This window comes from Humulus lupulus, chromosome 4 (assembly GCF_963169125.1).
Source record: "Humulus lupulus chromosome 4, drHumLupu1.1, whole genome shotgun sequence".
Classification (NCBI taxonomy): Eukaryota; Viridiplantae; Streptophyta; class Magnoliopsida; order Rosales; family Cannabaceae; genus Humulus; species Humulus lupulus.
In genome coordinates, this window is record NC_084796.1 from 24,218,168 (window position 1) to 24,285,275 (window position 67,108).

The window sequence follows — 67,108 nt, forward strand, 5'->3', positions numbered from 1 at the left end:
ATAACACCCCAATAAACTCCCACTTGCACTAATTGAAACTAATGCCTTAATTCTGCTAATCCCATTTCCTTGATATGCTTATCAAATGTAGCTTCTGGTAGTGTCTTTGTAAACGGATCCGCAAGATTGTCTTCAGTTGCAATCTCCATAACCTTCACATCTCCCCTGGCCACATATTCTCGAATAATGTGATACTTCATTTCTATATGCTTACTCCTCTTGTGACTTTGAGGTTCTTTCGAGTTGGATATCGCTCTTGTATTGTCACAAAACAACACAAGCGGTATATCCATTTCTGGAATAACACCAAGATCTGAATAGAACTTCTTTAGCCAAACTATTTCCCTGGCTGCTTCTGACGCGGCTATGTACTCAGCTTCCATGGTGGAATCTGAGATTGCAGACTGCTTTACGCTTCTCCAAATCATAGCTCCACCCCCAAGAGTAAACACCATTCCAGAAGTAGACTTCCTGTCATCGACATCAGTCTAAAAATTTGAATCGGTGTAGCCTACAGGGTTCAGAACACCACCCTTGTAGACTAACATATAATCCCTAGTTCGTCTCAAATACTTCAGGATATGCTTAACTGCTATCCAATGTTCCGGTCCTGGGTTTGACTGATACCTGCTCACTACTCCCACTGCATAGCAGATATCTGATCTAGTACACAACATGGCATACATCAAACTTCCAACTGCAGATGCGTAAGGAACTTTTCTCATTGCATCTTCCTCTTCAGGAGTCTGGGGAGACTGCTTCTTTGAAAGATGAATTCCATGGCGGGACGGTAGACGCCCTTTCTTGGAATTTGTCATTGAGAAACGTTCAAGCACTTTATCTATGTAAGCTGCTTGAGATAGAGCTAAGAGTCTGTTCTTTCTATCCCTGATGATTTGGATACCTAGAACATAACTTGCTCCACCCAAATCCTTCATCTGGAATTGAGTGCTCAGCCAATTCTTCACATCTAATAATTTCTTAACATTGTTTCCAATGAGTAAGATTTCATCTACATAAGGAACCAGGAATACCACTATTTGATTTGCCTTCATTTGGTAAACACAGGGCTCATCAATATTTTGTTCAAAGCCATAGGTTTTGATTATTTCATCAAACCTAAGATTCCAAGAACGAGAAGCTTGCTTAAGTCCATAGATGGACCTATTCAACTTGCAAGCTTTTCCTTCTTGTCCAGTTACTTTAAATCCTTCTGGTTGATCCATATAAATGACTTCGTCAAGCTTTCCATTAAGAAAAGTTGTCTTGACGTCCATTTGCCATATCTCATAGTTGAGAGCGGCTGCTATGGATAGGAGGATGCGAATGGATTTGAGCATGGCTACCGGACTAAAAGTTTCCTCATAGTCCACGCCTTCTCCTTGGGTATAACCCTTTGCCACTAATCAAGCTTTATAAGTCTTGATATTTCCATCAACACCTCGTTTCTTCTTGTAGATCCACTTGCAAATGGCCCTAAAGTCACTAGGTGCTTCCACAAGATCCCAGACGAAATTTGAGTACATGGACTCCATTTCCTATTTCATGGCTTCGAGCCATAGTTCCTTTTTAGGGCTATCCATTACCTGTTTGAAAGACAAAGAATCATCATCACTAGTGCCACCAACAACCATATTGGTTTCACCATCTAGACCATAGCAAACTGGGTTCCTAGAAACCCTCCCACTACGACGAGGCCCTGTGACTGTTTGCTCAGGAACAGTGGTAGTTTCTTCATTTAAATCGACTTGCTTTGATTGTACATGAAGAGTGGGAATTTCATCATCAACTCGCATTGATGACGATGGAACATTGGTTGGAGTCAATTCTTTAACCATCTCCTCTAAAACTACTTTGCTGCGAGGTTTAAAGTTCTGGACATAGTCATTTTCCATAAAAGTAGCATTTGTAGAAGTAAACGCTTTCTTTTCTGAATGACTATAGAAAAGTCCACCCCGAGTACCTTTAGGATAGCCAACAAACATGCAAACTTCAGTTCGCGATTCTAGCTTTCCCTCATTTTTCCTCAGGACGTGGGTGGGTGTAATGCCCCGAATTTCCTAATAGGGTTTAGGACCTTGATTAGGAGGTCGGGAGGGCCATAATTGATTTATCATGGTATTAAATGATCATATGCATGTTAATGTGAATTATATTATTATATGATGATAAATGCATGCATATGGGTGTATTTATAATCATAAGGGCATTTTGGTAATTTGGCTTGTTGAGGGCATATTTGTAAATTGGGTGCATATTGTAATTTGTGAATGAGTTTTTATTATTATGGAGATATATTCGAGCTATTCGGCATGAGACGATCATAGATTATGAGTTAACGGTTTTATCATAACGGGGTCAAGTATTGGGTAATAAGAATGTTTATTTGATGATAAATTGGGAGTATTTAAGATCAGGATGGAATTTTGGAAGTTTTGACTATAATGTCCCCGGGGGTGTTTTCGGGACCCCGAGCCCTAGGTTTTATTTGAGGTTACTTAAGCTTGAAGTAGCTTGTCAGATAAGAACGTACGTTAGAAAATCTCTCTCTCTCTCTCTTCCCGATAGCCTATTTTACCGTTCGAAGCTTTCTTAAAGGAATTTTGAGTTCTAGGAGTCGGAATCAAGCGAGGGTCGAGGCATAGCGATCCTAGGAAAGATTAGAAGCTTCTTAACCAAAGGATTTGATGGAAAACAACCCAATCAAAGGTAATCTAAGTTTGAAGTTTTGAGTTTCTAAAGTTTTTAAGCTTAGAATTGGACTTTGTGAATTGTTGAGTTTTTGGTTGGTTTGAACCTTGGGTTTTGAGGGTTATGGAGCTTTGGGAAGCTTGGGAACTTTGTTTTGATGATTGGGGAATGTTTTGGTATGATTTTGGAAGCTTTGAGAAGTTGAAAACACGTTTGGGAATGGCCCAAGGTTGGGGGCCGCGGCCCTAGCTCGATGAAGCAGGTGCCCCAATTCTGTTCTTGCTGGGTGCCGCGGCCCTTGGTATTGGGCGCCGCGGCGCTTGCTTCAGGAAATTCTGGGGGCCGCGGCCCAAGGTGCCAGGGTCGCAGCCCTTGCCCTGTTTTCACCCCGTTTGCTCGTTTTGACCCCGGGAACTTAGCTATAGGCCTCGGGAGTGTTCCTACTACTTGGATTAGTTTGGATTGATGTCCCGGAGGCTAGATTTTGGTTTGGTAACCTATGTTGATCATTTTTATTGATGGTATCCCATATTTGGTTATGATTAGGTGACTGCTAAGGGCTTAAAGGTTGATCGTTCTCAAGGGTCGTCCTTATATTGGTTCTAGCTCGAATTTGAGGTAAGAAAACAGTGTAAGAAAACTGCACCCTATGTATATATGACATGCATGATGGTACTTGATGCATGTTGGATGTTTATATATGATGCATATGATGCACGAGAAACATGTGATTAGGACATGCTTTATATACTGGGTATGATATTGTTCAGAGCTTGAGCCTCTGTGTTCATGCATGGTCCTAATTGTACTAGTACTTGGTAAGTAAGCATGTTGAATGCCTTGTATATGGATATTGGATATGTGATATATGTTTGGTGGCATTGCTTACTTGTTTATGGCACTGACTAGTCAGGGATACTGACCTAAGAGTCAGAAATGGCATAGCGTCATGAACACCGAGCCAAATGAAGATTAGATCTATTCGATATCAGCATTGAATGGCTCTATGGCATTAATGCTGGACCGACCCTAAGGTCGATGAACTTATAAGCGCTTGGCTAGTCTAAGACTAGTGTTGACGCAGTTCTTTGCCAACAGGTAATTAAGAAAATAAGAGAAAGAGATTAGTGCTTAATAATGAACCAAAAAAGATGAATGATATTTTTATGGACTGATGACACAAATACATTTTTAGGTGGTTCAAAGGTTAAAATCCTTCTACTCCACCAGCCAATATTATTGCTATATTTCTGGAATTCTTTACAGGGTATTTTGTTACACAATAGAATCCAACCCCTTCTAACTCCCAGGGTCTCCATATTTATAGGAGAGGGCACCTGGGAGTTGGTAAGGGGGGTCATCCCGTGACCCTCTTACCCATCATGTCACTTCTGTGACATTCATGATTAATTCCCAAAACCTGACAAATGAAGTGTGGTCTAATCAACAGGTAAGGGGGATAATGGGCCGCACGGCCCAACCCAGTCGTGGGTGCCTGAATACGCACGTTCATGCTGCGTTTCCGAGAATTCAGGGATATATCAAACACGTGATGTCTGATATATGCACGTTTACATTGCGTGGTTGACTTTATAAAAGGTCATAGCTTCCAACTCCAGCTCGTATCCCGAGCTGGATGCCTTCTCGACCTGCGGCCTTCATAGTCCTGACTCGGCCCTTGAGTAATCTTGGCGAACCTTTGGCTACCTCGAGCTAAAGAGGTAGGACCTGACGACGACAGCTCCGGTCATGGGGTATCCACGTGGCTGATATAATTAGGCCATATCTCAGCTCGCTAATAGCCCGTTGGAAAATCAGGGCGTACATTTGCCTCCAAGCCCCTGCTCGTGGTAACGACATCGCGTAGGGCCACAGTAGGGGCTTTTAGGCTTCTCTATGGACTCTCCATATTCCACCTTTTACGCAGGCGCCGAATACGTGGAACATCGTGGTTGGTGACGGTACGTCTTCCGAGAACCGCATTAAATGGCCTAGCCTATACTCAGCCGTCGTTTCGCCTTTCGAGTGGAGAGCCTCGGATCCCACATCAGGGCAATCCAACGGCCCTCCTCACGTGGCCTTTCACGTATATAAAAGGGGTGGCCACCTTACGCATGGGTCACCCGTTTATTTGAAAATTTTCTGCATTTCCCTTCTTCTTCTCTCTTCTCACCCTCAAAAAACCCTCTTTTTCTCCCGGTTACCGTTCCTAGCATTCCAAAAGATCAGGCGCAAGGGTTCCTTTGAGGTTTTGGAACCAGTCACTCCGTCGAGGCCCCAACCCAGACGACCCCTTCATCCTTCCCATAGCAAACTACTTCGTAAGTTTTCTGACTGTGCACGCTTTAAATTTTCTTTTCATTGTAGCTTAGGTAAATAGTTCCTGTAGCTGCATGCAAGGTTTTGTTGGTTTTTTGTGGGTATGAAGGGAGAAAGCTTTTAGGCTAGGGTATCGCTTGTAGAAGAAAACCATTTAGGAGCATGGCTTATAGGGTGCATTTTCTGGGGAAATCTTCTGGGTAGGATTTTTGGTACGCTTGTTTAAAATATCCAGTACTTTGGGTGCAAAACCGGGTAGCTTAGGGGACACGCTTCACAGGCGGTTTTGCACCTCTTGCCTACTGAAACTTTCCTTCCAAGGCAAATTTTTATCCTGACCCTCCTGAAAAATGAATTCCGAGTAATCGGGGATCCGTTGGGAGCACAGGCGCGTGTTCATAGAACCGCGTGGTCTCACTCTCCACGGGCTGAGATTACCTCAGCCCGTGCAAAGGAAACACTTCTCTTTAGATTCTCCCTTACGCTTAGGTCGCCTTTTCTGAAATTTCTTCTTTTGTTCGCTAGGCGACCAGATGGGACCCAAGAAGAATGCTCCTAAGAGGATTGTAGGCAGCTCGTCCTCCCAACAATCCAAAGGAAAGGAGGTGATGACAGACTCCCCAATCCCCGTCTTTAGGCCGACTGTGGAGCAGGAGCTCGAGGTGGCGCCCGATGCATTCTTCGAGGTCGAGAGGATCGTCTCGAAGATCACCGACCAGGGGAGAGTGAATAAAATATTCCTCTCCCACAACATCGAGCTGGGGAGGGGCGCCCTGATCGCCCAACCTCCCGCAGAAGGTGAGCGGAGCTGCGCGCCGCTGGACGAGGAGTATGCGGCCTGGAGTGACGAGCACTTCAAGGTTGGGGCCTTCCTCTCGCTGGACCAATATTTCGCCGACTTCCTCAACTATGTGAAGTTGGCACCTTTCCAGCTCCCCCCCAACTCCTACCGTTTTTTGGCGGGGTTGAGATATTTGTTCTTGAAACAAGAGTAGGAGGTCCCCACTCCGGCAGATATCCTATATATTTTTTTCCTCTAGGCTAGCCCGGAGCAGCGGGGGTGAGGCGACGGGTTCTATTACTTGACCCGATTTCCAAATACGGCCGCGGTCATCAAGTTGCCCAGCCACCCCAATGACTTCAAAGACCAGTTCTTTATGTCCAAGGGGTTTCGCAACTATGAACTGCACTACTTCAACCGTCCTCGTAAGTATCTTTTACTCTTAGCTCGTAAGTTAAGTATTGGTTAGCTCCCCCCCCCCCCCCCTTTATCCATTTCTGACTTAGAATAATTCTGCAGCCATTTTCACGAGGACAGACAAGTCTGTGATCCTCGAGAGTCAGTACGAGACACTGGCAGGCTTGCCCACCAATGAAAAGGACTATCGCTAGCTTGTGACAGACGAGACGATGTTGGCGTGCAAACTGATCTCTCCGGGCCAGACTTTGGCCCTGAGGAGACCCCGGGGGCTTCCCCCAGCTCGCGAGATGAGGCCCATCCCCGAGGAGGAGGCCACGGGGGATGAGGACGAGGAGGACGAGGTGCCCCTCATAAGGACGAGGAGGAAGCGGGCGCTGGAGGTCGCCCAAAGAATGGACGAGGAGAGGATCCGGTCCGGAGCAGCCACAGGTCCCTCTGGGCAAGGTAATCCTTACATGTTCAGGGGCTTAGATAGGGCCACCGCCGATCCTCGGTTAGCTAGGTTTAATCCCAACCAGCCCGTCCAATGCCATCGAAACAACCCCGACCTCGACGTAACCCTACTCCAGTGTGTCGACCGGCTCGTGCTGGATTACGAGAGTAGCCGCCCTAGGGGTACTGTAGTCGTAGACAACACTTTAGCCTTTAGGTCGGCCTTATTTGAGGAGTATGGGACCAATCTTCAGTCATGCCCCTCGCTCCGGGAGGGTATCGTAGCTCCGGGTCTTAGGCAGTGCGTAGAAGAGTCTAGTCTTGAGCTAGTTTCGGACCCAGAACCCATGCCAGCCCGCGAAGTCATTGTCTTAGATTCCCCCGCAGAAGCTCCGGGGCCGATGGTCGTGACCATAGATTCCTCTTCTAATTCGGGGGGTAGGATCCCTTTCAATATATATACTTGAGTTCCGCTTTTTCCCCCTTATTTTTGTTCTTGCATAAATGCTTACTTGTATATTAATGTTGTTTTTGTTTTGCCAGAGGAAATGTCTCAGCCCGGGAACAGAGACCTGTGAGCTATGTTCACCGAAGGGAACTCTTCTGATGGGGCCTTTGGGCCCAAAATGAAGAAGCTCCGGGTGGCGAAGAAAGCCGTTGGGACCCCAACCAAGTCCCCTGCAAAGGGGAAAGACCAGACCCCAGTTGCCCAGGCCAAGGTACCTCCACCTCCTGCCGCAGTGGAGAAGATGCCCTCGCCCCCTCTACGAGCTCCATCCTTTGTTCGGGATACGGGGGCGAAGCCCGGGATTTTTGCAACCGCAGCCCCCGAGGTGCGCATTCCGGTGGACCCCCAGGCCCTGGAGAAAATTCCCGACGTCTTCCGGGGGACGGTGTACGAGACGGCGACCTACACCGTCGACCACTACTACGGCGCCACCAAAAGGGACCTGTGGGCAATTGAAACAAGGAGCCCGGAGAGCGTGATGGAGTCTTCCTTGGGAATGGCTCTAACGGTAAGCTAGCTTTACATTTTGTACTCTTTTGGTTATCATGCATCGCACGTTCTTTCTACTTCTCTTTTTTTTCTAAGGCAGTTGCCTCTTTGCTTTGTAAGGTGCATTGGCTCTTCATCGGAGCATATCCAAGTCCAAGGCTCCCCTTGAGGACATGAAGGGCGAGCACCAGGCTATTTTGGCCGCCTAACAGACTACCCTGGCCGCCCTGAAGACTGCCCAAAAGCAGGAACAGGAGGCCAAGGAAGCCTTGGCGGCCGCGTGGGCTGAGCTGGACGCGTCCCGTCCTAAGCTGGAAGAGGCCGAGGCTAACAAGGCCACCCTAGCCGCTGTAACGGCCGAACTCGAGGAGGCCAGGACTGCCCGGGCCGCACTGGACTCTGCAAAAACCGAGGCCGAGGAGGCTAAGGCCGCCTTGGAAAAGGAGAAGGCGGCTTCCAGCTCCGCCATGGAGGACATGCTATATCACTGCTGGGTCTTCAACCCTGATGGCGATTTTTCCTTCCTAGGAGCGGAAGTCTAGGAGCCCTTCCTGGAGGGGTTTAAAGCTCGTCTTCAACAAGAGGTGCCCTCGGAGACCAGGGAGACCTCCACAGCAGCCGAGCAGGAGGGCGAGACGGCGACCTCAACGGAGCAGCCCAGTGGAGCCTAGGGCCTTTCTTTTTCGAACCCATATATTATTATTATCATTTTTTTGTGTGTAACTTTTGTATGAGGTTTTTCCACCTCGAGACAATTGGTTTTATCAATTTTTGCTTTTAATTGGTTTATTTCCTTTTGCCTCTACGCATTTTGGTCATTGCTTTGAAAAACTTAGTTCGTGTTAATTCTTGACTAATATTTTGTGCTTTTTAAGAAAAACACCGATTAATCAATTTGAATTAACTTCTAAGTTTTTAGGACCTGGTTATATCTAGGACGTTAATTTGAAAACTTAGTTCGCGTTAATTCTTGACTAATATCTTGTGCTTTTTAAGAAAAACACCGATCAATCAATTTGAATTAACTTCTAAGTTTTATGACCTGGTTATGTCCAGGACGTTAGTTTGAAAACTTAGTTCGCGTTAACTCTTGACTAATATCTTGTGCTTTTTAAGAAAACACCGATTAATCAATTTGAATCAACTTCTAAGTTTTGAGCCGACCTGGTTATATCCAGGATAGGACTTAGTTCGCGTTAATCCTTTATCAATATCTTGTGTTTTTTAAGAAAAACAACGATCAATCAATTTGAATCAACTTCTAAGCCTTTAAGGTGACCTGGTTATATCCAGGCACCATATGCCCCCCAAGTAACTAGGAAAGGGTCTTTTGTGGTTACTTGTGATTATACACAATAATAAACAAAGATTTAATTCTCATTGATTAAAAAAAAAAGGCTTTTAAGCCTTACAAGGGTGCTACTAATAATATTTCTTCAAATGAATAGCGTTCCAGGTTCGTGGGACTGCTTCTCCATTGAGCTGAGCTAATTTGTAAGTTCCTTCCTTAATGACCTCGGTGATTTGATATGGCCCTTCCCAGTTCGGTCCCAATACTCCATCTTTGGGATCCTTACCGGCTAAGAAGACTCTCCTGAGGACCAGGTCGCCAATGCTAAAGGCGCGTTTTTTGACCTTTGAGTTGAAATAACGAGTGATTTTTTGCTGGTAATGTGCGAGCTGAAGCTGCGAATCTTCTCGTCTTTCATCAACCAGGTCAAGGGAGGCGCAAAGTAGTTCGTGGTTGCGGTCCTGGTCATATGTCTGGACTCGATGCGAAGATATCTTAACCTCGACAGGTAGGACTACCTCACTCCCAAAAGGCAGAGAGAAAGGAGTATGACCCGTAGGAGTCCGATGCGAGGTCTGGTATGCCTACAGAACCTGGGGGAGCTGTTCTGGCCAGATCCCCTTGGCTTCGTCTAGTCTCTTCTTAAGGCTCGCCTTTAGCCTCTTATTGATAGCTTCGACCTGGCCATTTGCCTGGGGATAGGCTACGGACGAAAAGCTTTTCACAATTCCGTACCTTTCGCAAAATTCGGTGAAGAGGTCGCTATCGAACTGAGTCCCATTGTAGGATACAATTTTCTTCGGCAGCCCAAACCGACAGATAATGCTCTTGACCACGAAGTCGAGGACTTTATTGGAAGTGATTGTTGCCAAAGGTTCTTCCTCAGCCCACTTCATGAAGTAGTCGATGGCCACCACAGCATAGCGGACCCCGCCTTTTCCAGTAGGGAGGGCGCCAACCAAGTCGATTCCCCAGACTGCAAATGGCCATGGGGAGGAGATCATCTTCAGCTCGACTGGGGGAGCTCGGGCGACTGTGGTGAATCGCTGGCACTTGTCACATTTCTTGACGTATGAGATTGAGTCCTTTGATAGAGTGGGCCAGTAATACCCTTGCCTTAAGACTTTTAGGGCCAAGCTTTGCCCCCCAATGTGACCCCCGCAAAAACCCTCATGCACCTCCTACAGGATAGCCTTTGCTTCGCCTGGCAGAACACATCGTAGGAGGGGTAGGGAGTGCCCACGCCGGTACAACACCCCATCTATTACCGTATACCTTGGGGCCTGATACAGTACCTGTCGTGCGTCATTACGTCCTTCGGGCAACTTTCCTTCGGTGAGATACTCAAGGAGGGGGGTCATCCAGGTCGGCTTGGCGTCGATCATCTTGACCTCCGCCCCGACCTCTTCTATACTTGGTTTCTCCAAGAACTCTACCGGTGCTAACCCCAAAGCCTCCGTCTCCCCGGAGGTAGCGAGCTTGGCGAGGGCATCTGCGTTAGCATTCTGCTCTCGAGGTATCTGCTCGATTGAGCCCCGTTCGAATGCGGACAGCTCAACTTTTACCTTGGCCAGGTAAGCAGCCATCTTGGTTCCCCGTGCTTGATATTCACCTAGCACCTGGTTTACCACGAGCTGGGAATCGCTGAAGCACTGAACGGAGCTGGCCTTCAGCTCCTAGGCTATCCTTAGCCTGGCCAGCAAAGCTTCGTATTCAGCCTCGTTGTTGGAGGCCTTGAATCCGAATTCCAAAGCCGAGTGGAATCTATGCCCCTCTGGGGATATCAAAATGATTCCAGCCCCGGAACCGTTCTCATTGGATGAGCCATCCACGAAGATCTTCCATGATGCCTAGGTCGAGGTGACCTGGGGTGACCCTTCCACAGGATCCTCTCTGAATCCTGCGCACTCTGCCACAAAATCGGCCAGGGCCTGACTCTTTATGGCAGTTCGGGGGGTGTACAAAATTTCGAACTGGCTGAGTTCGATAGCCCACTTTAACAGGCGTCCCGATGCTTCAGATTTTTGCAAAACCTGCCTTAAAGGCTGATCGGTCATGACGTGTATTGAGTGGGACTGCAAATACTGCCTGAGCTTTCGGGAGGCCGTGATAAGACAGAACGCCAATTTTTCCATCAACGGGTATCAGGACTCAGCCCCGAGAAGTCTCTTGCTGATGTAGTAGACCGGTTTTTGAACCCGGTCTTCTTCTCGGACCAATACGACGCTAGCTGCATCCTCTGTGACAGCTAGGTAGAGGAAAATGGGCTCTCCTGCCTTTGGTTTGGACAACACGGGCGGCTCGGCCAGATGTGCCTTCAGGTCGAGGAAAGCACTTTCGCACTCCTCTGTCCATTCGAATTTCTTATTTCCTCGGAGCAGGTTGTAGAATGGCAGGCATTTGTCGGTGGATTTTGAAATAAACCAATTTAGGGCTGCCACCCTTCCTGTCAGGCCTTGGACGTCTTTACGCGACCTGGGTGAGGGAAGCTCGAGTAATGACCTGATCTTATCGGGGTTAGCCTCGATTCCTCTAGTGTTGACAATGAAACCCAGGAATTTTCCAGACGCGACCCCGAAAGTGCACTTCTGAGGGTTAAGCCTCATGCCGTATTCTCTTAGTATCTTGAAGCATTCTTCCAGGTCGGAAGCATGGTTATCGGCAGTCTTTGACTTGACCAGCATGTCATCAACGTACACTTCCATGTTCTTCCCGATCTGGTTGGCGAACATTCTATTCACTAATCTCTGGTATGTAGCACCGACGTTCTTCAGTCCGAATGGCATGACCTTGTAATAATAGACGTTAGTCGGGGTCATGAAGCTGGTGTGCTCCTGGTCCGCCGGATTCATGGCGATCTGATTATAGCCTGAGTACGCATCCATAAAGGACATGAGCTCGTGCCCCGCCGTGGCATCCACCAATTGATCAATCCTTGGCAAGGGAAAACAATCTTTGGGGCTGGCTTTATTCAGGTCGGAGAAGTCGATGCAGGTTCGCCATTTCCCGTTGGGCTTCAGGACCAGCACGGGGTTGGAGACCCAAACCGGAAACTTGGCTTCACGGATAAAGCCGCATTTCTTGAGCCGGGATACTTCTTCTTCTAAGGCCTCAGCCCGAGTTATTCCCGGGCGCCTCTGCTTCTGGGACTTTGCAGGAACGCTCTTATCCAAATGAAGGGTGTGCATGATGACATTTGGACTAATTCCCACCATGTCCTCGTGTGACCATGCAAACACATCCAGGTTATCCTGCAGAAACTTGATCAGCTCCGCTTTCCTCTTGCCACAGAGGTTTTTCCCGAGCTTGACCATCCGTGAAGGATTTTGTGGATCGATGTTTACTTCCTCGAGCTCTTCAATAGCTTGGAGCTCGGACTTGTCCTCGCCTATTCGGGGGTCAATATCCTCACTTAGGATGATACTTTCCCCCTCGGCGCTCTGAGGTTTTTCAATCTCAGGATAAGCTAAAGGTTCCTGAGATTCCTCTCCTCCACCTTGGATGGCCATTGTTAGCTGCCCGGGTTTCGATTTTCCCTTCATGGAAATGTTGTAGCATTCCCTGGCAGCGAGATGATCGCCATGGACCGTGCATATTCTCGTGGAAGAAGGGAATTTCAGCGCGAGGTGGCGAACGGAGGTGATGGCCTCAAAAGCTATAAGTGTAGGTTAGCCCAAAATGGCATTGTACGCAGTGGGGCAGTCGATGACCACGAACTCAAGGAGTTTTGAGACTGTCCGAGGTCCCTCTCCTAAGGTGATCACTAGCTCGATCGTCCCTATAGCCGTTGATCCTTCTCCCGAGAAACCATATAGCATCATGGAGGTCGCCTTCAGCTCGGCGACAGTCAAACCCATCTTCTCCAACGTGGACCGGAACAGAAGGTTTATCGAGCTCCCATTATCGATCAGCACTATCCTAACCCTCCGATTAGCGAGCTGCACTGCTATGACCAGAGGGTCGTTATGAGAGAACTGAACGTGGCTAGCATCTTCTTCAGTAAAAATGATTGGTTGCCTCTCCAATCGTTGCTGCTTTGGCAGATGCTGCTCGAGGACGAACTCTACTCCATTATGCGCCTTGAGTTCATTTACGTACATCTTTTGGGCACCCCTGCTCGTGCCAGCCAAATGCGGACCTCCCGAGATTGTGGATATCTCTCCTCCTATCACTGGAGGAGGGACGTCTTGATCTACCCGAGACCCGGGCTGACTGACCGAGGCTTCCGGAGCAGGTCGGCTTGTTGGAACCCTGTTCTGCGCATACTGAGCCAAGGGGCCGGCTCTGATGAGAGTTTCGATCTCATCTTTCAAATGCCTACAATCATCGGTATTGTGGCCAACGTCGTTGTGGAAACGGAAAAACTTGGAGGTGTCTCTTTTCCCCTTTTGGTACTTTAATGGCTCCGACTTCTTCCAGGGGAGGCGAGCAGAGTTCGCTAGGAAGATGTTCTCCCTAGAGTGGGTGAGCTCTGTATAAGTCGCGTAGACCGGCTTAAATTTCTCTACGGCCTTATTCTTCTTTGGGCCGTGCTGGTTGCCCTCGTCGTTCCCCTTTCTTTTGCCTCCACCGAACTGGTTATTCTGCGTAACATTCTGGGTCGCTGTCACGACCTCCGTTCCCACTCTAGCAGGCTGTTCAGGGACCTGGCTGGTTCCTGCAGCTGAGGCTTGGGCCTCCTCCAAGTTGATCCACCCTTGGGCCCTATTTAGGAATTCGTTTACTGAGCTGACTCCCTTCCTTTGTATTTCATTCCAGAGTCCCCCTCCGACGAGGATTCCAGTTCTCAAAGCCATGAGCTTAGAGCTGTCATCTGCGTCTCTAGCCCGAGCAGCGACGTTCGTGAACCTGCTCGGGTAAGCCTTCAAAGGCTCGTCGGGTTGCTGCCTCACATTAGCCAAGGAGTCGGCCTTGACGCGAGCAGCCCGGGAGGCTCGGAATGCCCTTTTGAAGTCAATAGAGAAAGTTTTCCAGGAGCTGATTGATTGTTTCTTGCTTTGTTTGAACCACTGTCTGGCTGGCCCGGTCAGTGTGGAGGGAAATATCAGACACCTCAGCTCAGGGCCAATGTTGTGGGCCATCATCAGGGTATTGAACATCCCCAGATGATCCGACGGATCTCCGTCTCCGTTGAATTTAGACAGGTGCGGCATACGGAAACCGGGCGGGTATGCTGTTGCTGCAATGCTGGGGGCGAAGAGCTCAAGCTCGTCCCCCGAATCATATTCGTCTTTCTCTTTCTCCGACGGGATCTTCCTCATTAGCTCCTCCATCTGAGCCAAGCGCTCAAGGGTTTTGTCCTGATTTCCTTGGTTACTCTGGGGCTGTTCAACAGCTCCGGATCCATTGTATACGTTTGGTGGGTTATTGCCCTTCCTATCTTGAGATAGGTTATTTGGGGCATTCTCGCCGTTACGTACCTCGGATAGGTCTCCCCTGAGCGAGCATGGCTACCACCTCCTACCGGGTCCCCCCTATGAGAGTTAAGGCGATCTCGTAGGTCGCCCCTCGGGGTGGCCTGAGGACTTTGCGCCGAGCTTAAGCGTTGACGCAGGTCTTCGCCAGAAAGGTCACTCCGGCGACTGCCGGTCCAGTAGCTCCCGTTAGAGAAGCTCAGAGTCCGCCTCTGGGGGTGAGGATCCGGGCTCCCTCTAGGCGCCCTGCTACGACGGGAAGGTTCTGCGGATGGCGGGTTTCTCCTACTGCTTCCATAAGCTGAATATCTGGGATAGGCCGAGGAGGAGGCAGATATCTTATTGGCGACAGAGGATGTCTGACCGGGGATGCAATCCTGGTTCCGTCAGGGCGGATCAAGTTAGGTGGGGGCCTTTCGGCCCTGCCAACCTGCGGGCCCTGTCCCTAGCGATCTGGACGAGGCGCAGGACGGCTGGAGGGGACAGGCTGGTGCTTTGAGCCCTCCCTGGATCTCCTTCTAGAATTCCCTCGAGCCCTCCTGGGCGCGCTCGAGGCTGGTAGTGAGCTGGGAGTTGAAGTTCGGACCGAGCGGCTATACTGTTGTTCGGCTCTAGGTATTTCTTCGAAGTTTGCCTCTCGACGGTGCAATGAGGGAGTAGAGTTGGACGTCGGAGGTCTTTCCGAGCGGCTAGGGCTGGACCGATTACCCCGGCGGGACTTACGAGTCTCGCCTTGCCTCTTTCCGACGTTAGCGTCGGTTGTAAGAGGGGGTAATCGGGCCAACACCTCCTTAATCTACTGACTAGCCTTCGCCAGTTGGCTCCTCAACTGAGCATTCTCCCTCTCTACCGCCGTGTAAAAATCCGGGTTTGGATTAGGTGGCCGAGGTGCCAAACTTCCAGTGTCATCCTGGCCTATCAACTGCTTGCCCGGCCGTTGCTGGACTTCAGGATTTTGCTCACCGGAGATGGTGGCATGATGAGCCTCCTACCCATCATGTTGTTTCGCCTCGTTACCGTGTCTTGATTGAGTGGTTACCATAGTTGGATGTTTGCGATAGCACCAATCTAACTAGCTCTCAATGAAAGCACCAAACTGTTGACGCGGTTCTTCGCCAACAGGTAATTAAGAAAATAAGAGAAAGAGATTAGTGCTTAACCTTTGAACCACCTAAAAACGTATTTGTGTCATCAGTCCATAAAAAGATCATTCATCTTTTTCGGTTCATTATTAAGCACTAATCTCTTTCTCTTATTTTCTTAATTACCTGTTGGCGAAGAACCGCGTCAACAACTAGTTACTCAGAGCCTGGGCCGGTGACTGTTGTCACATGGCTAGGGAACGATGTTCCAGGGTTATGACTCTAAGGTCATGAGGAAGGTTATGTTGGTGACTATTCACCATACACCTGTCCTGGTCAAACTTTATGAAAGGTTCATTTATCAGTTAAGCCCGAGTGACCCTATCGTCACATGGCTAAAAGGGGCAGTACCCACTTTTGTGACTTTTACAACTGTCACCTATTTGTTTGGACTGAAAGTCCTGGATGATTATTATGATCATTGGTTGATGTATTATACTCAACATTGCGTTTCTATATTGGGGCTAAGAGTCCTAGATGATTATTATGATCATTGGTTGATGTATTATACTCAACATTGCGTTTCTATATTGGGGCTAAGAGTCCTAGATGATTATTATGATCATTGGTTGATGTGTTATACTCAACATTATGTGGATTTGTTGTCTGCTGGAATAGGGCCATATCTGCTAGCCGTGTGCCTTATAATTCGATGACATGTTATAACTGTTCATGAGCATATTAAGTTTTCTTGTTGGGCTTCGGCTCACGGGTGCTATGTGGTGCAGGTAAAGGCAAAAGAAAGTTGGACCATCCTTGAGTTGGAGAGCTTAGGTGATGATGTGTACATATGCAGCTGCTCGACCACCACAGCCGAGGTTTGAAGTGGAACTAGGGTTAAACCCTGTTTTGCCGCATAGAACGGCCTGTTGTAAATATTTTCTTGTAGTAGACTCTGAAATTAAAATTTTGGGATCCCAACATATATATATATTATACGTTCTAATGAAATGTTACATCTTATCCAAAAATTTTAATCCCTAAACCGCTAATCATACTTAGTACACGATTTTGGCCAAATGACTCGATTAGTGAGTTTAGCACTGTTTACAAGGCACACCGTAACAATCCCTGGAGTTTAGGGCATTACAGTGGGACAACCCCAGATTCTATAATGGCATAAACTAGGTTTACGACCATTCCAGCGTTCTAAAAGTGTTTTGGGGATTGATTTAGATGGCACGACATTGAGAATGTCGTTCGCGGTTTCAATTGCATGTCCCCAAAACGAAGTTGGTAGAGTTGAGTAACTAAGCATGCATCTAACCATTTCCAATAAAGTTTTGTTCCGGCGTTCCGCTACACCATTTTGTTGCAGAGTACCTGGGGCATTAAGGTTCCTGGGGCAGTAAGTTGTGATAAAATCCCAAGATCAGTTAAATGATCTTGGAACTGCATATCCAAATATTCTCCACCCCTATCAAATCGCAAGATCTTTAACGTTTTACCTAATTGGTTATGAGCCATTGCTAGGAATTCTTGAAACTTTGAAAATGTTTCTGATTTCCTATGCATTAGGTAAAGACATGAGTATCTAGAGTAATCGTCAATGAAAGTGACAAAATACTCAAAACCACCCCTGGCTTGTACATTCAAAGGTCCACAAACATCTGAATGCACAAGACCAAGTGGTTCTTTGGCCCTATCACCCTTTGCAGAGAATGGATGCTTGGTCAGTTTGCCTTCTAGACAAGATTCATAGACAGGTAATTCACCTAAGGTGAGTTCCCTCAAAGGTCTGTCCTTTGTAAGTCTTTGAATCCTATCATAGCCAATGTGACCTAATCTCAAGTGCCATAAATACTTCATATTATCGTTATTGGTCCTAGGTTTAGCTACTTTGAATAAATCATTATTAAGAGCGAGGGTTTCGTTAGGTCGCAGAATATAAAGCCCATTTTCCAAACATGCAATACACAATTGTGATCCATTGAAAGAAATAGATATATTAAAACTTGTGAAAGTCATAACAAATCGTTCTAATTGCAACATGAAAACTTAAATTAAATTTCTACTAAAATCCGGAATAAAAAATACATCATTTAAAATTAAAAATTTATTTCCAAACTTCAGACGAGCTCTTCCTCTAGCTTGGACCGCAACGAACGCTCCGTTCCCAACTCTAAGCTTTAAGCCGCCTTCGTTCACTTCCTCCCACGATTCAAGAAGCTCTAAAGAGTTACAAACATGGTTAGTAGATCCAGAATCAATAATCCAAATGGATTATCATTCTCTAAAACACATGTTTCCAAGATGAATGAACTATAATCATTACCTTTGTTTTTCGCTGCTAAAAACTTAGGGCAATCTCGTTTCCAATGCCCCTTCTCTTTGCAGTGAAAGCACTTATCTTTACCTTTCTTATTTTTCTTGTTGTTCCCCTTAGGCATCTGTGCACTTGGTTGTGCACTCGTCTTTGCAGCCTTTGCAGGCTTGAGATTGTTTATTTGTCCACATTTCCCTTGTTTCCAGCTTTCGAAGACGAAGCTGGATGAGCTTCAACCTTAGCTAGATCAGCAGCAACATCATTAGTCTTATTTTCACTTCCTTTACTAGGTCCACCCATGACAGGTTCAATAATCTGAAGCTCATTCATGAGCTGCGTCATACCATTGTTGAGTTGAGCACGAACGTGCAGACACGGTGCCCTCCAAGAATTTATGGTGCCATCACGAACGTGTAGACACGGTGCTCGTTCTGGGGATTCCTCAATCATGACAAATTCAGAGTTATCACCAATCAACTCTATGTTGATATTCTGCTTCCAATTAAGGAAGTTTTCTCCAGTGAGTTTCTCCATCAAAAGTTGAGAAAGGATGGGAGTAGACACAGACACTACTTAGCTTAAAACTATAAATTATCAATAAAATAGAAATCAATCACATTTGCTCAATAAAACTTCTATTCACACATATTTCAAGAAATAGCGCAACATATACCAAAAATATGTAAGATATGAGAAAAAATACCAAAAACAATCATATCTCTATTTCTTTAGGTTTTTAACTAATCCATGATATCCTTGTCCCGGTTGGTGAGAGTCAAAATTACCACTAGTTAAATAGAGTTGTAAACTCATTTAATAATGGACACCACTATTCGATCAAAATAAGAAAACAAAATCTCTTATTTTATGAGCTAGACCCACGGTTTCAATAATCATAGATTTAGTCCTAGTAGTCACCGTAGGGGTGAGTCTAGTAGAATTTGACCTATAATTATCTATCTTTCAAAATCTAACCTTGTCAAAATAACTAATGAACACTTTCCGTAAGGGGACGAATCAAAGTGCATCGAGGCCCCATTAAGCTATTGACTATGTTAAACCAACGGTGGAGATCGAATAAAATTCTTAAAATAAGCTCATTACTAAAATAGAAATAGTATTTTTATTATTTATTTTTAGAAAATTAATGACTATGGTTCTCCAAAAACTTGAAAGATTAAATTTTTAAAACCAAAGTCCTATAATTTCCTAATAATTCTAAAGTGTCACATTGAAACAAATTCAATTAATTTGTTGCTAATCAATATTTAGGTTTAACTAATATAATGAGCCTATACAATTAAGTCAAACTCAGGTAAATGGGCCTTAACAATTGGGCTTGTATGAAGGATGGCTGGGTCCAGTATGTCGTTCCCACTACAAAGGCCCCCTATCTTCCATACAAGGTCCAAAAGATAAGAACTTAAACCTTCGTTTTATTAATTGTTATTAATTGATTAGGCCAACTATAGTCATGCAAAACAAATGGACCTTCACAAGTGGAATCAACCACAAGCGAGGAATTTAAACTTTACATTTTCTAATGGGCTCAAATAAAACCTATCATTTTATGAATATTTTATTTAGCAAAAACCATATATCTAACAAACATATGGGCCACTATATACATCTAAGCCCAATTGCAAAAATACCACATATAGTGCAAATAGACATGTTATAATTGGATGGGCCTAATCATGTTACTATATGACCAATTCTGTGAATTTATGCAAAAATACCATAATTTATTTCATTTGCAAAAATACCACAATTAATTATCTAAAATTTATAAAAAAAATTTAAATTAATTAAATTTTTACAAAAATAAGTCAATTTAAATGAAATTTATCAACAATTAACAATAGTTAATTTAAATTTCATTTATCAGCAATCAACTTGGTTTTATGTTAATTTGAAAAAAAAATTAATTTAATTTAAATAGGATTTATCAATAATTAACCAAAGTTAATTTAAATCTCATTTATTAAAAAAATATTTTATTAATTGGCTGAAAAAAATGATATTTTTCAAAATTTAACCAATTTTAAATTTTAAAAACAATATCTTAACTATTTTCCAAAATTATCTTGTGTTGTTACAACTATTAGCTAATATTTTAACCATTTAAAAAAATAAAATATAAATAGTTATAACAACCCTAAAATATGTTAAAACAGTTAAACAAATTCAAATATCCATAAAAATATCTAACTAAAAAATTTAAAATAATTTAAATATTAAAAACTATAGAATAAACAGATATTTATATTTTCAAATAAAGATTTAATAAAAATATCAAGAATTTAAAAGAAAATATCTTAAATATCTGATATCTTAATTCTAATATTTTAATATATTAAAATATTTAAAATTAAGTTGTTAGTCTATTTTTAAATTTGAATTTGAATCTTTGTAGAAAATATCTAATTATTTAAATCTCAATTAACAAAAAAATCTTATTTTAAAAAAAAATATTTAATGCAAAAACAAATTTGATATTTTTAGTTTTGATTATAAATAATTTATTTCCACAAATTTTATTTTTCTTTAATTTTTTTTAAAAAAATTTAAAAAAAATTCTAGATGAACAGTACCCGTATCGGGTATTGTTTACCCGAGTGATGCTCTGGCTGCATGAGGCGCGCGCGCTGGAGGTGCGCGCACGAGGCGCGCAGGGGCAGACGAGGGTCGCGCGCGTGCGTGTGGGGTGGCACGCGGTGCGCGCGCGCATGGGAGCCAGTGCAAAAAAATTTCAAAAAAACAAATTTTTTTTTTAGAAAATTTTCAAACCAAAACAATTTTCTAATTAATTTTTAACATATTTTACACAAAATAAAACATATATAAAATTAATATCATAGAAAACACAACAAAATAACCTAAAAATTGCTAAAATTCACATAAAATCAATATGCTTCATAAAAACATGAAAACCATCTAATTATTCAAACATATCAAATAATCCAATTTTAAACATGTTTATGCATGAAAATAAAGATTACCAAAGGCTCTAAGGCCAGTTGTTAAGAAAAACTTATATAAGATCTTTATTTTCATGTAGATCTAATATTAAACAAATTAATATGAGATAACCTAAAACATGTTTCTAAAATTGAATTCAAAGAGAAACAAAGACAAGAATACTTATAGTATACGCAGCAGAATAAAAGCATCATTCCTTCAGTTTCTCTAACTCTTGTATCCTCTCTGTCGTAGAGTATTATCAAGAAACTGAACCGATCTTCTATTTTCTTCACAGCCTTCCAATGTATCCTTAGAATCACCTAGACTAGTGTGGGCAATTCTCAACACATGAGATAGATACAGAGAAGAAGAAGAGAAAATAATCAAAGAGGCTTAGAAAAGGAGTTGTGTTTAGAGAGAATCTAATAAACTATCAGAAAACCAGTGATTAAACTTATGTTTTGACTTCTCTCTAAGCATTCTTTTTATAGACTCAATTAGACCATTTAATTTAATTAAAAAATCAATAAAATAATAGCCATTTTAAAGCCCTAGGTCGAAATTATCATGGGCTTTAAGCCCGTGAAATTTCCCATTTGATTATAAGCCCATTGGACTTAAAATCAATGCATGTATTATTTTCTATTGATTTAATTAATTAAATAATCATTATCTATAATTTGAACCTTGATTTAAACTTATTTATTAATTTAGATACCAATTTATCTTAATTAATAAATCTGCCATAATTTCTATTTTCTTCTCAAAAATACATAACTCTGTGAAACTATCCAAAATTGACCTGGTCAACTTTGATAATTCTAATTGATAATTAAATCAATTAATTGAAACTATCTAGATGATTTTATCCAAGGTACAATGGGGACCATGGGCCTATGAAATCAAGCTCCAATAAGTTATCATAAATCTAACAAATAAATTTACTAACTTATTAATTCCTCGTGACTCCACTATAGACTCAGAATTGCACTCTTGAATTCATAGAACGCTCTATAACAAATATAGATATGCTATTAATTATCCATTGTTACAACCATAATTGTCACTCAATCCTCTATAGACGGTCTACAATGAGATAGGACTAAAATACTGTTTTACCCCTCATTGTATTTTATCCTTAAAACACTTAGTTCCTTGTAAATGATATTTCAGTAAACTAATTTAATTACTGAAATGAGATCTCTATCATTTAACACCTTGAACCAAAATAAAAGGAAACCATCGTTTCACTTCTTCATTAGAAGTTATAGATGTTCATATCTATGATTAACACTCCCACTCAATTATACTACCGAGTTCCCAAGATGTAAGTATAGGCTAGTCCGTAGGGTAAGCTAGTAACGAACAAGTCAAAGAACTCAAATAATACAATTAGTTGGAATACTAACCACTCATAATTGAGATTGAATTGACCTATGATCAACTATATGATATGACTAGAATAGATAATAATGGTATGTTTACTTATCTTATCAACTGTCAATATCGGTTCTGTCCGATGTAACAAATACATCCGATCTTATCTACTTTGCTAATGTTCTGGAAAGAACATAACACTGTAATGTGTAAGTAGATCATATGGTAGATTGGTAAGTCAGTGTAAATCCTGTGCACTGACTAATCTTAAGACTAACTTATTTTGAACATATAATCATATTTATATTCCACTGTGATCACGTCACTATAAATAGGATTAGCTATATGCTCGGGATTCAATAGAAGTTTATATTATTTAAATAATCATGAAAATAAAACATGTGAGCAAAATGATTGACCAAGTCAAAAAATGATTTCTATTCTTTTATTGATAATAAAATGAGATTACAAATAATTTGGGTTTTAATTAGGGCATAAAACCCCAACAGGCTGCTTGTGTTGTGGCTTGAGCATTGGCTTAGGCCAATTGGGTAGCCGCTTCTAGAGCAAGTGCTGCTTCACGATGTCTCCGGTCGACTTCCTCTTGTCGTTGTCTGATATCTTTGCTTCTGCCCTCCACATCGCGCCTTTGCTGCTCTAACTCAACTCTCTGCCTAGCCATCTCTTCAGCAAAAGACTCCTGTCGGGCGTTAAATTGCATCATCTCCTCTTGGAATGCGTTTATTGCTTCCTAGAGTTGTTCCACTTCTGGAGTGGTCTCCTCGAGAAAGACCCTGGGCTCAGTCTCAGGGTTCTGAGGTCCAAAACCTTCTGCTCTAGCAGGCTCTTTTGACGTACTTGGCTTTTTGGAGGCCATGCTGGTATTCTTGGGAGCCTTATTGATAGGGTAGCAGTGTATTTCTTCTATTCAGGCTCTCAATGAAAGCACCAAAAATGTTGACCATGATTTTGGCCAACGACGAGTAGACATCAAAACTACAGTAAGCCTTAAATAGAAAATAATGACACTAATAATTTTATAGTGGTTCAGCCCCAATTTGTTGGTAATAGCCTAATCCACTTGGAGTTGTGATATATGTGGCCTACACTTAAGCTCAAATGGACCTAAGCCAACTGAGTTTCTCAAGTGTAAGAAGAAAAATACAGAGTTTCCCTCTCTAAAGAATACAAGCTTTCTCTCTCTAAGCTCTCTTAGAAAATGCCCCAAGAATGCCCCAAGTAATAGTCCCAAGTTCTCAAAACCAGAGAGCTCTCTTTTCTTTCAAAAGACCAGCTCCCCATAATGATGCCATGAGCCATTTATTTATAGGCTCATGGATCGTACATCAGACATATCCATTTGACGGGGTCCTTAGCTCTTCCAGCCAAATTTAATTAACTAAAATATAAATAAATTCAAATTACAACAATATAGCTATTATTCTGGGATATCTGAGAGATTCCCGCAGCAGTCGAGAATGATTCGGGTTGAAGTTGTTACTGAGGTTTTACTAAAGAGTCATTAGACGGTAACTTTTGAGACTGATCCGTGGACCGACCAAATCCATCCCCGAAGTGACTGTTCGGCCAAAACAACTCACCGGTCGGCACAGGCAAGCACCTCTGGTCGGTATAGGCAAAGCAATCCTCTAGCACACATCTGGTCGGCATAGGGAAAGCACCTCTAGCACACATCTGGTCGACATGGAACACTACTGGTTGGGCATGGCACATCTCTGGTTGGGCATGACACATCTCTGGTCTAGCATGACACATTTTTGGTCTAGCATGACACATCTCTGGTCTAGTATGACACATCTCTAGTTTAGCATGACACATTTCTGGTTGGGTATGGCACATCTCTAGTCTAGCATGACACATCTCTGATCTAGCATGACACATTTCTGGTCTAGCATGACACATTTTTGGTCTACATGACACATTTTTGGTTGGGCATGGCACATCTCTGGTCTGCTAAATTTACTTCCTCACCAGTAATATCACAACTCTGTGGGTCAACTCCCATCCTTTTCACTTCTTTAGTCAACACATTTATTGACTATTAATGTGTCATTTACTGATTATGTATTGCCACTTGTCCCATCCTATTGCCACGTCACCGAACGAAATTTTGGGATAACAAATACATATAAACCAGTCCTAAAACATACATAACTTTAATACAATCTTTACTTCACAAATAAACAACAAAAACATACAAATTCAAAACATATTATTTAACCTTATATATATAATTCAAAACACTAATTTTATTTAACCTAACATATATATACAATTCAAAAAAAATTTAATTTAACATACCTATTTTTCATACAATAAAATTAATATCAAATTCACAATAAAATTAACAAAACATACAAATTTATTTTAAAAACTACTAGAATTTAATTTAATTTAAAAAATTTCTACACACTATTAATCACAAAACAAAAAAAATATATTAAAAATTAAAAACAATACCGAAAAGCTTGAGATGCTCCAATACAATCTGAAAAAAAAAAACAATAGAAAATTTAACAAACTCATAAAAAATACACAAAAAAATCATAAAAACACTAAAGTTAAAAGAAAAAACTAAAACATTAAGGTTTAATAATACTAACCTCAACAAAAGAGAGCCAAAAATGGCTCTAGGTGGCTCTGGGAGGGGCTGGGCGGCGTTGGGACGCGGAGGAAAACAAAGAGAAAGCCTCTGTTTTGGAAAATTACAGTAGAAATGAAGAAGAAAGGCTCTGCCAGGGGGGTTATATCGCTGGGACCTATAGCGACGACATGTCGCTATAGGGAATACAATGTTGTCGCCAAGGTTGAACGCATCGTTTCACTCAAACGATGAGTCCCTACAGCGACGACATGCCATCGCTGTAGGGTAGTGAATAGTACGTGAATACTCTCGTGTGCTATATTTGCACTCTACAGCGATGACATGTCGTCGCTGTAGGAAGTGAAATTTGACTTAAATTTTTTGGCGGTTCACGTTCCCACGTTTTATTTTTGGACCCTATTGCGATGACACGTCGCCACTGTAGAGTTCAAAAATAACTGACCAGTTGATATATTGGAGTCTACAGCGACGACATGTTGTCGCTATAGGCTGTGCAAAATAGACAACCGCCTTTTGGCGGTTGAGTTCCCTGAGCATCCTACAATGACGACTTGTCGTCGCTATAGACAAACATATTTCCTTCTTCTTTTTCTTACGAATACCCTACAGCGACGACATGTCGTCGCTGTATAGTCAGTTCCTGCCTCGTGTTCCCTCCAAATTCCTGATACCCTACCGTGACAACATGTCATCGCTGTAGGGTATCCGTAATTTGGAAGACCGTCGTTGTAGCCTAACAATTTCAATAAATTAAACAAAATTATTTCTCGTGGTTTTCGACATCCTACAGCGACGACTTTGGAGTCATCGTTGTAAATGTCATCGCTGTAGGGTCTTTTTCTTGTAGTGCTAATGTATTATAATTTTTTCACAATATTTTTATTAATATGATAATTTCAATTCATTATTATTTTTATAGTTTTTCTTATTTTTCTAATCAATCTTTTTTTTTTAAAAAGTCACATTAGTGTGTAAATGTAAGAAAATTTAAAATTCAAATTACAAACAAAAATCATATCAAATAATTGGTTTTAATATATACTTTAAGCATAAGTTACACAAATAAGAACCTCATATTTATCAAACCTGTGTTATTAAGAAAATTCTATTTTTTAAAACTTTACAAAATATTATTAATAGGGTTTATACATTTTTGGACCTTGTGTTTTTTCTGATTACTTGTTTGGACCCTGTATTTAAAAAAAATCATTTTTGGATCCTATATTTTGTAAAATGGTTAAAACAGACCCCTAAACTCAATTTTGATGAAGAAAAAAATTGAATATAACAACACGGTTTTTAAGCAGAATGATTTTATTTTTGTTATGAATTGTTAGTTTGGTGAATTATTTGTCAATTCAGTTTAGAAAACTTTGACCAAAATTGGATTTATGGTTCTATTTGAAACATTTTACAAAACATAGGGTTCAAAAAGTAATTTGTTAAAACACAGGGTCCAACACATGTAATGAGACAAAACACATGGTTCAAAAAGGTATAAACTCTTATTAATATAATAAAATGGTCCAAATATACACATAAAACACTTTCTAAAGTGGGGACCTCCACTTTCAAAATTAATAATTCGAGAATTACTACTCGATAAATAATTAGAAAATATACAAACAAATAGTAATTAATATGTTATTCAAATCTAGATCTACCAAAATAGTTTTAATACAAATGTTAAATTTTTCTCCATCGTAACTTTTTTTTCCTTTCCTTCAACTTTTTTTATTGTACTTTAACCAATAATTAATAATTAAACATAATAAGAATAACACCAATCAATTTTTTTTTTTAAATATACACATAAATATGGATAGAAGAATAAAACAAAAATATAATGTAATAAAGAAAATCAAAATTAAAATGGAACATATGCAATAATTTTAGAATCAAAAGATTTGAATCAAAGTTCCATTTCTCAATATTTTTTGTTCAATCTTTCAAATCACATTCTAATTTTCATAAATTAAATAATATAATTTATTCTTTCATATTATTGTGCAGACTAAATGGAATTGATTCATGCAACCATCAAAGAGTTCAGTGATTCAAGGAAAGTCTCCCAAGAAGTTTCTTGTTTGCGTCATCAACTCTTAGCTTTAGCTCGACACGAAAGGATTCAAAAATTACAACTTCAAAAACATTTATTGAGTGTTCAATGTCATATTATAAAAACCAAATTAGCTATCCTTCGAAAGAACATATGCAAACATGCAAGATTCAAGCGAAAAATTACTATTATCCACAGTAGATTCAAACATTATTTAAGTAAGAGAATCATTTTGATCCTACAAACTATAGTTTTTTTCACAAAATCTATGAAGTTTGACAACATTAGAAGTGAAATTGAATTGGTTCAATCAAACGGTATGTCATTCTTCATTTTATAATTTTCGTTCCTATTTACATTTTAAACAAAATGTTATCCTATTATATTTATAAAAATTCGTGTTAATAAATATTAACAGACATATATGTTTCTAACATGTTTCAGTTGAGATTCTCCTCCAACCAGATGGAGGTACAGATGGTAATTATACTACATCAATACAAATTAATCCAAACAAACAAAAAAATAAAGAAAAACGTCGTCTTCAAATAGGTATATTCTCCTTGAGATAAAAGTTTGTTAGTTATTCTTCATGCTTCTAATATTTGAAATTACTTATTATTTTATGCTTTTGAAACTAAAAAAAAAAACAGCTGAACATGGACAAGTAAAAAAAGTGTCACTATAATGATGAGGTTGCAAATGATACAATTGACAAAGACAGACAAAAGTAAAGAAGTTACCAACCATGGAATTCATAGCATACAGTTGGAGGGAAACAAAGTAATTTAATATTTTTTATTACTTTATTCACTTGGAAAATTTACATACTTTAGTCGTATGAATATATATATTTTTTTCAATTCGTAGCTCATCACACAACACCATAGAATTTTGGACCCCCTACATACACATGTCAATATTGTGGTGCTATTTTATGGTATTAGGAACGAACTAAGAAAACCCAAAATGCCTCACATCCCAAATTCTATTTTTGTTGTATGGAAGGACGTGTACAAATGCCATTATTGAAAGAAACACCTCATCTACTAAAATATCTCCTCGGACCAGATTCTGAAAAAAAAAGGCCTCAAATTTTGAAAACATATAAGGGCTCATAACTCCATGTTTGCTTTCACATCAATGGGAGGCCAAGTTGATACGTCAATCAACAAATCTAAAGGCCCTTATGTTTTCCGGATGAGCAGTTAAAATTATCACCATATTGGTTCGTTGTTGCCAGATGTTGTGAAAAAACCACAATTCGCTCAGCTATATATATATGATACTAAAAATGAGATTAAAAATAGAATCAACACACTGTCAAATCAGGGGAGGATGCCGGATATTGAACACGAAACTGTCCAGGTATTATCTCAAATGTTGGGTCAACATAATTGCTTGGTCAAATCTTTTCGAATGGCAAGGTAGGGGTGAGCATCGGTTGGTTTGGGCGGTTTTTTCACAACAAAAAATCCAGAATTCGGTTTTTGGTCCGGATTGGTGCAATCCAAAAACCGACCGAACCAAACCAGTTTAAAAAAAAACCGACCGTTTTGGACCGCGGTTTGGTCAGTTAAACCGACCAAACCGAATTCATTATTATTTTTTTTTTGAAAGTTTTAGTTAAAAAATTAAAATTTTTGGATTGTTGGAATCCTTTTTTCTGCATTTTTAAAACATAAATATATAGAACATAATTACATTTACAAATTTTAAAGTTTGAAACATAATTAAAAGTCCATAATTAAAAGTACAAATTTTAAAAAATTTAATAATTAATAATTATATAATATTATATTACTAGTTTATTATGTTCAGTCGGTTTCGGTTTTATTGGTCGGTTCACCCAAAATTTCAAAACCGACCGAACAGTGGTGGTTTGCACCGTTGGCGGTTTTTTCGGTGTTCGGTAGGTCAGTGTACACGGTTTTTTCAGTTTTTCGGATTTTATGCTCAGCCCTATGGCAAGGGATAGATTCAAAGAACAACCAGAATCTAAATTCCATTTAAGACACTTATGTCGCAGGACTACAGATGGTCGTCAGTACAATATGCCAACAATTTTTGAAGTAGCAGGCTTAATAGTTGGTGATTTTAGTTAAGCAAACTACCAACACAATGTTTTTGTTGAGCATCGGACTAACAGACTTCAAAGAATCACTGATCTGCATCCAAGTTTCATGTCTATGACATATCCATTGATACACCCTTACGGTGAAGATGGATATAGACTTGATATACCCTTAAGAGACGTAACTAAGACCCATTTCAAGAGGCAAAAGTTGACAATGAGGCAACATTACTGCTTCAGGTTGCAGCAAATATTAAATGAGGGACACACTCTTTTCCGAGCTAGTAGATTACTGCAACAATATATAGTAGATTCTTACATGGCAATTGAAGAAGAAAGATTCTGTTGGATAAGAAATAATAAAAAAAACTCAGATTAGACCTTTACTTCGGTTTAATGGATGTTGTTCATCGAGGTGATTCAGATTGTTCAAAAGTTGGAAAATCAGTTATCTTGCCTTCATCACACACTAGAGGACCATGATATAGAGTACAAAATTACCAAGTAATGACCATTTGTAAATGGGCAGGATATCCTGATTTGTTTCTTACTTTCACTTGCAACCTGAAGTGGCCATAAATTAATAACATGCTCAATTTAATTGGGCAAAAAGATGATGACAATCGAGTGGATGTCATATGCAGAGTTTTTGAGATAAAGTTATTCCAACTAATGCAAGATCTCAAAAAATAAAAACTGATTGGAAAAATAATTGCATGTAAGTCATCTTCATATTCGTATCCACAACAAATTCATTTTATTTGTTAATAAAAATTGTGGGCAACAACAATAATTACGCAACTTATAGCAAAATATTTCAAAACTAAGTTTTACTCCATGTTTGTAGGTCTTTACACAATTGAGTTCCAAAAAAGAGGCTTGCCCCATGCACACATACTACTTTTCTTGCACCCGACAATGAAAAATCCGTCAACAGATCATATTGATATAATAATTAGTGTAGAAATCCCAGGCGTAAATGTTGATCTTGATGGTTATAATGCAGTCAACAAATTTATGATTCATAGACTCTGTGGAAAGCTCATTCCTAACTCTGCGTGTATGATGCAAGATAAGTGCACAAAATATTTTCCAAAAAAATTCAATGACCAAAAGATTGTTGACACAGATGGATTTCCAGTCTACAAAAGAAGAAATACAAGTATCCATGTTGAAAAGAAAAATGTCCTCTTAGATAATCGTTATTTGGTCCCTTATAATAGGAATTTGATTGTCATATTTGATGCACATATTAATGTTGAGATTTGCAATTACTCAAGATCAGTCAAATATTTATAGAAGTATGTTCATAAAGGGTCTGATAGAACAACTACAATAATGGAATCTATTGACACTGCCGAACAAATAGATGAGATCAAAACATATCTTGATTGCAGATTCATATCAGCAACCGAAGCCTGTTGGAGAATCTTCCAAATCGACATACATTACAGACATCCAACAGTTGAAAGATTGCAATTCCATTTACTTGGAGAGCATACAATAATATTTGAAGAGAACAACTGCACTAAAAATGTGCTTTGCATACCTGGACTAGAAAAAAAAGTTCACTGAATGGTTAGAGGCAAACAAGAATTATGAGGATGCACGTGACCTAACTTATTCTGATTTCCCTACATGTTGGGTTTGGAATTCAAAAGACAAAACATGGATGAGGAGAAAAAGTGGCATATCAATTGAAAGAATTTACTTCGCATATCCTTCAACTGGAGACCGCTTCTACATGAAAATGATGCTCAACTTTGTCAAAGGAAGCACTTTGTTTGAAAGTTTTAGAACAATTAATGGAGTGACATATCCTACTTTTAAAGTTGCATGCTATGCTTTGGGATTATTAGACGATGATAAAGAGTGGATTGATTGCTTGACTAAAGCTGCAATTTGGGCAACTGGAAATGAGTTAAGACATCTTTTTGTCACGATACACATTCATTGTCAGGTTTCCGATGCATCCTAACTTTGGAAATCTAATTATACTACATTGTTAGAAGACATAACTTCATTACAAAGGAAGAGATTTAGAATGAAGGACCTTCAACTAACTGAAAAATAGGTTGAAGCATACACATTGTTCGAAATTGAAAGTATCATGCTGAAAATGGGAAAAAGTTTGAGAGACATAGATGGAATGCCACTCCCTAATTCTTCTTTGTTAAGAGACTCAGGTAATAGATTGGTCAATGAAGAGCTTGATTATGACCAAGATCAATTAAAAGTATTGCATGACAAATCATTTGCTGCTCTAAATCCTTGCCAAAAGTCAGCTTATGAAGCAATAATACATTCTGTCGAGAATGACAAAGGAAATTTATTTTTTATTAATGGACATGGAGGTACTAGTAAAACATTTCTATGGAATACAATTATTGCAAAGCTCAGATCACAATCAAAAATAGTTTTACCTGTGGCAACTTTAGGCATAGCAGCTTTATTATTGCCTAATGGTAGGACAACTCATTCGTGATTTCATATTCCCTTGGATGTTACAGCAGAGTCAACTTGCGAAATTCAACACGACACCCAATTACCTGCACTTCTTATGAAAACTTCCTTGATCATTTGGGATGAAGAACCTATGGCAAATAAGTTTTGCTTTGAAGTTTTGGATAAGACCTTAAGAGATATTCTAAGAAGAAGGTATGAAAATAGTTCTACCAAACCTTTTGGAGGACTTACGATGGTATGTGGTGGCGATTTCCATCAAATATTGCCAGCTGTCCCAAAGGGTACAAGAGCAGACATTGTTGATGCTTCTCTGAACTCATCCTTCTTGTGGTCGTTTTTCAAAATATATCAGCTCAACCAAAATATGAGGCTCTATAATGGAAGTGTAAGTAGCTCTAAGGCTGCTAAAATAGCTTCTTTCAACAAATGGTTGTTGCAGATTGGAGATGGTTCATCATATGATGACACTGATAGAGAATTAATCAAAATTCCTTCTGATATATGGAAAAACCCATCTGAAGATCCAATGAAATCTATAGTTGAAGCTATCTACCCTTCACTTTTGCATAAGTACAACAATCCAACATATTTGAAAGAAAGAGCAATATTAACGCCAAAAAATGAAATTGTTCATGAGTTGAATGAGATGATTATGAATATAATACTGGGAGAAGGGAGAACCTATTTTAGCTCTGACAGTATATGCAAAGCAAGCGTTAACACAATGATGAAGATCTTTTGTACCCAGCTGAATTTTTGCATAGTTTGAAATTTAATGGCATCCCAAATCATGACATACGACTGAAGGAAGGTGCTCCTGTAATGATACTTAGAAATCTAAATCAAACAGAAGGTCTATGCAATGGCACAAGGTTGATTGTCACTCGTCTTGGTAAATGGTCAGTTAGATGTGACATCATTTCTGTAACAAATATTGGTCAGAACGAAACAATTCCAAGAATTATCATGTCTCCCAATGAATCAAGGTGGCCATTCAAGCTCAATAGATAACAACTTCCTCTGGCACCATGTGTTTGCGATGATGATCAATAAAAGTCAAGGACAATCTCTTAAACATGTCGGCTTGTATCTCCCTAAGCAAGTATTCACTCATGGTCAATTATATGTCGCTATCTCTCTAGTCACAACAAGAGAAAGATTGACCATACTAAACGACCATACTAAACGCCGATGATGAGGTGGAAGACAAAACCTTCATAAAAAATATTGTTTATAACGAAATATTTCAAAATATTGTGTAATCAACCCACAAAATCAAGGTATTAGATTCTTACGTTTTATTTTAAATTTAATAAACATACATTGCAACCTCATACTAAAATAATGATTTTCACTATGTATTTTACTTATTCAACAGATAAATCAATGAATGAAACAACCTATCCAATCTGCAATATGGTAGTCTAGTTATTCATGTCCTTGCTTTCAATTAATACCAAATAAGGTATAATTTTTACAATCCTACAAATTGTTCAAAAAAAATGTTCATTTCTTAAAATTTGACATAACTCAGTTCTATCTTTAACAATTTTTCATTATGTATTTTTTTTTTCAGGTCGCATGTCCTTCAATAGTTTACCTATTTGAAATCATCGCATCAAAATAACATAATACTGTCATTACATGTAATTCATAATTTACATTATGTATTTCACTTATTCAATAGATATGATATTCATTTTTGTTTATAAAATTTATGATTCGAAGAATATAATGCTATTATTTTATATTATGTCACTCACTCAATGTAAACATTTAACAATTATAAAAATAAAAACCACCCATACAAATAGAAAGAATCTCCAAATTTATAATGATGAATTATTATCACCATTTCCTAGATGTACTAATATTGTTGAGTTTTAAAATAAACTTAACTAGGTCTAGAGGATAAGACCCAGTAGGAGGGCCCAAAGAAATTTTCGCTGAGCTAAAGACAGAAACACACATTCGATCAAGTAAAAATATGAGTAATAGATACAAATCAATCAGTAAGAAGAAAGTAGATGTTATATTCTACAATGATAAGGTTTCAATCCATCAAAATGAGACCATATGATCAATAACTTAGATAGTATATGAGCTACAATCAAAAGATAACACATGATAAAACCTACAAATACCATTATTATGATGACACCTAACTCAAGAGAAAAGGATGTATAAAGAAAGAGAAAGATGATATAAAAGCAAGAGAGACAAAAAAATTGAGAGATTGAAGAAAATGAAAGGCTCCTGTAAACAAAGAAAAAAAATTCAATAAACATTATAGAGTTTATACATTTTTGAACTTTGTGTTTTGTCCAATTACTTGTTTGGACCCTGTATTTTGACAAATAACTTTTTGAACCATCTGTTTAGTAAAATGATTCAAATATAACCCTAAATTCGATTTTGGTCAAAGTTTTATGAGATAAAATTACAAATAATTTACCAAATTAATAATTTAAAACAAAAATAAAATCATTTTGTCCAACAACTGTGTTATTATATTAAACTGTTTCTTCATTAAAATTGGGTTTAGGGATCTATTTAAACTATTTTACAAAACACAGGGTCCAATTTTTTTTTTGTCAAAATACAGGGTCCAAACAGGTAATGAGACAAAACACAAGGTCCAAAAAAACACAAACCCATTATAAGAATAACAAACATTATATTCATATTAAATAACAACAAATATTATGAATATATTATATATGTATCGTGTGTGTACAAATAACATGATTGTGTAACTACAATAAAAATTAGAATAATATTTATCTTCTATAAAAAATAAACAAGTTTATTCTCCAATTATAAATATGTAATTTGAATAATATCATAAATATTTTATACATGAAATAATATAGTTTATGATCTAAAATATTATCATATATTTTTCAAATTCAAAAAATCATAAGTAATGCTGAGATTTAATTTTTTTAATATATTTATGTAATTCTTTTATATATATAATATTATTTATTTAGTTAAAATTTATATAACAATCATAAAAACTTAATAAATATATTTAATATTTTTTAAATAAAATTAAGAAATGCACATTGCACATTACTTACATCTAATATATATATTTCTTCTATATAAAAAGTGTTTAGATAACATAAATTATTGGTTTTAACGATTTTTATTTTTTTCCGCTAACTTTAACAAAATATTCTTATATATAACATAATATTCTTATATTTAACTATAGATTGTAAACATGACTTAAACTTAATAAATCAATAATCAAACAAAGTCAAATAGGATATGTTTGAGATATTTTACAATAATAATTATTTAAAAATAATAAAACCATATATTTAATAACTTAAATAAAATTTAATTAAATTTAAACTTAATATTATATTAAACATATAATATTAGAAACTAAAAATAATTGATGCATGCATGTATATTACTGTCTACATTATACTTATTTATTTATTTTTATTTCTATTATTAATTTCTTTTTAAATATTATTGTATTTGATATATATCGTGTAGCCATGTAAATATATATATCTATGTCAATGTTATATTTAGATGTCATATATGTAGAGATTATTGATATAAATATTTATATATACTATGGAATTATAATTCATTCTATTATATATATATATATATTTTAAGAAAAAAAATTAATAAAATTTTATTAAAATTATAGACAATATTTATAACTTTAAAACTAAACAAACCTACACGTTACTTTTATCTGTTATATATAAAAGGGGTAGGTCAACAACGCCACTCAAAACTTAATTGGGTTGTGTAAGAACCATTCTACTTATTTTCTTATTTCTAGTGGAAAGACTTTGTCATTTTGTTTGAGATTTGAGAATAAAATACTGAAACAAAATAAATTCATATTAAGAAACAAAATCTTGTCACAAGGGCAAAGAGTGCTAAATATTCAGATTTACGATAGTTTTAGAAATATTATTTCAATTTTTATTTCTTTTAGCAAAATAACAAAATGACAGCTAGATACTGATTTTATGGCATATTTAGTTTTTTTTTTCTAGTTTAGATTATACTTCAACAACCATTTTATGAAAACTTGTACACCTTTTTTCTTTTGGAAAAATTACAAATAACACGGTAATTTAAAAGAAATTTTGATTTATATGGTAATCCAAAATAATTACTAAAATTAGATGTATATATATACAATCAGTGGTACAAAATTTTCAAACAACTATAAATTTCTTCTTCTTTTATCTTTTATATTGTGATAGAATCAAGTTAAATTATTTAGATGAGATATATTAATTGAATATAAACACATCTTGATGGGATTTTATTGATTTTTAGATATTGGTATTCATATATATATATATACATAATATAACAAATGATATATTTCTTAATATTTATATAAATTATTATAGTTTATATGTTACAAGTTAATTGAAATTAATATTAATAACTATATGTTACAACACACATGTAAGGATAATCACAATATCATTATTTATGAATATATTTTAAAAATGTTAGCTACAAAATAAATTTTTTACTTTCTAGTTTTAAAATTTTTTGTTCCAAAAATAATTTTTTTTAGTTATAAAGTAGTCTATAATATTTTTTGTTGACAAAAAGACTTTTTTTTTTTCTATTGATTCTTCTATAAATTGTTCACAAAAATGTAAAAGTTATTTTACTAAAATGTAACATATGTTTACTTGTTATAATGTAGTAACATTAGTTATTGGTTAAATAATTGTGTATTACAATATAGTTGTTAATAGTCATCATTTTAAATTTTGAATATTTTTAGATTAGATTTGTAAATCTTTGTTACCATCATTTTGATGTTAAAATTATAAATTATTTTTGTAAATGTTAGTTACAAACATATACTTTTTAGTTATAAAACTAGTTTTGTTAAATTTTGTTAATAATTGATTTTTGTAACAGATATTTACAAAAATATAACAAATATTTACAAGTTTGTTAACGTTGTTCACAAAAACACTACATATTGCTAGTTTTTGTTTACAATTTTGCCACTTCATATTTATATTTTTGTCCCTCCATGTTTTTGTACAAAAGTTCTTTATTTTTTGTAATATACCGTATTTTTCATATATTTTTTAAGTTTTAGTATATTTTTGTAGATTTTCCTTTTCTTTTTTAGTAATGGGCCTTTAGTTTTGAGCCTTATACATTGGCCCAGTAAGAAAAATAGTCAGGCCCATGGATGCACTAACACGCGTGTCCTCCAGTATGACAATTTGCCCACTAAGTGGTCCCACGTGGACTTTATGCATTGGATTCTTATCGATGCTTTTGCCGAACAACTTCACGCTTTCTCATTTTTCACGTCTAGTGCGTGCCCAACCTGCTTTCAACGTACCACAGTCGGTTGGCACAGGGTGGATATTTTTATTCCATTAAAATATTTTTTTACCACTTTATCTAGTTTTTAAAAATATGATTTTTATCGACAAAAAAAAAAAAATCAACGTTTTTTTGGAAAAAAATCTCAAGATATTTTTATATTTTGATGACTTAGCAGAATAGAAAACTAAATATTTTTTTTGCAGCATAGAAAGTTAGAAACTTAAATATTTTTTTTTGCTGCAAGAAACTTAAATGGTTGAAATCGAGCAATGAACCAGGATTGTTGCATTTTTTATTTTTTGATTTATATTATATATTTTTATGAATGAGTACGAGAATATTTTTAATAAATTTATTTAATAAAAAATAGTATTAAAAATATATTATGTGGTTCGATATTATTGAATTTATTAAATTCTGAATTAGTTAGATATAGATGAAATTCAATAGTAGATTTGATTGGTTAATCCTTGTTTATTTTTTGATTAAAAAAATATTATGTTTATTACATAGATCATTTCGAACGTTTTTATTTTATTTATCAAATAATTTGATAAACCCCCTTTCAATTTTTTTTATCATATTTAATTAGTTTTTATTTTATTTTATTGTTAGATAATCAATCGCTTGTACTGGCGCGTAGATAAAGCACCATATTCCGTGGCTAAATAAGGCTAACTTAGTTTTAAAAAAAAAGCTAACTTAACCACGGTTAGAAGAACCAACCCAACCCTAACCCTGATTAAACGCTGATAGTCGGTACAACAAAATAATACACAGATCCGTCAAACCCACGGCTAGAAAATTGACACGTGTACGGATAGATATAGTCGAAATCATCTCTCGCTTCGGTGTTGTGTTAAATTTAGGGTTAGGTTTTTTCTCTCTGTATCACAGAAAGCATTATTTTTTTTTTCTTTTGTTGTTTCTCGTCAATTTGACGATTTCTCCAAAATTTGTATTCGATCTTTCTAGGTTTTACCTCTGAAATTTTTCTTTGGAACGCTGTTGATCATGGAGATGGAGCGCGTGACTGAGTTTCCTCTTACTCACTTGGATCGGCGACCAAGAAAGAGGGCGCGATTGGGCTGGGATGTTCCTCAGGCCCCAAAGGTATTTTCTTTTTCTTACAGGAAACCCTAGATCTAATTAATTTTTATTGTCTGTATTTTTTCTCAGTTTCTTGTTTTGATATGGTGTATTTTAGATCAGGTATGGCTCGATCTTCGTAGTTTTTACGATTATTTTTCACGGTTGTTTTTTTTTGTTGTAAGTTTTGGTAATCTTTTGGCGTGTTTTGACGAATTTACTATTTTTTGTGCATTTATTGCGTAACTATATGTTCATACGGTTAAGATTCGATGGTAATAATATAGTTTCTTATGCTAATTTTATCGATTTAATGTTTCGCTTTGCATTTTTATTTATGGATATCATTGTTATACTCTTCTTGGTAGAAGGTGTTGAGTTTTCGGATAAGGGCTGTGGTTGGGAAGAAATATAATTTGATTTTAAGTAGAGTATGAATTAATGGCTGTGTGTAGGCTCAGGTAGGAATGTTATGTGGACAAGAGATTGGGAATTTCTCAAGCTTTGCATCTTTGAACGCACCTTCGGAACAAAATTGTAGTTCTCTGTTTCTTAAGGGAGTTTCACGAAATGGTTCTCCGCCCCGGCGAGAGGATGACAAGGATGGCCATTACATGTTTGAGCTTGGCGAAAATTTAACATCTCGCTGTAATTACATCTTACCATCATCAAGATACTTAGCATCTATTGATAGATCATTATTTAATTGCTTAACATATGTTTCTGTGGTTGCTGACACATTTTAAGTCACTATATCATTATTTCTGCTTATCTGCGGGTTACAAAATTTTGCATTTCAGTGTTGCAGGTGTTGATTGTTTCTTAATTGTTAAATGCTGTTTTGTTTTTACTTGTTATTTACTAGAATTTAGATACTGTGAGCTATGCACTGAATTGTATCTTGTTGAATTGTGTCTACAGATAAGATCCAGAGTAAAATGGGTGAAGGTACCTTTGGTCAGGTTTTAGAATGCTGGGACAGAGAGAAAAAGGAGATGGTTGCCATAAAAATTGTTCGTGGAATTAAAAAGTACCGCGAAGCAGCTATGATTGAAATTGAGGTGTTGCAACAACTTGGAAAACATGATAAAAATGGAAATCGGTGGGTGATTTATCAATTTTTAACTCATTTATTACACACATCTTGAAACATTTCCTGGACTTTGTAGCAATTGTTAAATGGGTTTATTCCTTGCAGTTGTGTGCAATTACGGAACTGGTTTGACTATCGTAACCATATCTGTATTGTAAGTATATGTTGATTTGTGATGGATTGATTTCCCCAATTAATAAAAAGTACGGGGGTTAAGCCTTTTGGGTGAATTTAAATGGTTTGAACAGGTCTTTGAGAAGCTTGGACCAAGCTTATACGATTTTCTACGCAAAAACAATTACCGCTCATTTCCCATTGACCTTGTCCGTGAGATTGGCAGACAACTGTTGGATTGTGTAGCATGTGTGTAGTAACTTTTTTAGCTAGCATTTTTTTTCTTCGTACATATTGCTATTGTAAATTTATTCCCTCAAAATGACATTCCTAGCTTTATAGGGTTACCCGCTTATAATGATAACTGGTAGTAAGGCTTAAAATTTCGTTCACCTTAACTTTTATTTATTAGTACTGTTTTTAATGTTTTGGAAGTTGTGCGCCATGTATTATTAGGTGGGAACCAAGTTAAGTTATTTCGTACCTTTTTTGACACCTTGTCTTCTTTTGTTTGCAGTCATGCATGACTTGCATATGATTCACACTGATCTGAAGCCTGAGAACATTCTTCTTGTCTCTTCGGATTATGTTAAAGTTCCTGATTACAAGGTATTACTCGTGCTTTTAGCCTCTTCTTTTACTTCCACTTGCATACACTGTTAACTGCATCTTCATTTATTAGTTCTTTTTGTGTGAAGTTGTCTATTTTTGACTGTTTTGTGTCTGGTCTGCTATTCTCAGAGTTCATCTCGGTCACCAAAGGATAGTTCCTACTTTAAAAGAGTTCCAAAGTCAAGTGCTATCAAGGTGATTGATTTTGGAAGCACAACATATGAGCGTCAAGATCAGACTTACATTGTATCAACTCGACATTATCGTGCTCCGGAGGTGATTCTTGGTAAGCATAATCCCTTCCCTCATATACCAGCTTCTTAATAATTTTGTCCAGTGAGTAATTTCAATTGTATTTTGGTAGGACTTGGATGGAGTTATCCTTGTGATATATGGAGTGTTGGTTGTATATTAGTTGAGTTGTGCACGGTAAGAATCATTCATCTGTTTGAGCTCTTAAGTTTCAACTATGTCACCTATATATTTATGCTTATTTATTGTCATTGGCACAGGGTGAGGCTTTGTTTCAAACCCATGAGAATTTGGAGCATCTTGCCATGATGGAACGTGTTCTTGGCCCAATTCCCCAGCACATGTTGAAGAGAGTAGAGTAAGTTTACTGTGCTCTGCAATTTGTTGTTCCATGTTTTGATGTAAATTACAAAATTGATTAAACAACCTTTTATTTCGCGGATGTTATTATCAGGCGACCTGCTGAGAAGTATGTCAGAAAAGGTAGATTGGATTGGCCTGAAGGTGCAGCCTCAAGGGAGAGCATTAAAGCTGTTCAGAAGCTTCATCGACTTCAGGTTTGTTTTCCTGGCTATGTTCGGAGCAAGTTATCTTTCCTTGTAGAAGTGTGCTACATCACCTTTTAATTGATTTGTTTACTTTTGTTTCACGCAGAATCTAGTAATGCAGCATGTGGACCATTCTGCTGGAGATCTCATTCATCTATTGCAAGGGCTTCTTCGGTATGATCCTTCTGAAAGAATGACTGCTCGTGAAGCCCTAAGGCATCCATTTCTGTCGAGGGATCACTTCAGAAGGTGAAATCTTCGAAGTATATACTTAAATTGAGCAATCATAGTCGACGGTATTGATCATTAGGCCTTTCGGACCGGGATCCTGTATTGGTGAACCTGTTTGAGCTTCTAGGGATTGCCTGAGTACATAACAGATTGACTCACTGGAAGAGTTAGGCAAACTCTCTTTTAACCGACGACCATGTTTGTTGTATAGTATTCCATCCGACTTAGTTGACAACGTAATGATATACCTCATTTTTTAGTGCTGACCAACCATCCTATCTTATTATTTATGGTTTGTCTTGAATTATTATAACTATTATTTCAAAGAAATTCTAAAATTGTATAAAAGGAGGTATTCAGTTTGTGAAACTTTAAAAATATAAAATCTTGAAACTAAATGAATTAGATTATTTTTTAGTGGTTAGCTATTTTGGTGGATTAGGACATCAATCTCGAGTCAACCGTAAGCTCATTGTTGGCTGAGCATCACTTTATTTGCTACGCTATCTTTTGCTAATAGTAAAATTAAAAATGAAAACGATATTTTATTGTATTTTTATTTTTGACGATTTACGGCAACTAGAAGTTGGTTAGAAAGAGATAGTGAATGAAGAATCGCTGGATCTAATGACTTACTCATTTTGGGATTAATAATCTTCTTTCCGAAGAATTAATACGTTTCCACGAAGCATGAATATGTAAAGACTACGGAAGTGCACGGTGTGGTTTGGGCAGTATGAACGCTTTTTAATACACCACGCCACAAGTGCGGTGTAGTAGTTAAACCGACCAAACCAAATTATTTTTTGTTGTGGTTTGGGTGTGAGATAGAGAGGTGATAGGGAGGAGGCGCAAATGAGATGAGAGAAGGAGTTGTTGTGGTGTATGATGTGTTAGAGAATAAGGTTATATCCTAATTTAAGTGGGCTCCTAATTTTAGATTGAGTTACTAAAAAATGGTATAATGTAAAGTTTATTTTTTTTTAACATATTTGTAAGTATACGATGCGGTGTGGTGCAAACCAAAATTTCACACCGCCAAACCGCGCACTGCACCGCACCGCGCGGTTTAGCTAAGATACAAACCATACCGAACCATTCTACTTTTGACATCGCAGTTTGCGGCGTAGTGTAGTGCGGTGCGGTCGGTCGTCACGGTTTGCCGGTTTAGATGCTCACCCCTAGTAAAAACAACCCACTAAAGAAGATTTCAGCTTCATGGAAGAATCTGAATCATTCTTCACGGCTCGCGATTAACTCGGGATTAATAGCAGTTGTTTTGGGATATTCACAAACGAGCTTTCTGAAAGCATGAGCCAAAACAAGCCACATGTAGTTTGGGTATATTATTAGGGAAATTTGACGTTACATGCACATACCATCTATTTCTAAAATATATGCCAATTTTAAAGACGAAAATAGGCCTTGTGTATAATTTTGGATAAGATTATCCATCCCATTCAAATATTCCCTCTCTACCACACCTTTAGTGTAGTGGTGGCCTTCATTCATGGCTTGGTGGCCTTGAACCTTTAATTTGTTGTAATAATTTGTATATATGTGTAAATTTATAATATTATATATCGTCTTCTTAATACTAGCCAGGATCATACATGGTTTGAGAAGAGAGATGGTATAGAAAGTTCTAGAATTTCAAGTATAGAAAATTCTATTGTTTATTTCTTTTGAGAGAGTCCGATAGCCTAGAAACAACTCACTTAGAAAATAATCGCTTCTTTTCAGGTTTATAAATATAATTAATTATTTTAATTAATCTTTATTTAATTAAAATAAAACTGATTAGTTACAACCTATTTTAATTATTTAATTAAAAAATAATAATTAAAATAATTAAATAAACAACTTAATTTGAAATTCAAAATTCAAATCCCAGGAGTAGAAAATATATACATGTGGCGGTGCCACTCACCGTGAGTGGCGTGAGCCACAAATGTATATCTTGTTGGGAATTTATGGCTTTACACTTTCTTAATCAACAATTAATGATGAGAATAATTCAATAATACAAAACCTATATGCTAATCAAGAACCTTATTCAAAGTATAAATGCAAATCTTGATAATCAAATAACTATGTTCATGATATTAATGCAAATCTTGAAAATAAAAAACTAAGTGAATAAATGATTAAAAGATGAACTTAGAAACATTTAATCATCAATACTTAACAACATAATCACAATAGAATGATAAAATACAATATTAGGGTTAGAGAGATACAACCTTTTGTATTGAGCAACTTGAATCTTCAAACTTGGGGAACTTCGAAGGCTTATTCACAATAAGAATATTGTTCAAAAATCTCTATTCTAAGCCTTCCTTAATTGCTTGAAGCTTCAACCAAGTAGAATGAGATTTGAGATTGAACAAGCCTTAAAACTAATGCAAGTCAAGCAATGATTGATGAGTTTCTTGGATAAAACACACACAGAGAGAGAGAGAGAGAGAGAGAGAGAGAGAGAGAGAGAGAGAGAGAGAGAGAGAGAGAGAGAGAGAGAGAGAGAGAGAGAGAGAGAGAGAGAGAGAGAGAGAGAGAGTTGAAAAATGTGATCAATGCTTTTCAACTCTAATAACACTTATTTATAGTGTAGGCATCGTCATTAAGTCCAACCAATATGATTTGAGCTTTCAAACACATTATTTGGAGCAAATTTATGTAATTGTACGGACACAACACATCGCCACCTCCTCTAACTTTTGACCCTTCCAATGGTCCTAAAATTGCTCCAAATGCTACCAAATTTTTTGGGGATCCTTAGATACCTCCATGTATCACTTTAGACCCATAAAAGTCACTTTTAGCTGCCTACTACTCAATCTCATGTTTTCACTTCAACCTAAGTGAAAACCGTTAAGTGTTTTGCACATCAATGTGTAAATATCTTAACCATTATACTTAACCAATCTCAACATTCTCCCACTTGGTTAAATATAATCCCATATTCTTAGCTTAACCGTTTTGGTGCATAAAATAAAGTATCGTTCGATTTAAACTTTACCTTAGTGAAAGTATTACAAAGCCTTTTCAAAGTCATTGGTATCTTAAATATTGAACTAAAAACTCCTTAATGATGAGACTGGTAACACCTCACACACCTCCACTTGACCATTCATTTTCCCACTATCACGCTTAGCACTTTTCATGGCCTTGTGCTCATCCATTTCATGAACTTTTCGGGAGAAACTCCAACTCCCATGAGAGGCGACACCACCTCTAAGTTCACATAAGTGAAGTTTTTACAAAATCTTTGCTACCTTTAGAGATGCTTGTTGCACACAAATGAACTTCATTAAAATCCCTAGGCTTAACCCTCACTTGGTAGCAACCAATACTAACCATCATTGGATGGAACTCACGACTTTCTTAGTGTTAAAACTATTCACTCAATGACTTGTTCTTACCCATTTAACTCTTGCCCTTGATGTATACAAGTTTAGAGTTGGGTTTCCATCATTGATGAATATATTATTCTAGGAGTTTCAGTCCCATCCATTTTGAAGTGGAACTTACCTCTTCGTAAGAGGTTTTGTAAATGGATCCGCTAAATTCTCACTTATCTTAACATATGAGATCGATATGATTTCATCTTGAATCAATTGTCTCACATATTCATGTCTTAGAATTATATGTCTAGACTTCACATTATATATGTCATTATAAGCTCTAGCTAATGTGGCTTGACTATCACAATATATCGAGGTCATCGATACCTCATCCGCGATAATTGAGATATCCAACATGAGATCTCTAAGCCACTCGGCCTCTTTGCCGGTTGCCACTAGAGCTATAAACTTGACCTCCATGGTTGAGTGTGAAATACATGTTTGTTTCTTGGAACCCCAAGAAACCACTCATCCTCCGAGTATAAACACCCAACCACTTGTGGAGAGATTATCTCCTACACTTGATATCCAACTTGCGTTGGAATATTCTTCAAGTATCTTTGGGAACTTCGAATATTAGAGGCCTAGCTGCTTGGTCCTCTTAAGGTACCTTAGAACTCTCTCAATAGCTTTCCAATGTTCCATACTTGGATTGCTAGTAAATCTACTTAGTTTACAAACCACATATGCAATATCCGCTCTTGTACAATGAGTGGCGTTCATTAAGCTCCCTAATGCACTTGCATACTCAAGTTGAGCCATTGCTCTACCATTATTCTTTTCAAGCTTTATGCTTGAATCAAATGGTGTATTTTCCTATTTGATTTTGAGATGGCTAAACTTGTCAAACACTTTCTCAACGTAGTGAGCTTGACTCAAGGCATAACCCCCACTGTTTCTTCTCACTTTTATACCCAATATGGTATCAAACTCTCCAAGGTCTTTCATCTTGAAAGTGGAAGATAGAAACCTTTTCATTTCTATTATGCCCTTCATCTCATTACTCAAAATCAAGATATCATCAACATATAGACACACTAAGATGACATAGCCATCACAAGTCTTAGAGTATAAACACTTGTCCGCATTGTTGTGTCTAAACCTTTCCGAAACTATGGCTTTATGAAACTTCCCATGCCGTTGTTTCGGTGCTTATTTTAAACTATATAATGATTTAACAAGCCTACACACTTTATGTTCATTTCCCCTTAGAACAAAACTTTCCGGTTGTTCCATATAGATCTTCTCAGCGAGATCTCCATTTAGGAATGTCGTTTTGACATTCATTTGATGAACATAAATGTCATATATTGATGATAAGGCAAATAGTACTCTTATAGTGGTTGTTCTAGAAACCAGAGCATATTTTTCAAAGTAATCGATTCCTTCCTTTTGTTTAAACTATTTGGTTACTAATCTAGCCTTGAAGGTTTGTAATGCGCCATCGGTGTGATGTTTCCTCCAAAATACCCACTTGCACCCAATTGGTTTTGAACCTTGTGGAAGTCTACCAATTCCCATGTGTGGTTTGACATAATCGAATCCATCTTATCATTTATTGTTTTCTTACAAAAAGCGGAGTCTCTTGAAGACATTGCTTCTTGGAATGTTTTGGGATCACCCTCAACTTGAAGAGCCATAGGAAATTTCTATGTGACTTCTTCAAGGTTACCCTCTACTAGGTAGAGTATTTCTACTTGATAACATTTCTCAATTGATCCCAACTCATTAAGCCTTTGGCTTCTTCGAGGCAATATAGGTTGCTCATCAACCTTTGGATCTTTCTCTTTATGAGATTTTCCAACACTTGTGGGTTCTTGAGAATTGCTATCACAAAATAACATGTTCTCAAAGAACTCTACTTATCTTGATTCAATTATCACATTAGACTCCAAGTCTAATAGCCTATAGGCCTTGCTATTTGAGGCATATCCAACAAATGCACACTTTACAACCATTGGACCAAACTTGGTCTTTTCAGGTTCCGTGCTCTTGCAATAAGCAAGGCACCCCCACACTTTTAGATAACCTAGGTTAGGCTTCTTTCCTCTCCATAACTCATATGGAGACAAATTGTTATTTTTCATAGGAATTCGATTAAATATATGACACGCAACAAGCAAAGTTTCACCCACAAATTATAACACAATTTATCATGTAAAAACATATAGTTAATAATCTCAAGATAGGTCTTATTCTTTCTTCAGCTATCTCATTTTTTTGTGGAGTGTATGGTGCAGTGCATTCATGTATAATGTCACGTTGTTCACAAAACATATTGAAATCAGTTGAAAAGTATTCACCACCTCTATCACTTCTAAGAGTCTTTATTTTTCTTTCCAATTGATTTTCTACTTCAGCTTTATAGATTTTAAATGCATTAAATGACTCATCTTTATTCTTAAGAAAATACACATAAGTATATCTAGAGCAATCACCTATAAAAGTTATGAAATATCTATTTCCTTCTCTAGTCAACATGCCATTCAATTCACATAAATCAATATGTATTAAATCTAGCAAGTTTGAACATCTATCAACACTTGTAAAATGTTTATTTACCATTTTAGATTTAACACATAATTCAATTTATCACGCTTATTCACATCACAATTAATCAATCCACATTTAACAACTATTTTAATAACCTATATGAGCAAGTCTATTATGCCACAAAGTAATAGAACTAGAATTAATCATATTACAAGAATTAGATGCGATATAATTATTGTCATTATCAAGAGTACAACGTTTGATCATTCCATCACATGAATAACTCTTTCCTATAAAAGTTCCAATTTAATCAAATTGACTTTACTGGATTCAAACTCCATTTTAATACTGGATTTACTCAATAGATTTCCACCCACAATGTTTGTAGTCATATTGGGTGTTGGGGGAGAGTGAGATAACACCACCTCAAAGTTTAGAATCTACACAAAAATTGAATTGACAAAGACTAAAAATAATTAAGAAAGAACTTGCAAACCCAAGTAGATGAATGGTCTTCTTCAGCCTTGATGAAGCTTCAAAACCCTAGGCAAAACCACCACTTTGAGCAATCCTTTTGAACAAATAAAAATCACAAATCCAAGGCTGATACACGTTGCAAAATGCTGTCCTAATACTCTATTTCCTAGCCACCATGGATGCTTGAGGCCTTTTCTAAGAGGAAATGAGGATTGAGATTGAAAAAGCCTTTTCAAAGTCAAGCACTTTCTTTGAGAGTTCTTGGAGAAAACTAGAGATTCTTGGAGCTATAGAGAGAGAGGGTAGAGAGAGATTGGAGAGAGTGATCAAGTCTTCAAAAATACTATTTTGACCCTTATATATAGTAGGCACTGTCATTAGGTCTAACCAATAGGATTAGACTTGTAAAACACGTCATTAAGAGCATTTTACATAACTTGTACGTACTATAGTAGGCGATGTGTCACTTGCATGCAGGTGATGCATCACCTGTTAGGGTTTTTTGAAACCCTAAGCATCAGGCGATGCTACGCCTTTTGGGTAGCGATGTATCGCCACTCTCTCAGTTTTTGGACACTTCCAAAGGTCCTAAAAATGCTCTAAATGCTACCAAATTTTTTGGGAACCCTTACATACCTTCATGCATCACTTTGGACCCAAAAACATATTTTAAAAGTGCCTACAATTGAAGCTCAAATGTGAGATATGAAATTTACCAAGTGTTTATACCTTGCTTGTATTTTAACACTTATCCTATTGAAATCATTAGTTGCTTAAAAGCTTGAACCAAGTATTCCATATGATAAAATTGGTGATACCTCATAGACCTCCACCACATCTTTTATTTTCCCACTTTCTCGCTTAGCACTATCATGGCCATGTGCTCATCTCTTCATGAACTTTCCGGGGAGAAACTCCAACTCCCATGAGAGGCGGAACCACCTCTAAGTCCACATAGGTGAAGTTCTCACAACAACTTTGCTATCTTTCTAGATGCTAGTTACACTCAACTGAACTTCATTAAAAGCCCTAGGCTTAACCCTAACTCGGTAGCAACCAACACTAACCATCTTGGATGGATCTCATCATAAATTTTAGTGTTGAAACTATTCACTTATCAATGACTTGTTCTTACCCATTGAACTCTTTCCCTTGATTTGTACAAGTTGAGAGTTGGGTTTCCATCATTGGTGAATGAAATTATGTTTTAGTAATTACCAAACTAATTAAACCATGTGTATTAATTAAGTTGCGGAATGGTAATTAAATGTTGAAACATATTTCAGATCTGTCGGGACAGAATCCAAACTTGTCACGATAGAAACTGAACACAATAGAAAGACAGTGCAAAAACAATAAAGAACACAACACATTTTTACAAGGTTCAGAAACCCTTTCGGATAACCTACTCCTTGGGGCCACGCCCAGAGAATAAAACCAATTAATAAAGAATCACAAGTACAAAATATTGACTTAAACAAAACAAGACTCCCTCTTGAGATTTGCCGCAACTTTGTTGTACTTCTCTTCACTAATCTGATTCTGATTGAAATGCTCAACCACTTGAACTCCCTTCAATGACCAGCGAGTGCTTGCATCCTCCCGACACAAGGCTTGTAAAAATCCTCTCCTGAAGACTTATAAAAATTGTGTTCAAATTACAACATGTATTCACTCATGAAAGTGGTATAAACTTACCACAAAAACTAAACACTCATTTTACCACAAGATCACGTGAATACTATGATCTTGAATACAAAAAAAGAAACTCTCACAAATATTACAATTCACTCACAAACTATGCACCAACGAGTTCACCTTTTCTCAATGCCTTAGAAGTTATTTATAGAGTCCATTTCGTGCTCAAAATAGCAGAGAAAGAATCTCCTAATAAAAGCAAGAACAATTGAAGATATTCTTGATTGATGAAGAATTTCCTATTTTAGAAGATTCGTACCTGACAGATACGAATTTGGTGGGGACAGCTAATACCTGTGTCATATCAAATAGCTCAAGATAGAAATACCAATTAATTACTTCAAAGATTTAGTATCCTGAAGTTTATTACCTTGAGTTGCACGAAAAATAAAAGACAAATATTCCAGAAATGATTTTGAGTAAGTACAAAATATTTGCTTTATATAACTAAGATACAACTTCCTTTTATAATCATATTGTGATAAAATCAAGCTAAATAAGGAATAATATGATACTTAATATCACAATAATGAGAAAGTAATATTCCAAAAATTACAATAATGGGAAAGTAAAATTATCTTTTAAATAAAAAGATATTTCTATAAAATTTGCCAATTTTAGGATTTTACAATGAGTCTATTATTCTAGGAGTTTCAATCCCACCCCTTTTGAAGTAGAATTTACTAACCTTCTCACAAGAGGTTTTGTAAATGGATCCGCTAAGTTCTCACTTGTCTTAACATATGAGATCGATATGATTCCAGCTTGAATCAATTGTCTCACATATTCATGTCTTAGACTAATATGTCTAGACTCTCCATTATACACACTATTATATGCTCTAGTAAGTGTGGATTGACTATCACAATGTATTGAAATTGTCGATACCATATCCACTGTTAAAGGAATATCCATCATGAGATTCCTAAGCCATTTGACCTCTTTTCCGGTTGTCGCTAAAGCTATAAACTCCGCTTCCATGGTTGAGTGTGGTATACAAGTTTTCTTCTTGGAGCTCCATGAGATTGCACCTCCTCCAAGAGTAAACACCCAACCGGTGGTGGATAGATTATCTCCAACTCCCGATATCTAATTAGCATCGGAATATCCTTCAAGTATCTTTGAAATTTTTTTATAGTGAAGACTATACTCTTTGGTACCCTTAAGATAACCAAGAACTCTCTCAATAGCTTTCCAATGCTTGATACTTGGATTTCTAGTAAACCTACTAAGTTTATTGACCGCATATGCAATATCTGCTCTTGTGCAATGAACGACGTACATTAGGCTTCCTATTGCACTTGCATATTCCAATTGAGCCACTGCTCTACCTCCATTCTTTTCAAACTTCATGTTTGAATCAAATGGTGTATGTGCCTCTTTGATTTTGAGATGATTGAATTTGTCGAGCACTTTCTCAACATAGTGGGTTTGACTCAACACAAAACCCCCACTATTCCTTATAATTTTGATACCTAGAATGGTATCCACGTCTCCAAGGTCTTTAATTTTAAGTTAGAAGATAGAAACATCTTTGTTTCTATTATTCCTTTCATGTCAGTACTCAAAATTAGGTACACTTGGGTTTATCTATTAAAAACCAAGTCAGAAGCATTTCAAACCTTCCTAAACTTCAAAACTCAAGTTGAAAAAGAATTTCAATGTCCCATTAAGGCAATACAAATGATTGGGTTGTGAATATCAAGCTTTTTAATCCTACTTAGTGGAAAATGGCATTCAACATAGTGTGTCTTGTCCCACTACTCACCAACAAAATGGCCTTGCTTAAAGAAAGCATAGGTACCTTATTGAAAAAACCCTCACATTACTTGCTTATGCCTCTATGCCCCTCACATATTGGGATGAGGTTGTTCGTCCCTCTGTATTTCTCATTAATAGGCTGCACTCTATGGTAATAAACAACAACACACTCCTTCAATTGTTATTTCATAAGAAACCTGACTACACTTAATTAAAAGTTTTTGGTTGTTCTTATTTTCCAAATATTAGGCTCTATAACAAACACAAATTGGAATTCAGATCTGTTGAATGTATTTTTTTAGGTCATAGCATTAATCACAAAGGATATAAATGTCTTGCTTCTAATGGTAGGGTTTATATTTCAAGGGATGTTATATTAAATGAGGTTTATTTTCCTTTTTCCAAGCTTTTATCTTCATCTTCACCTACTAATGTCACGTCTACTTCTTCTTCCAAGGCTACATCAACCTTAATTCCAACAGTTGTCCCCACCACTTCCTCTCTTTTGTCTTCTCCCATATCTTCAGCTGGTCCCTACTCTACCTCACCTCCTATCTCATCCAATAATAAAATACCAGCTGCACCTCCCAATGTCTCTTTACCTCCTGTCACGTCCTTTTCCCCACCCATTCATTCTCATTCATCTCCTTCATGTTCTTCTTCCACACATGCTATTCCATCTATCTCTCTTTCCTCCCATTCTTCATCTCTTTTACCTTCAAACACTACAATGGCTCCTCTGTCTACAACCACCGTAAATATTCGCACAGAAATGCCATGATTATGTACTACTACAACCCTCACCAACACACATTCTATGGTTCCTAGAGCTAAAGTTGGTGTCTACAAACCCAAGGCTCTTATTATTTCCAAGGAACCTTTATCTTACAAGGAAGCTCTATAGAATCTTTCTTGGAAATCTGCTATGCAAGATGAATTTGATGCTCTGCACAAGAATGGCAAATGGTCCTTAGTTCCTTTGCCTGAAGGTCGAAAAGCTATAGGTTGTAGATGGGTTTTAAAACTCAAAGAACATGCAGATGGAACTATAGCTAAACACAAAGCAAGGTTGGTTGCAAAGGGCTTTCATCAACAGTATGGTTTTGATTTCACTGAGACCTTTAGTCTTGTTGTAAAGTCCACCACCATTAGGATTGTTCTCATAGTTGCTTTATCTAGAAGATGGTTTGTGCGCCAACTTGATGTCAATAATGTTTTTTTGAACGAAAGTCTCTATGAAGAAGTTTATATGGCACAACCCCCTGGTTTTGAGGATACCAAGTCTTCCAAACTTGTTTGCAAGCTTCACAGAGCAATATACAATTTAAAATAAGCTCCAAGGGCTTGGTTTGATAAACTTAGAGCTGCACTTGTTTCATTAGGCTTTGTTTGTTCTAAAGCTGATCAGTATCTGCTTCTCTGCATTACTTCTTAACATATTACTTTTATCTTTGTTTATGTTGATGATATTTTTATTACAGGCAGCTCACATTCAGAGATTGATACTTATCGCTCATCTCAACAAAGCATTTTCACTTAAGGATCTTGGTCAAGTGAATTATTTTCTTGGTATCCAAGTTGAACATACAGCCACAGGTATGGATCTCTGTCAGAAGAAGTGTCTTATTAATCTTCTTTGCAAAACTAATCTCCATTATGCCAATCCTCTTCCTACTCCTATGGTGGCTGGTGAGAAGTTGTCTTCCACAGGCAGTGATCCTTTTCAAGATCCCCATTTTTATAGAAGCATTGTTGGTGCTTTACAACATGCCACTGTTACACGTTCTGAGATAAGCTATGCAGTGAGTATAGTCTCTCAGTTTATGCACACTCCATTAGAATCTCATTGGAAGACTGTCAAATGTATTCTACGCTATCTCAAGGGTTCTTTGGATCATGGCATGTCACTGAAACGATGCTCTCCCCTGCCTTTGACTGGATTTTGTGATGCCGATTGGGCTTCAGACCCTGATGATAAGCGCTCCACTTCTGGTTTCTACATTTTTCTAGGTTCAAATCTTGTTTCATGGTCCTCAAAAAACAAAAGACAGTGTCTCACTCTAGCACTGAAGCAATATTAGAGTTTAGAAAATGGCACTGCTGAAATGGTTTGGGTTCAGAGTTTGTTGTCTGAAATTCAGGTGCATCCCTCCTCTACTCTTGTTATGTGGTGCGACAATTTAAGTACAATTTTACTATCAGCCAATCCAATTCAACATGCTCGGTTCAAGCATATTGAATTGGACCTTTATTTATTTAGGGAAAAGGGTAATGGACAAGTAGCTTAGTGTGAAGCTTACACTAACTCTGGATCAGGTTGCTGACATCTTGACTAAAGCTCTTTCAGCTCCTAGATTTAAGTACTTAAAGACCAAACTAAGTGTAGATTCAATATCCACACCAAGTTTCCAGAGAGGGGGGGGGGGGGGGGGGGGGGTGTTAGGCCGGTTGTTACTACTCTTAACTGTTTTGGCTAATTGGTTGTTCTTGTAACTAATTATTGTTATCTTGTAGATTAGTTACTTATTAGTTTTGGTCTTCTTTGTATATATATACTACTTTGTATTATTTTTTAATTAATGAGAATTTATTCTATTCATTCAGTCACTGAGTTTCCTTACACACTGGTCATCCTCCCAAAGCCACAATTTATAACATGCGAACCCCTTCAGGTAAGTGGAATGTCCCCCTCATATTCCATTCCTTTATTCTGGAAGAGGCCAAGGCAATTCTATCTATCCCCTTATCTAGTTTGAGTAGAAGATACCACCTAGTTTGGCACCATGGGAGTTCGAGGTGTTACTCTATTCATATGGCTACTGGCTTGCCGTGAGGGATTTGGGTTTGGGTTAAGCTGGGTCTTCAACAGGGCCCCCAAGATGGTGGAAAAAAATTATAGTCGTTTTGTTTGCCTCCAAAGATCAAATTATTCATGCAGAAAGCTACCCATGATTGGATTTCTACCTTGAGTAATCTTCGACATCATGGTATGGATATTGAAGATGTTTGCCCAATGTGTAAGAGAGGCCCGAAATCTACTTTTCATGCTTTATGGGGATATTTAGGTTTGCTTTCTATCAAGAAAAGTATCAATGAGATAATTAGATTGGATTCTGTCAAGCATATGAACCTCTATAATGTGGCGCATCTAGTTCAGGAGAAACAAAATGGTTAATGAAGGTATCTTGTTACAAGATGAAATGGTTTTATGTTGGGAAATTGACTATATTCAGAGGTATTCATATGCTAACATCCACCAAGACAATCCTTCCAATTGTCCTCAGCGTTGGCAAAGGAACCCTAACCAATGTTGGCAAGCTCCTCCTCTTCACTTGTTAAAAGTCAACTCTAATGCAGCTATACAACACCAATCCAACAAAGTGGGCCTCGACATGATTTTGAGAGACCACAATAACTATGTTATTGGTTCAGCTATTTGGCCCATCACGACTTCCTATTCTCTCCATGTTGCCGAAGCTTTGGGTATTCTTAGATGCCTTCAACTTTGTAGAGAAATGAACCACCTTCATATTATGCTAGAGTGAGATTGTCTACAAGTCATCCAAGCCATCCACAACAAAGAGTATCGACTACTCTTACTTAGGCTCCATTGTTAGAGATATCATTGTTATTTGTAACGATTTCTTTGACATCACTTTTCGTTACTGTGTGAGAAGTGCTAATAATGTAGCTCACTCGCTTGCTAAATTAGCTCTCTCTAAGGAAGATCATATGATGTGGTGGCCTGGTCACCCAATTTGTATTAGCGCTTGTATTCAGGCTAATGCCTTCAATCAATGATATCCCCTTGGTACTCTTTTTTCCCTTTTTAGCTTTTTTCCATTGGATTTTGCTCTTAAGGGGTTTCAACAACGCCAAAATTTTCTAAAAAAAAGTGTAAAGTCCCTTTGGTGCTTTGTAACCTTAAAACGTTTATTCACCAATGTTTTATTAACTCCACAGAGTTATGTAATATTTATATGTTAATTAAAGTGTATTAAACATGATTATTATATGATTTACTAATTTTAAATGGGAAATTTCATGTTATATACATGATAACTTAGTAAAATTTTTTAATATGCCAACATAAGTTACTATCCCAAATATATGACAATTTCAATTTTTTGGACAAAAATACCCTTAATATTCAAACACCACTTTTCTCTCTCATTCTGAACTCTTTCTCTCTCTAACGTCTCTCATTCTCTCACTCCCTCTCTCATTCTAATCTTGTAGATCTAAAAAAATACCAAAATTAAAAAAAAAAATCTGAAATGGACATTTGAGTAAAAAGATATGAACACAATATTTTTTCGTCGAATTTCAGTGCAGAGCATTGAAAAACACATCGTTTTGGCCAAAAATTAAGTTTTCATGATTGCATCGCAACAACATCAAAACACCATCGATTTTGTATCGAAAAAGCATCGTTTTGACCAAAAAAAAGTTTTTATGATTGCATCGCAAGAGCATCGAAATACCATCGATTTTGCACCGAAATAACATTGTTTTGGCCAAAAATCAAGTTTCATGATTGCATCGAAAGAGCATTGAAATTGCATCGAAAAGACATCATTTTGGCCAAAATTCAAGTTTTCATGATTGCATCACAAGAGCATCGAAACAACGTTGATTTTTGTGTGTGGCTAAAACGATGCTTTTTCGATGCGAAATCGATGCTCTTGCAATGCAATTATGAAACTTGATTTTTGACCAAAATGATGCTTTTTCGATGCAAAATTGATGCAAAATCGATGGTGTTTCAATGCAAACACTACAAGAAATTCACCCTATAGCGACAAATTCTATTGCGACGACATCATAAAACACATAAAACCACGAAAATTTGATTTTTTTACTTTTTACCTTTTATTTTTTAAAATTTTTATTAAAGACCTACAGGGAGGACATGTCGTCACAATAGATGTCGTCACTGTAGGTTCAAAATATCTTTGACCTATAGAAATGACATGTCGTCGCTATAGGTCTCTAAATTATTTGGAGGGGATATACAACGCCCGATATATTTATTATTTATTATTAATTTTTTATTTTTTCTCAAATAACCTATAGCGACGACTCGTCGCTATAGGTCTATAATTTTTTTTAGGGAATATACAACGTCCAAATGATTTATTATTAATGTTTTATTTTTTTTCTCAAATAACCTATTGCGACGACATGTCGTTGTTGTAGAGGTTCGAAAAAAATGGTGGGAAAATTTCCCCCCAAAAATTTAGCACTGATACTTGAATTTTGGAAACTCTCTATAGCGATGAAAACTGCACATTTCATCTACTGAGACGATATTTGTATGCCCTACAGCGACGACATGTCATCGCTGTAGGTTTTGGGTATGTAAATATGATTTGATTAATATATTATATGAATATGATTAATTTATTTTTTAGTGTAAAACTATATGAATATGTATATGTATTTGTATTTTAGATAAACTTTTAATTTTAGATAATTAAGTTTAAATTTAGGTTAAACTGTGTTATATGATTGATATTGAGCATATATTGATTAAATTGGTTTGTTTTTGTTTTATTTTCAAATATGTGTGGACTTATGTATGTGTTAGTGTATACTATATGTTTGAATATTAGTATTAAAAATTTATTTGGAATTATATATGTGTTGGTATATATGGTGAACTTTGTTTTGTGTTAGAAAGTAATTTATGTTTTTTTTTTCTAATTATTTATGAGTGTTGAAATATTAAGTTATTAAGTATATGTTTTAATGATATGAGTTGGTTAGAATTGTTATATTTTAAAAAAATTTAATATATTTTTTTATTTAGAAAAAGACCTACAGGGACGACATGTCGTTGTTGTAGGGTACAAAATTAAAAAAAAATTATTCTGAAAAACACCTACAGAGGTGACATGTCGTTGCTGTAGGTCCCAAAATTCAAAATTTTTTATTTTGAAAAAGACCTACAGAGACGACACGTCGTCGCAATAGGGCCAAATTAAAAAAAAAAGGATTTTGCGAGTATCCTACTGCGACGATCAAGTTGTTGTAGTACAAGAAACTCTACTGCGACGAAAAAATGTTGTCGCAGTAGGTCCCAACACATACGGGCATACTGCGACGACATGTCGTCTTTAAAATCCTACAGAGACGACTTCGTGACCTACAGAGACGACTTTTGTCGTCGCAGTAGGCCTGTTTTCTTGTAGTGAAAATCGATGGTGTTTCAATGCTCTTGCGATGCAATCATGAAAACTTGTTTTTTGGCCAAAGCGATGTTTTTTCGATGCAATTTCAATGCAAAATCGATGGTGTTTCGATCCAAATTCAATGGTGTTTTGATGCTGTTGCGATGCAATCATGAAAACTTGATTTTTGGCCAAAATGATGCTTTTTCGATGCAATTTCGATGCTCTGCACTGAAATTTGACAAAAACTTTGGAGGTTTATATATTTTTTCACTCAAATGTCTGTTTGAGATTTTTTTTTTTTAATTTTGGTATTTTTTCGAGATATGCAAGATTAGAATGAGAGAGAGAGTGATGCAATGATAGACGTTACAGAGAGAGAGAGAGAGAGTTCAAACTAAGAGAAAAAATGAGTGTTTGAATGTTAGGAGTATTTTTCTCCAAAATATTGAAATTGTCATATATTTGGGATAATAACTTATGTTATATACTAAAAATTTCACCATGTGATCATGCATATAACATGAAATTTCCCTTTTAAATTCAATTTGAAGATTTGAATTATTAATCTAAATCAATATAATTTATTTTACACCAGGATTTTATAATTATTGATTTATATTTAATCAAATATAACATTTGTTTTCTACCGGTTAGTTTGTCATTTCTTAGAATCTTCTTAGTCATTGAAAAAAATATATTTCTTTCTTCAGTTAATATAATCCTCAAGTTTTTGGGCAGATTGATATAGGACTTGAAAATAATTTTACCTTTTTTATAATTTAAAATTGTGGGGTCCACAAAAATTATGTAATTAATTAAGTATTTTAAAAAATTAAATATAAATATGCTAAAAAAAATCTAAGTAAATATTTAAATTAAATTCTATGTTTTCAGAGTTTTCAAATTTTTAAAACTCAAAAACAATAATTAGCTGTATAACCAATCACATTTATAAAAATAAATTTTCACATATAAGATTCAAACTTTTGTTTAAAATACATTCTTTTACAAAATATACTTTTTCTATTACAAACCAATCAATTCGTAAGTTTTTTTCTTCGAAAGAAAAATCAACAGCTAATTGTCATACTTCAAAAAGCGTGACTGTCTTTTTTTAGTGATTTGTTTTAAATCCTCTTTTGTCGGTAAGAATTTCTTGTTTTACATAATTTATTAAAGTATCGTGCTCTTTTTATTTATTTGATTTTTCTTTTCTATACGTTTTAGACTCTTGGAGATTTTAATGGGGTTTCACTATGCAATTGTGTGTTTTGGCTTTGGTTGATGCTTTTTTTATAGATAATTGCTATGGGGCACCAACACAAGTAAATGACTTATCGCTATTAGTATAATTCAATATCAGGTCTTATATATTTGAATTTAATAAGTATTATGTGGTATAACTAACTAATTATTAGGTGCCAACTTGTTAGGTGTTGGACACCTTAAGTTGTATCTTATTTTTATACTCTGTTCTGGTTCCTTTTCGTTAGTCAAGAACAGTTGTTCTATTCTTTAATCTTTCGTTTTCATTATTTCATTTTTATTGCATTAATTATAACTATTTCGCTCTAAAAATTTTTGTGGTTAATTTTTTAGTGGACACGAGACAATAATTAAGTAATTTATATTTTATTTCAATAATATTATTGTGGATTTTTACTTTATTTTTTATTTATCTAAACTTAAAAATCAAATTAAAACATGGATTTTGAGTTCAAAATCTTGATTTTGTGTGTGTGTGTGTTTTTTTTTATGATATGGTCACAGTAACAAATTCTTTCAGTTATATTTGTTGGTTTTGATGAAATATATTACATCCACCAGGTTTCTGGTAGCAACAAAAACAAACCGCAAGTATGTGCTTATCTTTGAGTTAGAAAAAGAATTTGAACTCCACTTCTTCTAAGTATATATATGCAAACTGCGCTGATTGATGACAACAATTTTCTAGTACATGTCGATTTGGGAGACCTAACGGTGACAACAAGACTACCTATTAATTGTGCACCGCTTAACTTTCTTGTTTCATCAAGTTCTGTTAATTCTACAAGAACATCTTATATATATATATCTTACCTATTATATAAATGACTATCAAACTGTATTTTGTATTTAACAGAATTTAGTATGGTTTAACAGAATTTGATATGTTTTAACAGTTGATTATTAACATTTTAACAAAATCTGTAATTCAGTCAAGCAATGCAACAGTTGAGAAATATACAGCCATTGCCATAGGACACAACCATTAGCATTTGCAGACACAATAAAAATCATCTCATCTATTTATGAATCCTAAATTAACACAATTGTAAATTTGAAATATAAGTTCTTACAATCTGCTATTAAACTTGTAGAGAAGGTAATTTTTTTTTTTTTATATAAAAATAAAATTTCATTATCTTAGAAGTTTACCATTCATGTTCAACAATTAAGAAAACTAAACACTCATCTATTGAACTATTTTTCTCTTTTCAGGGATGTTAAGGAATACATTGTGATTTCTTCTTTCAAGCTTTGAAGGAACATGTAAAAGGTCAGTACAATTTATTTCCACATAGTTGAAGCATAATAATAGTAGTTCAGTAGACAAGCTGCATCCAATGTAGTATTTATGTCAAAACTAACTTAAAATTTCCAAATACTTTCGTAAAAAAAAAAACACAAAACATGCATACAAAACCATATACTAAATCTCTAGCCTCACCAGCCCCACTAGCCCCCTCAAAACCTTATAATTACAAGTAGTTTGTCCCCTGTTTCTTTCTTCCTGATGAAAAGTTTTGTCCCCTATTTGAATACAAAAATGATATATTTATATCATCTCAGATTGTCAAACCAATATAAATATTTATAGAACATGTATATTAGTTTTTTGTGTTTAGTAGAGTCAATGAGTCAATGCATTGCAACCAGTGAGAAGTTTCGTCAATTTTGACCAAGTTTTACACTGGACTTGCCTACGAAGGTTCAATAAAAAACATTATAATATTAGAAAATTATCATTTAGAAATTTATTAAAAAGGTCCCACAATTAACTTTTTTTTTTTTGCATAGAAAAAGAAACTAAAGTAAAAATTAGTGGGACTACTGCAAATATGAATGAGGAAGTGAGCGAAAGAGAGAGGGTGGCAAAATAAAGTCAGAAAACCCTAACAAAATGGTGGACTTGGGCTTTTGTTCCAAATATAAATATCTCATATCTTAAATAATCGTTTATTTGGAAAGGGAAAGAGAAAGAGTAAAAGCATTATTGTTTTTAGAGTTAAGAATAAATAAAAAACAATATTCTATTATCTTACCTATTATATAAATGGCTATAAAACATAATTTCATATGTTTAACAGAATTTCATATGACTTTAACATAATATGTTCAAAAAAAGAAGTTAAAGTTTAGATAAGTCATCCAAATTGAACAATTGCTTCTATTCCCAAAAAATACAATAATTGCTTCTTTTCACAATCAAATGATTAATCTTAAAAAAAATTAAATAATACAACACTTAGTACACATCCTTTCAAGAGTATACAACCTTTCGCATTGAGTAACACATTACAAATACATAAATATTATCTTATCAAACCTCTTCTCATCAATATAAACTCTCAAATAATAAAAACCACAACAACTCAAAACGACACAACTTTTGGCAATCACAGGCACAATAAAACTACTAAAAAGTCATCTTAGCATTCTCATCATCAATAAAAAATTCATAATAAGAAAATCAAAATCATCCTTCTAAAATTAATCCCACTTGCAGAAGAGGTAAACAAAAAATTACGAAAATATTAAAAAAAAAACATATATATTATATTTATACAAATTGACAATTTAGAAAACTTATTCCACTTTTGATTTATTTTTCTGAGGTGTTTTGTTATAATATACATTGCGATTTCATATCAGGAACTTTTAAGGAACAATCCAAATGTTAGTTAAATTATTATTATTCTCAGTACATTAACAAATTCCAATTTATTATTTATACATAAACTAAACTACTACATAATTCAACATCGTTTCACCAAATAAAATGAAAACCAAAGCAAACATGTTTGAATACCACTTGCAAACCATTCGACTCTTTGTATTGTATTTAGATTAAGAAAAAAAATAAGAGTTACATCTCAACTACACTTCAAAAATATTTAATAATTGTTATCATTTACCAAAATCGAAAATAAAATTAGAAATGAATAACCCATAGGTTCAGAATCATCCAAACAACCAGTTTAAATTAAATAATTGTTAGTTGTGCTTTTTAAGGTTTGTTACTTATAAATATTTAAAAAAAATAATTTTTATAAATTACTAATATCATTATTATCGAACACAGTCTAACTTTTATGTTTTGGATATTAACCAGAGTCACCTGACTATTTAAAAAAGAATGTTTAAAGACAGATAAGATAGATAGAGCTTTAAGACTGTGAGATATACATGACAGTTGAGGATTGGTTTCCATATTGGAATAATATGGTGATTGTGGATTTGATTCTTATTACTTTCATAGTTGGAGAAGGTGATGAACAGATAGGGCAGAGCTGTCCTGTGTGTTTGGAGGAATTTGAAGTGCGAACGAGCTATGCACATATGCCACAATGTTTACATTTGTTTCATGTCGACTGTATTGTTAACTGGCTTCGTCGAATCCTTCTTGCCCAATTTGTCGAACTCAATTATTTCATTTAATTTGGTTTTAACCAATTATAGGTTTAATATATTATGTTATTGAAGCAATCACTGTTTGAAAATGTACTTCAAAGTAATTCTTCACGTAATACGACAACAACTTTCTACTTAAATCATGTTGTACATTTTAATAATCATGTTATTTATTATCTAATTAATTTTTTGAATATTACATCATTTCTAAAAAATATAAAATATAACGTGCATTGAACGTATTTTATACCTAGTATATATATAAATATGTATAAATGTGTATCCAAATAAGCGTTAGTACTCATCATTTCTGTCTTTCCCAGCTACCAAGATGGAAATGGCTCTGTTTCCACTTCTAAAGCAATCATGGCAAGACTAGCAGCTGTATCCTTTATATATCATCACCTTTATTTTCCTCTTCTTCATTATCTATTTGTTTATTAAATGTAAAAAATCAGATGAGAAGCTCAGCTATCCACCCTTACCACCGAGATTGCCAATAATTGGAAAACTTGCACCAGCTAGGCACACACCCGCACCAGTCCCTCCGAGAGCTCTCCAAAAAGTATGGTCCGTTAATACTCTTACGCTTGGGACAGGTTCAACTCTGGTGGTGTCATCTGCTGAAATGGTCAGAGAATTGAATAAGAAACATGATGTGGTTTTCTCCAACCGGCCTGTAACCACGGCTGGTAAAATCATGCTCTATGGCAACAAGGACGTGGCCTTTTCTCCCTATGGCGAGTATTGGCGTCAGGTTCAGAAGATCTGTGTTGTTGAACTTTTGAGCCTTGTGGTAGTAATGTTAATGGTGGGACTCACAGTAATACTACTTTAAACCTGAGCTAGATGCTAATGGAAACCTCCACTGTGATAGGCAATAACATGTCAGCTCATCAGTTAGTTAGCCTATCCAACATATCATTTTGTTTACTGTCCTAATGTGGGAAAATCAAATTGTTTTTAGGAACATTCCTAACTTAGAATGATTCTTGTAAGGCTGTCAAATATTCAAAGATTTGACAACTATTCTTATTCTAGGAAACTTATTAATTTGCTAATTTATTTTCTGTATATTTGTGATTTGGTTCACACCTATCATATACTTGTATAAATATATGTTCACTGAATAGAAATAATATATAAAATTTTTCCCAATATTTGTGACTTGGTATCAGAGCCAAACCTACCCTTTCTCTCTCTGCCTTCTTCATTTCCTTCAACCACCATGTCAGGTGTTACCCAAGAATCCACTCCAGCCATTCCTAATATTGTTGAATCCTCTAAAATTACCCCCGAATCTCACCCAGTTCAGATCACCACCATTCGACTTAATGGTGAATTTTTTTTGAGATGGTCTTAGTCAATCTGGATGTACATGCGAGGACGTGGGAAGATGGGCTACCTAACGGGAGAACAAAAGACTCCCAAGGAGGACGATCCGACGTACGTTACCTGGGACGCAGAGAACTCTATGGTGATGACTTGGTTTGTTAACTCATGGAAGAAGACATCAGCTCCAACTACATGTGTTACCCAACTGCTAAGGAACTCTAGGACAATGTAAATCAGATGTATTTTGACTTGGAGAATCAATCTCAGATTTTTGAGTTGAATCTCAAACTTAGTGACATAAAGCAAGGTGAGGATACTATCACTAAATATTTCACTTCTCTTAAAAGAATATGGCGAGATCTTGATCTCTTTGATACTTATGAATGGAAATCTACTGAGGATGGACGACATCATAAGAAAACTGTTGAGAATAATCGGATCTACAAGTTCTTGGCTGGCCTTAATGTCGAGTTTGATGAGGTAAGGGGGAGAATTATTGGTAGATCACCGCTGCCTCCTATTAGTGAGGTGTTCGCTGAGGTGAGTAGGGAAGAAAGTCGAAGGAACGTTATGTTGGGAAAGAAGGCTGCTGGAACTATTGTTGAGGGATCAACCTTGGCTTCCAATATGGGAGCAAGAAGCTCTAAACCTGCCTGGAACAAATCTGATGAGAAACCACGGGTGTGGTGCGACTTTTGTAACAAACCTCGCCATACTCATGAGACTTGCTGGCATATTCATGGAAAACCAGCAAACTAGAAGAGCAAATCTGGGCGTGGACGTGGAGCACCTACAACAAATGAAGCTGAAACCAGCCCCTTTACCAAAGAGCAAATGGAGCATCTTCAAACATTACTGAAATCCACTCTGCAACCCTCTGGTATTTCTATTGCTTCTGTGGCACATACAGGTAATGAAAAGCATGCTCTCCATTCTTTTCTTTCAACATCTACTCCGTGGATAATTGATTCCGGAGCCTCTGACCATATGACCAATTCCTCACATATATTTAAATCCTATAAACCTTGTTCAGGTACCAGTAAAGTTAGGATAGCTAATGGTAGTTTATCACCAATTGCAGGGAAAGGTTTAATTAAAATATCTGAGGGAATAGATCTTAAATCGGTTCTCCATGTTCCCCAACTTCATAGTAATCTCCTGTCTGTTAGTAAATTATCCAGAGATTCTAATTGTTGTGTTATTTTCTATGAATCTCATTGTATTTTTCAGGACCGGAGCTCGGGGAAGACGATTGGCAGTGCTAGGATGAGTAATGGTCTCTACTATTTTGAGGATATTCTATCTAATAATAAAATTGCTCAAGGACTTAGTAATATCAGTTCTTTTACTATTTATGATCAAATAATGATTTGGCACTATAGATTGGGCCATCCTAGTTTCTCTTATTTAAAACGCTTGTTTCCTGGTTTATTTAAGAAATTAAATCCATTATCCTTTCATTGTGATAGTTGTTTACTGGCCAAGAGTCAACGTAAATCTTATATCCAAAAATCTTATTGTCCTTCTAAACCATTTTACCTTTTTCATAGTGATGTTGGGGACCTTCTAAGGTCACCACAATTTCTGGTAAAAAATGGTTTGTTACGTTTATAGACGACCATACTCGTCTTTGTTGGGTTTACCTAATGAAAGAAAAATCTGAAGTGGCAAATTTTTTTACCGATTTTTATTCTATGATTGAAACCCAATTTCAAACTAAAATCAGCATTATAATATCTGATAATGGTACAGAATATTTTAATAAAATTCTGGGCAGTTTTTTAAGTGGAAAAGGCATATTACATCAATCTTCATGTCCTGACACCCCTGAACAAAATGGCTTAGCTGAACGCAAAAATAAACATTTGTTAGAAGTTGCTAGGGCTATGATGTTTTACATGAATATGCCTAAATATTTGTGGGGAGATGCTGTACTTACTGCCTCTTATTTGATTAATAAGATGCCTACTCGTGTTTTACATTACACAACTCCTTTATCTTGTTTCAAAAAAGTTTTTCCTAGTTCTCAGATTTATTCTGAATTACCCTTAAAAATTCTTGGTTGTATTGCTTATGTACACATTCCTAAAAGGTCTAGGTCTAAATTTGAACCAAGAGCTGAAAAATGTGTTTTTCTTGGGTATCCCCCTAATAAAAAAGGATATAAGTGTTTCAATCCTCTTACAAATTTTTTTTATATTTCAATGGATGTTTCTTTCCTGGAAACTACTCCATATTTTCAGAAAAATTTAATTCAGGGGGAGAATTTAGAAGAATCAAAATTTTGGGAACTTGTTCCTTTACCGAATATTATATTGGATGCTTCTCCTTCTCTTAAAGATGTTCAAACTATTGAAACTGAATCTGAAATTGGTCTGTTAGATAAAGAAATTGATTAAAAATCGTCAAAATCTTGAGCCTGTGGTTTATACTAGAAAGAATGTCATTGAAAGAAATAAAGACCAGCAACTCATCTCAGAACCTGATCAATCTGAAGCCCTGAGTGATGGTCATCTGAATACTCCAGGTAACAATTCTCATTCTAGTCATCCTTTGCCTCCAAGTGTTACTAATCCTGAATCCGAGCCTTCTGTAGAAATAGCACCAAGAAACATTAACTCAGATCTGCACCTTCCTATTGCCATTAGAAAAGGGATCCGAGCCTGTATTAAATACCCTATTGCCAAATATATTTCATATAACCAACTGTCTGAAACTCATAGAGCATTTAACACAAATATTTCAGACCTTGTTGTGCCTAGAAACATACAAGAAGCACTAGCGGAACCAGCTTGGAAATTAGCAGTGTTTGAAGAAATGAATGCCCTAAAAAAGAATGATACTTGGGAGATGGTTGAGCTACCTGAGAAGAAAAAAGTTGTAGGCTGCAAGTGGGTTTTTACAGTAAAAGCGAAAGCTGATGGGAGTATTGAGAGATATAAAGCTAGGCTTGTTGCAAAAGGCTTCACTCAAACCTATGGGATAGATTATTAAGAAACGTTTGCTCCTGTAGCAAAAATAAACTCTATTCGAGTGCTTCTTTCCCTTGCAGTGAACTCTAATTGGCTGTTACATCAATTAGATGTAAAAAGTGCATTTCTTAATGGAGATCTGGAAGAAGAGGTATTTATGAGTCCTCCTCTTGGCTTTGAGAAGAGTTTTGAAGGGGGAAAAGTGTGCAAACTGAAGAAGTCCTTGTATGGACTTAAACAGTCTCCAAGAGCATGGTTCGAGCGTTTTGGAAAGGTGATAAAACACAATGGATACACTCAAAGTCAAGCTGATCATACTATGTTTTATAAACATTCAAAGAAAGGTAAAGTTGCTATCTTAATTGTTTACGTAGATGATATTGTGCTAACAGGGAGTGATCATTGTGAACTAGAAGCTCTAAAGAAGAAGTTGGCTGAAGAATTTGAAATCAAGGACTTGGGTGCATTAAAATACTTTCTTGGAATGGAGTTTGCTAGGTCCAAAGAAGGTATCTTTGTAAATCATTGTAAATATGTCCTTGATCTTCTGAATGAGACTGGTTTGTTGGGGTGTAAGCCCGCTGAAACACCGGTTGAACCACACGAAAAATTGCAACCCACTCAAGAGGAGAATGTAAAGGACAGAGAGTGCTATCAAAGGCTGGTTGGAAGACTGATTTATCTATCTCACACCCGTCCAGATATAGCATTCGCAGTGAGTATGATAAGTCAGTTCATGCACTCACCTGGACCGAAACACTTCAAAGCTGTTTACAGAATTTTGAGATACTTAAAGGGAACACTGGGAAAGGACTCATGTTCAAACCACGGGGCCATCTACAAATTGAGACTTATACAGATGCGGATTGAGCTGGTAGTGTAGTGGATAGAAGGTCTACCTCAGGCTATTGTTCCTTTGTTGGAGGTAACTTAGTTACATGGAGAAGTAAAAAGCAGAGTGTGGTTGCTAGAAGTAGTGCTGAAGCATAATTTTGAGCTGTTGCTCAAGGCATTTGTGAGATCTCGTGGATAAGAAGGCTACTTGAAGAATTGAAGGTATCACAATCATCTCCTATGAAGTTGTATTGTGATAACAAGGCTGCTATCTCAATTTCACACAATCCAGTTTTGCATGATCGTACAAAACATGTGGAAGTGGACAAGCATTTTATTAAGGAGAAAATAGAGGATGGTTCAGTGTGTATGACTTATATTCCTACTGAACAACAAGTTGCTGATGTATTCACAAAAGGATTGTTTAAAAAACAGTTTGATTTTTTGAATAGCAAGCTGACTATGGAGGATATTTTTAAACCAGCTTGAGGGGGAGTGTGGGAAAATCAAACTGTTTTTAGGAACATTCCTAACTTAGAATGATTCTTGTAAGGCTGCCAAATATTCAAAGATTTGACAGCTATTCTTATTCTAGGAAACTTATTAATTTGCTAATTTATTTTCTATATATTTGTGATTTGGTTCACACCTATCATATACTTGTATAAATA

General features: G+C 36.6%; 2 protein-coding genes across 3 annotated transcripts; both read left to right on the top strand.

The window, feature by feature from the left end:
• Positions 1-27,047: 27,047 nt before the first annotated feature.
• LOC133831999 (uncharacterized) lies at positions 27,048-32,088 on the top strand. The gene is made up of 5 exons (XM_062262397.1): positions 27,048-27,096; positions 27,198-27,259; positions 30,412-30,813; positions 30,928-31,207; positions 31,364-32,088. The coding sequence occupies exons 1-5, from the start codon at positions 27,048-27,050 to the stop codon at positions 32,086-32,088; spliced, it is 1,518 nt and encodes a 505-aa protein (XP_062118381.1).
• Positions 32,089-37,549: 5,461 nt separating this feature from the next.
• On the top strand, positions 37,550-40,961 carry LOC133830206 (serine/threonine-protein kinase AFC2). 2 transcript variants are annotated; one of them, XM_062260131.1, is made up of 11 exons: positions 37,550-37,787; positions 38,219-38,411; positions 38,685-38,865; positions 38,962-39,010; positions 39,105-39,219; positions 39,488-39,579; positions 39,712-39,868; positions 39,947-40,011; positions 40,095-40,192; positions 40,289-40,391; positions 40,489-40,961. In XM_062260131.1, the coding sequence occupies exons 1-11, from the start codon at positions 37,689-37,691 to the stop codon at positions 40,633-40,635; spliced, it is 1,299 nt and encodes a 432-aa protein (XP_062116115.1). In that variant the 5' UTR covers positions 37,550-37,688; the 3' UTR covers positions 40,636-40,961. The 2 variants fall into 2 exon arrangements, with proteins under 2 accessions (XP_062116115.1, XP_062116116.1); XM_062260132.1 differs by lacking the exon at positions 38,219-38,411.
• The last annotated feature ends 26,147 nt before the right edge of the window (positions 40,962-67,108 follow it).

Excerpts from the sequence above, each read along its gene's own strand:
- LOC133830206 (XM_062260131.1), top strand. The coding sequence starts at position 37,689 with ATGGAGATGGAGCGCGTGACTGAGTTTCCTCTTACTCACTTGGATCGG. Across the intron at positions 39,869-39,946 it reads TGCTCCGGAGGTGATTCTTG|GACTTGGATGGAGTTATCCT; the intron begins GTAAGCATAATC and ends GTATTTTGGTAG. Across the intron at positions 40,012-40,094 it reads TATTAGTTGAGTTGTGCACG|GGTGAGGCTTTGTTTCAAAC; the intron begins GTAAGAATCATT and ends TCATTGGCACAG.
- LOC133831999 (XM_062262397.1), top strand. The coding sequence starts at position 27,048 with ATGAAGTTTGACAACATTAGAAGTGAAATTGAATTGGTTCAATCAAAC. Across the intron at positions 27,097-27,197 it reads TGAATTGGTTCAATCAAACG|ACATATATGTTTCTAACATG; the intron begins GTATGTCATTCT and ends AAATATTAACAG. Across the intron at positions 27,260-30,411 it reads ACCAGATGGAGGTACAGATG|AAAAAAAAGTTCACTGAATG; the intron begins GTAATTATACTA and ends TACCTGGACTAG.